Raw genomic sequence first — 72,089 nt, forward strand, 5'->3', positions numbered from 1 at the left:
CTATACGTAGATGATCTAATCTACACAGGCACCGATCTGAGGATGATAGAAGACTTCAAAAAGACAATGATGTCAGAATATGAAATGACAGACCTCGGAGCTATGAAGTACTTCCTTGGCATGCAACTCAAGCAAAGTCCAGGTAAAATATTTCTCTCACAAGAAAAATATGTCGAGGATATGCTCAAAAAATTCAACATGAGCGATTGTAAGCCAATGGCTACACCAATGGCTACAAATGAGAAGCTCTCAAAGAATGATGGAAAAGAAAAGGTGGATGCATCAATCTATCGAAGTTTAGTCGGATCTCTCATATATCTTACAAATACAAGACCAGACATCGTTCATGCAGTCAGCATCATCTCAAGGTTTATGAGTGAGCCAAGCAAAGCTCACTTAGCAGCAGCCAAGAGGATACTCAGGTATATCAAAGGAACAAAAAGCTATGGGATAATGTACGAGTCCGAAGCAGACTACAAGCTCATAGGCTACACGGATAGTGACTGGGCAGGAAGCATCGACGATCGAAGAAGTACGAGTGAATACGTGTTCCAGCTAGGGTCCAAGTCTATCTCATGGTCATCAAAGAAACAAGCTACGGTAGCACTATCATCATCAGAAGCAGAATACGTATCAGCGACAAGCGCGACATGTGAAGCAGTATGGCTAAGAAGAATCCTAAAAGATCTAAAACAAAAGACAGAAGATGCAACTACCATCTATTGTGACAATATGTCAGCAATAGCCATGACAAAGAATCCAGTCTTCCATAGTCGCACAAAGCATATTGAGATACGACACCACTTCATTCGTGAATTGGTCGAGAAACAAGAGATCAAGCTAAAATTCTGCAAGACAGAGGAGCAACTTGCAGACATATTTACCAAGGCACTTCCAACATAAAAGTTCATCAAATTCAGAAGACAGCTAGGAGTCCAAGATTTTTAGATTAAGGGGGAGTGTTAAATAATGTAATCTAGAAAAATCTAGGGAGTAATGTATCAAGAAGTAAGTAAAAAAAAAATTCTATGATATCCTAGAACTATCTAGACTAACACCCTAAAGCTAATAGTCTAGAACTATCTACAAGTTGTAGAAAAGACTAGAAACATAATGATGGTGAAAGCACCAACATAGAAGCACTATATATATCTGTTGCATGCTCTCATTTGTAACCAAGCCACATAATACAAAAAACCTTTTTTCACAAAAGCCATCAACTCTCCTCTTTATTTTTCATACTAGCATCTTCAATATTTATTAATCAAAATCAATAATCCACTACAACTTCTGCATATTAATTCTAACATCCACTTGGTCTTCCGCTTGATAAAAAATGAGATCCACTTCCTCCCCTTTAGAAGTCGATCTTGTGTATTCAACTAAACAAGGCTCCCTTCTATGTGGTCTACAGATTGTAGGTCTTCCTCATAGTGAAGGACACCCATGTAACTCTAATATATCTGTACGATTTGAGTGAAGATGTTCTTTGAGCACTTGAGACATATGTCAAATAACAACATGATCTTCTTTAAGGATCTCGTCCACCAATACTATAAAGTACATCGTATTATTAGCATTTACATTCAGGTCATTGTCATTGGTTCTTTCCCCTCAATGTATCTTAAGGTCTTTCAAAGAGATAATCCACAAGTGCTTAGAAGAACACAATTGAATCTGCTAAACAAATAATATCCAAGATCTATCTTACTCTTATGCACAATTAGAAATAATGCTCTTCGAGTGCTGTTCGAATGGTATTCATAAATACTTCCAATGCTCGACTTATCTTGGATATTTGATTTATCATTATTGCATTCGCCTTCTTAAATAAGGTATCAAAAGAGCTACTACCACTACCAATGTAATCTAAAGGACAAATGTTTGCTCTCAACTCTACTAGTAGTTTAAGTTACCATACAATCATTCGTCCATGCACGCACAAAATTTTCTTTATGTTTGATCTAAGTTTCCATTATGTAATACATTACCATTTAATTTGATTTAAACCAGGCAAAAGCAATGACTATCCAACGGTGCTCAAATTCATCAACTGTGGAGAACCAAAAGCTCCAATGAGTGCGCCTAAATAACTCCCCTTATCTATTTTGTTTAGAATGAACCACATCATTTGTTAACCATGTTCTCCTCTTAAATTTCTATGTCCCATACACATAACAAATGTCAAACATCTACATTAGTAGAAGAAATGCTGATTATTAAAATTATTGAATAAAGAAAGAAATATTTGATTGAAACTAAAAAATAACCTGAAAAATATCAGAAATAGCTGAGGATAACCTCTCATCTCGATCAATCACGATTACCTTAAGAGTTTGAATACCCCTAAGATAATCTTTTAACATTTGCAACATCCAAGTGTATGAAACTACACCTTTATCCCTCATCATGTAGAACACTACCAAGAAGTTGTGTGAAGACTCAACTCCTTTAGATGATGTAAACTCAACCCATATAATTTAAACGTGTTAAATTATATAGTTAAAATAAGTTAAATAAATTAAGAAAAATTAACCAGAATAATCCAACTTTTCACATTTTCATATAATAATCTTAATTATTTATTAACTATGAATAATCTCAACTTTTGATTAACCATAAAGAATCTTGGTATAGACTCATTTAACATTTAGTGCTGTTAGCTTATTTTTAAAAGACAATTGTAGGTTATTTTTTACCGATGGAATTATACCTTCTTCCTATTTCCCCTCTTTACTCCAGTAAACCAGTAATGAGCTCTTCCTTTTCTCCTTTTGTACTCCATTAAACGGGTAGTGAGCACCATTATTTTTCCTCTTCTTTCCTTTCTCTTCTATCCTCCATTCTCAGTTTTCTATAAACAACAACATATTAACAGTAGCTTTAATAACATAATAGTACAAGTATATATTAGTGTTGTATTTTTAACCCACTTTATATAGAATGATACTAACAATAATAAAAAATGAGTATGAGAATTTACATTAGTGTTAGATCAAACATTTGTGAAAACAATAACTGCACCACTAAACTAAGATGAACGAAATATTACCACATTATATCATCATCATCTATAGGTCTCATTTTTTGGACCATCTGTCATTTTTGAGCAAAGTCAACCTTTACTTTGCCATTTTTTTGTTGAACATTTAGAGTGTATAGATCTAGATTTGTATATACTACATACTTAGTATAGTAGTGGGACTAAATAATTATATTATAAGTCCAAATTAAATGCCTCAAAGAATTTGATGAATCATTACTTTGATTCATAAGTTTTGTTTGATGAATAATTACTTTGATTCATAAGTTTTGTTTGATGAATCATTACTTTGATTCATAAGTTTTGTTTGATGAATCATTACTTTGATTCATAAGCTTTGCTTGGTGAAACATAACTTTGGTTCGTAAGCTTTGCTTGGTGAAACATTACTTTGGTTCGTAAGCTTTGCTTGGTGAAACATTACTTTGATTCATAAGCTTTGCTTGGTGAAACACTTTTGTTTCAAAATGAAGTATTGTTTAATGCATAGCTCTATAAATACAGGTTGCATGCCTAGGGACATTCCATCCCAATTTCATATCATTTATGATTTCTCTCTTAAGAATACTTTTATTCTTGTTCTTTCTTTCATGAGATAATATTGAGAGAGTTATTAACTCTTAATATCATCAAAGTTCATAATTTACTACAACACTTGTATTTATTATTGCAATTTCCTTGTGCTAGGATTTTGTTGTGTAGATTGTATCTCATTGTGAATTTCACTTATCATCCCAAGCACCTTTGTGGGAGAAATATCACAATAGGAAAGTGCATGAACGCCTTCTACTCATATCAAGTTTCCGAGCGACTTCTCTGATTGTCGCAACTTTATCTTCATGATGTCTATTTTGTGATTTACAAAGCAAGGAGTTCCATTGCCATCCACACAAAGGGAAATACAAACGGTTTGTTTTATTTGTATTTGCATTATATTTCCAATAATCTATTGTGATAATTTTTCAAAGATGGCAAGCGTTAAGGATCTCGTTAAAATTTTTCATCAAGTTGGACAATTATTTCGGCATGAAGTTCTGATGATGGCAAATGAAATATTTATTTTCATGGGTATCTTTAGTAAGAAGAAGTATCATGGAAAACAAGTAAGTTTTTGTTAAGATTTAATAATCATAAATTATATTTGATATTTTGTGTTTAGATTTGTGAAAAAGTTTTTACATACATTTAAATCTTCTTTTGGATGATCGTATACATGTGTTCAAATTTTAATTTGAAGTAAAGCATGTGGGTAATAGTATTTTACAAAGATATGATCTAGAGAAGTGGATATGTGTTTTTTTTTTGATGATAAAAATTTATGATGGAAATCATAAAGTGTTATTTTCTTAATAATTAATTAAGAAAAGAGAATAGAAATCTATTCATGTGATCATCATGGTTAATAGGGCAATGAAATTTTGTAGTATGGAATAAAAATACTACAATGTTGGGATTTATATATTATATATAAATTAAAATTGCCAAGCGTACATTAAGTATGTGTTTTATCGGATATTGATTGATTAAAGTATGATTATGTTCTATACTTGATGGAATTAATTCTTCATGAGACATGTTTAAAGAAAGTGATTAATTTTGTTTTATCATGTTGATAATTGATGTATGAAAATAGTTATGAAATAAATGTTATTCTATATAAGAGAATAAGTTAATTTGCATAGATTTTGCAAATTATGTTTTATGGTGATTAAAATTCCATATTGTTTATAAATCAAATTATTATTACTAGTTTGTAATAATAATTCATATATTATATGTGACAAGTTGATTTTTTTAAAAACTATAAAGTGATTACTATTTATAAGTATTTATGTAACACCCTCAAAATAGGTCAAACTTTTGAAAACACATTTAAAGGAAAACTTGAGTCACAACCTATTCATGGGAGTGTTACCGCCACATCTATTTGTAATAAAATAAATGTAAGGCTTAACGACTAAGAAATAACTTCATAACTTTAAATCCAACAGAGGGTCTTACAACATAAGAAAAGACTGAAATGCAATCTATGTCCATATAAAATTTAAACAACTTAAGGGAAAATTTAAACTGAAATACGACTCTAACAAAAGCTATGTTTCTAGGTGACTCTCACTCCACGATTCCCATGCAATCAATAACCTGCAACATAAGAATGCAAGAAAAACAAGGGATTAACTCCCAAAATCAGAAAATTGAGTAATTCCAACTCCATCCCGTAAAACGATTAAGTTTGAAAATGATTTAAGAAAATAAAATATAATCAAATTGGAAATAATTTTAGAAAATAATATATAGCTGAGTTAAAGGAAAAACAATTTGAGAAAAAATATATCTAATACCACATAAACCAATTTATTAATTTGATAATTAATAATGACAAACACATAATAAATTTTTAATTTGAGGGAACAAGAACGCTAGTAGGCCAAGGCTTTACCCCTATACCTACTTCAACAAGAGGTCATCACCCCAAATAATTCAAGGCCAGCAGAGTAGTCTCAGGGAACCCTAGTGTGCACACCCCTTCTACTTGGATCACAACAAATAGAAGGAAGACCAAACATCGTATCAAGTATCAGAAATAATAATACTTGTCGGCAGCTATACTAACCAAACAGGACAACCTGTTCATCACCCTTATACTTGGATCACAACAAATATAAGAGCTTTGTTTCCTTCATGTTACACTTTACGTGATTTAATATATTTTAATAATTAGTCGCGAGCACACAAACATACATTATACATTTTATTTTATGATCATAAATTTTCCCAATAAATATATATCTCAGGAATATCCAACTGAAATCTCATTTTTCAAATCACCATTCTAACATCAATTGGTGGCAATAGGAATTAATATCATAAATATTTCTCTTTCAAATAAATCGTATCAAATTTCGTTATCAAAATAATAATATAAATTTTATCAAAATAGTAATTATAATTTCAAGTTTGACAAAAAAATAATAGTAATTATAATTTCAGAATATATATAAAATACAATATCATACGAAATAATATCATATAAAATCATGCTTCCCATTTAAACACATTAATTATCACTTAGCACATAATACTAACGGGATAGTCCTAATTAGATGGACATTGAGAGTTACCTTCTTACGCGATCCTAGACAGCGTACGCTCCTAATAATCTTTGTCTACGAATTCGCTGTCTTTAATATCAAAATCTTGCGTTTTCTTGACTGAATTTTAAGCAAATGGGAGATGAAGGAAGTAGTTTGTAGGAGAAAAAGAAAGTGTGAGTAATAATGTGAATGAATTAAGGGTAATTGGTTTAATTTATAATAGGTAAGTGAGATTTGTTATAAGATTTAGAGGGAGAAGTGAGAAGTTATTTGTTAATGGGGAGTTATATATATATTTTTTTCTGAAATTTATTTATTATTATTATTATTATTATTATTATTATTATTATTATTATTATTATTATTATTATTATTATTATTATTAAAAAAAGACGGATGTTACATACATTCTCCCTTATAACAAAAGTTCGTCCTCGAACTTAAAGTTAACTATTGAAGTTTTAAAAGAAAAAAATTGGACGGTTTTGATAGACTCGCATCACCCCCCTATTTAAAAAAGTTTCACCCTCGAAACTCAACGTACCTGTTCTAAAAGTTCGGGGTATGGCTTTCATGTCAACTTCGGTTTCCCATGTGGCTTCTTCGGTTTGTTGGTTCGTCCATAATATCTTGACGAACTTAATTTCCTTGTTCCGGGTACATCTTGTTTTGGTATCAAGGATTTTTATTGTCTTTTCTTCAAAGGTAAGGGTTTCATCAAGTCCAATGGTTTCAGGTTGTATGATATGGGAAGGGTCATGGACATATTTTTGGAGTTGGGATACATGGAAGACATTGTGGACTTTGGCTAGGTTCATAGGTAATGTTAATCTATAGGCTACTTCCCCAATTTGTTCCAATACTTCATAAGGACCTATAAAACGAGGACTCAATTTACCCTTCCTACCAAATCTCATGATACCCTTGGTTGGTGACACTTTAAGAAAAAAACTTTCACCTACTTCTGACGATCTTGCGCTCCCCTCAGACATTCTTGGATCATCCTTACCTTCTTTTGTAGTCTCCTCAATCATGTCTGGTCCTAATCCCAACGACTCATTAACATCATTCTAACATATAGGACTCCTAAACTTCCTCCCATATAGGGCTTCTTAAGGAGCCATTCCTATGCTAGAATGAAAACTATTATTGTAACAAAACTCTATATACATCAAATTATCCTCCCAAGATCCACAAAAATCCATAACACATGCTCTTAACAAATCCTCAAGAGTCTGAATCGTTCTCTCTATTTGACCATCTGTTGCTGGATGAAATGCAGTACTGAACTTTAGTATCGTGCCCACTGCTTAATGTAGCATCTTCCAAAATTTGGACAGAAATCTCGAATCTCTATCCGATACAATGTCCTTAGGCAAACCATGCAATCTTACTACCTCTTGAAAATATGCGTCTGCCATCTGTTGCATTGTCCAAGTATTCTTAATTGCTATAAACCTTGCTGTTTTTGTTAATCGATCCACTATCACCCATATGGCATTCTTCCCTATTTTTAACTTTGGCAATCCTACTACAAAGTCCATTGAAATCGACTCCCATTTCCATCCAGGTACTTCTAATGGTTGCAATTTTCCCCCCGGATTCATATGTTGAATTTTCACCTTTTGACACGTTAGACACTTCGCCACAAAGCCTGCAACTTCACGCTTCATGCTGGGCCACCAAAAGTTCTTCTTAAGATCCTTGTACATCTTATCACCACCAGGATGTATTGAGTATGGCGATTTATGGGCTTCAGTCATAATCTTAGTCTTAAGCTCCTCGTCATGTGGTATGCACCATCTTCCTTTATACTTCATTACGCCATTTTCATCACTTTCGAACTCAGGTGCTTGACCATCCTCCTTCAAATTCTTCAATTTAGTTAACCAGTTATCCGTAACTTGCTTCACTCTAATTTCCTCAAAAATATCAGATTCAATCGTCATTCCATTCAATTGAGTACCCACATATCCATATGCTACCACTTCTAAGTTCATCCTAGAAATCTCTTCACACAACTCATCTGCTAAAATTAATGCATTCATTGTATGACTTGACTTCCTACTCAGAGCATCAACTACTTTGTTTGCCTTTCCTTCACAATACTTTAAATCTAGATCATAATCCTTAATGAGTTCTAACCATCGTCTTTGTCTCATATTCAACTCCTTTTGAGTGTACAAGAACCTCAAACTTTTGTGATCAGTATAAATCTTGCACTTTACTCCAAATAAATAATATCTCCAAATTTTCAATGCAAAGACTACAGCTCCCAATTCTAAGTCATGTGTGGGGTAATTCTTCTCATGCGACTTAAGTTGTCGTGAAGCATATGCTAATACTTTCCCATCTTGCATCAACACACAACCTCGTCCATTCTTAGATGCGTCTGTATAAACCTCATCCCCACTTTCATTCGGTAAGGTCAGCACAGGAGCAGAGGTAAGCCTTGATTTCAACTCTTGGAATGCCGCTTCACACTTCTCATCCCATTGAAACTTAGTGGTCTTCTTCATCAAATTCAAGATAGGCTGAGCGATTCTCGAGAAAATTTTCACAAATCTCCTATAGTATCCGGCTAGACCTAAGAAGCTTCTCACTTCTGTCACAGTTCATTACTGCTTGAACCTTCGAGGGGTCTACCATTACTCCATCCTTTGTAATTACATGCCCCAAAAATGCTACCTTTTCCAACCAGAATTCACATTTTGAAAACTTGGCATACAACTTATTTTCTCTTAAAATCTCTAAAACTTTTCTCAAATGAGCCTCATGCTCTTCTCGATTCATAGAGTATACTAAAATATCATCAATAAAAACAACTACAAACTTATCCAAATAAGGCTGAAAAGTCCTATTCATAAGGTCCATAAAGACAGCAGGCACATTAGTGAGTCCAAAGAGCATGACTGTGAACACATAATCGCCATACCTCGTTCGAAAAGATGTTTTGGCTATATCCTCTTCTGCAATTCGTAATTGATGGTAACCTGATCTCAAATCAATCTTTAAAAATACTCCTACACCCCTAAGTTGATTGAATAGATCCTCAATTCTAGGAAGAGGATACTTATTCTTCACCGTCACACTATTTAAATCCCTATAATCAATACATAGTCTCAATGTTCCATCTTTCTTCCTAATAAATAATACTGGGGCTCCCCAAGATGATACACCTGGTCTTATATATCCTTTATCCGACAAATCCTCAAGTTGTACCTTCAACTCTTGCAACTCGGCAAGTGCCATCCTATAAGGTGTCATCCTGTTCCCGAAACTAACTCAATCTTGAAGTCTAACTCTCTCACAGGTGGCATCTCTGGAACCTCATCTGGGAACACATTAAAAAACTCCTTAACTACAGCTTTCTCTCCTAACTCGTCCACTTTCATGCTCGTGTCCTTTAAATGGCACAAATATACGGGGTAGCCTTTCCTAAGATGGGTCTGGAGATTTAAGGCGGAGATAAGCTTGGTCTTTGGTGGTTCGAAAGCAGTTTCTTAGAAGGTTAGTTAATTTCCCTTAAGGCCTCTAAAGGTAATTCTCTGTTTAGCATAATGGATTTTAGCCTGATACTTCTTTAATCAAACCATCCCCAAAAACGAAATCGAGGCAACTAACAAAAAAACGAAAGACAACGAAAATATAATTAAAACAAATAACACACTACTACTAAGTACTTAAAAGTACTTCAAAACAATAAACCCATTGGTCCCCACTCTCATAATTTATTTTATTTTATTTTATTTTATTTTTTGTAACTTACTCAACTTTAAATCCTAAACGACCCTAAGATTTGACCAAAACAAACCTAAGCTACTGATACCACTTTGTAACACCCTCAAAATAGGTCGAACTTTTGAAAACACATTTAATGGAAAACATGAGCCAAAACCTACTCATGGGAGTGTTACCTCCACATCTATTTCTAATAAAATAAATGTAAAGCTTAACGACTAAGAAATAACTTCATAACTTTAAATACAACAGAGGGTCTTACAACATAAGAAAAGACTGAAACGCAATATATGTCCATATAAAATTTAGACAACTTAAGGTAAAATTTAAACTGAAATACGACTCTAATAAAAGCTATGTTTCTAGGTGACCCTCACTCCACGATTCCCATGCAATCAATAACTTGCAACATAAGAATGCAAGAAAAACAAGGGAAAAACTCCAAAAATCAGAAAATTGAGTAATTCCAACTCCATCCCGTAAAACGACTAAGTTTGAAAATGATTTAAGAAAATAAAATATAATCAAATTGGAAATAATTTTAGAAAATAATATATAGCTGAGTTAAAGGAAAAACAATTTGAGAAAACAATATATCTAATACCACATAAACCGATTTATTAAATTGATAATTAATAATGACAAAAACATAATAAATTTTTAATTTGAGGGAACTTGAACGCCAGTAGGCCAAGGCTTTACCCCTATACCTACTTCAACAAGAGGTCGTCACCCCAAATAATTCAAGGCAGGCAGAGTAGTCTTAGGGAACCTTAGTGTGCACACCCCTTGTACTTGGATCACAACAAATAGAAGGAAGACCAAACAACGTATCAAGTATCAGAAATAATAATACCTGTCGGCAGCTATACTAATCAAACAGGACAACCTGTTCATCACCCTTATACTTGGATCACAACAAATATAAGAGCTTCGTTTCCCTCATGTTACACTTTACGTGATTTAATATATTTAAATAATTAGTCGCGAGCACACAAACATACATTATATATTTTATTTTATGATCATAAATTTTCCCAATATATATATATCTCAGGAATATCTAACTGAAATCTCATTTTTCAAATCACCATGTAACATCAATTGGTGGCAATAGGAATTAATATCATAAATTTTCTCTTTCAAATAAATCGTATCAAATTTCCTTATCAAAATAATAATATAAATTTTATCAAAATAGTAATTATAAATTCAAGTTTGACAAAAAAATAATAGTAATTATAATTTGAGAATATATAAAATACAATATCATACGAAATAATATCATATAAAATCATGCATCCCATTTAAACACATTAATTATCATTTAGCACATAATACTAACGTGATAGTCCTAATTAGATGGACATTGAGAATTACATTCTCACGCGATCCTAGACAACGTACGCTCCTAATAATCTATGTCTACGAATATGCTGTCTTTAATATCAAAATCTTGCGTTTTCTTGACTGAATTTTAAGCGAATGGGAGATGGAGGAAGTAGTTTGTAGGAGAAAAAGGAAGTGTGAGTAATAATGTGAATGAATTAAGGGTAATTGGTTTTATTTATAATAGGTCAGTGAGGTTAGTTATAAGATTTAGAGGGAGAAGTGGGAAGTTATTTGTTAATGGGGAGTTATATTTTTTTTTGGAAAATTTACCCAGAATAATCCAACTTATTCATAATTTTCCTACAATAATCCCAACTATCGATTAGCCATGAATAATCCGAACTTAGGTGGGTATTTGCCTTGGGTACACCCGGGTGACCTGCTACCTATTGTAGCAAGTCATTTTGAATATAAAAAAAAAAGATAAATATTTTAAAAAATGGAAAATTTACCCAGAATAATCCAACCTATTTACGATTTTCCTATAATAATCCCAACTATTGACTAAATGCCAGAAAATTACCTGTTGCACCGGTAAAAAAAAGAGCAACAACAGCACAGTTTAAGTGAGTCAATAGTTGGGATTATTCATGGTTAATCGATAGTTGGGATTATTGTAGGAAAATCGTGAATAGGTTGGATTATTCTGGGTAAATTTTCTTTTTTTTTCTAAAATTTATTTATTTATTTATTTATTATTATTATTATTATTATTATTATTATTATTATTATTTTTATTATTATTATTAATATTAATATTATTATTATTATTATTATTATTATTATTATTATTATTATTATTATTATTATTATTATTATTATTATTATTATTATTATTATTATTATTATTAAAAAAAGTCGGATGTTACAATTTATTTATAAAATTGTGTCCTTTAAGACATGTGAATTATCAAGTGGTATGATAATGTAATTTATGCCTTAACTAGAAAATGTATATTATGGTAAATAAATTCCATAATGTTTAATAATTTGTTTATTATTACTAGTTTGTAATAATGTAAGAAATTTTCTCAAATTATACATAATTATATGTATGAAATTCAATTTTAAATTAGATCACAAAGAATTGTCATTTCTAATTGTGATTGAATGCTTACAAATAGGGAAGGTAATTTTAAACTTCCAAATGTAAACTAATAAAGATAATATTTTATCCACAAATATTTGTCTTAGTTTTAGACAAAGTGATTAAATTATCTTTTGTTTGAGATGTTTGATAAAACGTCATCTTTAAGAAAAAATGCGCACTAAGAAATTTGATGAATATATTTTTTGATCAAAAATACTAGAATTAAATTACTTCTAGTTTTCCATAGTTATTTAATGTGGAAGGAGACCTATTGACTTTTAGTGATGCTATGGCATCACAAGATATATAGTGCCTTTTTGAAAGAGGCAATAGATGATGAGATGCAATCCATCACAGGGAATAATACTTGCGTATTAGTAGATCTCCCACCGACTTGTAAACTAATTGGTTGCAAGTGGATCTTCCATAAGAAGATGAAAATTGATGGAACTATTGATAAGTTCAAGGCTCATTTAGTGGAACAGGGCTTTAGACAAAAGCTTGGTATTGATCATTTTGATACATATGCACCAGTTGCAAGAATAACCACCATTAGGTTGTTGGTAGCGTTGGCTACAATTTATCATCTAGAGGTCCATCAAATGGATATGAAAACCGCATTCTTATACGGTGAGCTAGATGAGGAAGTTTACATGAAACAACCAAAAGGGTTTGTTTTGAAAGGACAAGAAAATAAGGTGTGTAAACTTGTTAAGTCACTATATGGACTTAAACAAGCACCAAAACAATGGCATCAAAAGTTCGATGAAACTATATTGTCCTTTGCATTCAAGTTGAATCAAGAGGATAAATGCGTTTATAGAAAATTTGATAACCATGGCAATGGAGTTATAATTTGCTAATACGTGGATGACATGTTCATCTTTGGTACTAGTATAGTACATATCTAAGAGATAAAGGATTTTTTGTCTAAATCCTTCCAAATGAAGGATATGGGGGATGCCGATGTGATCTCAGGCATAAAGATCAAAAGAGATGGTGGTTGTATTAAGCTTAGTCAATCTCATTACATTGATAAACTGCTTAATAGGTTTAAATTGCAAGATTCGACACCAATCTCAAGTCCCATGGAGTAAGGTATGAAATTTACCAAGTATACCGGAAAACCAATTTCTCAATTAGAGTATGCAAAGATTATAGGATCTTTGATGTATGCTATGACATGTACAAGGCCGGACATAGCATTTGCGGTTGGTAAATTGAGTAGATTTACTAGTAACCCGGGTCCCCAACATTGGTTGGCGATAAGGAGAGTATTACGATACTTGAAATAACGAACCATAAATTATGGTATAACTTATAGTGGTGAACCTCCTATTTTGGAAGGTTATCCCGATGCAAGTTGGATCACTAATGAAGAGGATATTTCTTCAACTAGTGGTTGTGTGTTTTTTTATGGCGGAGGTGCCATTTCTTGGGCTTCCAAGAAACAAATGGTAATAGCAGATTCCAATATGTCTGCAATTCATTGCACTCGCCTCGGCGAAAAATGAAGCGAAGTGGTTAAGGAATCTCATGTTTGAGATACCTTTGTTGCCAAAGCCAATTTCACCGGTGGCAATTCATTCGGATTGCACAACGGCTTTGGGAAGAGCTTATAGTCAAGTGTATAATGGTAAGTCGAGATACATTGCTCTTAGACACAGTCTAGTACAAGATCTTATCATTCATGGGGTCATAACTCTTGACTATGTGAACACCAAGTTCAATTTGGCTGATTTTTTCATTAAAGCCATGAGTAAGGTTTCAATTGAACAAGGGTCAATTGAGATCGTTCTATGTCAATAAAGTTTAAAGGAAAGTCCCAGTTCACACACAAGTAGCATTGTGTCTTGAATTCAATGTGGTAAAGTACTTTAAAGTCTTTGAAAGCAACAAGGATGAATGACCCATAGTTGCTTTAGACCGTGATGACAACGTAGTCGCTTAAGTTATCAAGGTCAAGGGTTGAAGAGCTCTTGGTAGTATCCTATCACGGGGATATGTTTTACGTAGTGAGAACCTACCTATATAAGTTTGAAGTTTTGGGCGCTTCAAGTAGTCAAGATTGGCATATCCGACTATGATAAACTTATGAATATGGACAAGGCCCTATATAATATGTCAATGTAAATGACAATGTGTTATTTGTTTTGTGTGTATTTAACCTTCAAGTGGTTGGATCGGCTAGTTGATTCAATCCGTAGGGACATCATTCTAGTTCGATTGCTTGTGAAGTGTTTTATACTAGGCGTTAATTTAATCCGTAGGGACATTAGCGTTGATGCATGAAACGGAATTATATACTTAATGTGTAAAGGAAGAAAGAGGTATGTTATACTCTAAGTGGGGGAGGATTGTTGAACATTTAGAGTATATAGACCTATATTTATATATACGACATCCTTAGTATAGTAGTGGGACTAAATAAATATATTATAAGTCCAAATTAAATGCCTCAAACAATTTTTGTTTGGTGAATCTTACTTTGATTCATAACTTTTGTTTGATGAATCATTACTTTGATTCATAAGCTTTGCTTGGTGAAACATAACTTTGGTTTGTAAGCTTTGCTTGGTGAAACATTACTTTGATTCATAAGCTTTGCTTGGTGAAACACTTTTGTTTCAAAATGAAGTATTGTTTGATGCATAGCTTTGTAAATAGAGGTTGCATGCCAAGGGACATTCCATCCCAATTACATATCATTTATGATTTCTCTCTTAAGAATACTCTTATTCTTGTTCTTTCTTTCATGAGATAATATTGAGAGAGTTATTAACTCTTAATATCATCAAAGTTCATAATTCACTACAACACTTGTATTTACTATTGCAATTTCCTTGTGCTAGGAATTTTTTGTGTAGATTGTATCTCATTGTGGATTTCATTTATCATCCCAAGCACCTTTGTGGGAGAAATATCACAATAGGAAAGTGCATGAACGCCTTCTACTCATATCAAGTTTCCGAGCGACTTCTCTGATTATCGCAACCTTATCTTCATGATGTCGATTTGGTGATTTACAAAGCAAGGAGTTCCATTGCCATCCAAAAATTAAGAAAAGATCCAAGAAAATTGATGATTTTTACGTCTTTAAAAATTTTATCGTTTATAGCTTAAAATAATTTGTTATTATTCATTATTTTCTCCCTTTTTCTTATGAAAGACAAAAGGGGGAGAATAGGGCAGGTAACTTTTCCCTTGATGTTAATTACTACTACTACATGTTGTATTCTTAATTGTTTATTATTATGCTTATTTGGCTTAGTATAGTACAAGGTCTGTTTGACATATGTTGTTATTTTACGTTGTTTGTTATGTTATGTTTTATTCACTGATTTATGTTGTTGTTCGACTTTGCAGAACAAGAATGAAAATGCATATTTGTTAATGTTATTTGTTGATTATTCTTGATTGATGATTATTAAATGATGGTTAGTGTTGTTAAGTTATTTTATCTCATTTATCCTTTGTAATTTATTTCACCTAGACTTATGTTTAACTAGATTGGATATGACTTCAATCAAGGGGAGATTAAAGACTCAACTCCTCTAAATGATGAAAACTTTAAACTAAATCAATCAAATATATTACAATAAGTATTTACAATGAGTTAAATAACTTATTATATTTGTTTATTTGTTTCAATATTTTCAAGTATTTCTTATGTTTCTTTATATTTTGATTAACGTCAAATATCATATTTTATTTAGGTTTAATAAATTGAAAATCTTGTCTTCCTAGCTTTGAGGATCTAGGTTTGTTTTAGTCTCTATCATCATCATCATCATCGTCATCATACCTAGTGTATCCCGTTCATAGGAAAAACTATGATCAGGGTTTGGGGAGGGAAGGAAGATGGCAACTCATCCCCATAGAGGAGAGTGCGGTCAATGAGTCACTCGGCTCAAGATAGATCTTCAAAGAGAATGAAAGTCTGCAGCTACCCGAAAGCTTGTAAGTTACAAACACACGATGACCATAACAATAATTAAAACGTAAAAATAAGGTGAAAAGACAAAAATGAGTAAAAGAGCGATATGTAAAAGGCGAGAACATAAAAACCACGACAGGTAATTTGGACACAGTCAGTAATCTTGAACATGAATAAGGCGCCGCCAACTGCCTCTATCCTTTGTCAAGTCCTTGGAGAGGGATAGTTCTTTCAAGTCACTTTTAATCTGTTCCTCCCACAATTTCCTTGGTCTTTAAAAACTTTCCTTATCCTCCTCTGTGATGCTTTCAATCCTTCTCACTGGGGCATCATAAGTCTTCCTCTGCACATGCCCAATTCATCTTAACCTGTACTCACGCATCTTTGCAGAGAAAGGTGCAACTCGTAACTTTTCTCTAAATTCCTGGCTTGTAATCCTATCTATCATTATGCTCCCACACATCCACCTCAGTATACGCTTTTCTATAGCTTCCATCCTCTATTCGAGAAACTTTTTTATGGGTCAACATTCTGTCCCATACAATAAAGCCGACCTAATCGCAACGCGGTAGAATTTACCCTTTAATCTACTAGGAAACTTTTTATCACAAAGTACCCCAGTTGCTGCTCGCCACTTAAGCCAACCCGCTTGTATGCGATGAGTAACATCTCTATCAATCTTCCCATCACTCTGGATTACCGATCCTAAATATTTGAACTTTGACATGCATGCAACAACATCTCCTTCTATGGTCACCTCTGACTCACCTATCGATTCAATCCCACTAAAGTTGCATCGCAAATATTTTGTCTTCGTACGACTTATGCGCAACCCTCTACCCTCTAAGACCGCCCTCCACTCTTCTAATTTAGTACTAGCCTCCTCCTTAGCTTTTGCGACCAAAACAATATCATCCGCGAACAACATGCACGAAGGTACAATCTCCCATATAGATTTAGAAATTTCATCCATAATGACTGTAAAAATAATAGGACTTAGTACTGAACCCTAATGTAGTCCCACTTTAATTAGGAAGAACTCTGTTATACCCACCGGTGTCTGAATGTTAGTTGATACTCTGTCATACATGTCCTGTTATACGTCAATGTACCTTTGGGAAATACCTCTTCCCTTGAAGCTATCCCAAACGACACTTCGTGGAATGCTATCATACGCTTTCTCCATGTCGATGAACAGCATATGCTAATCCTTCTTTCGCTCCCTATACTTTTCAATCAGTCTCCTTAAAATATGAATAGCCTCAGTGGTTGATCTTCCTGGCATGAAGCCCAATTGGTTCTCTCTAATCCTCGTCTCCTGTGTAATTCTCCTTTCAATCACTCTTTCCCATAGTTTCATTGTATGGCTTAGAAGTTTGATTCCTCTGTAGTTCCCGCAGATCTGTGCATCGCCTTTATTCTTGTACAGTGTATATGTGTGTTAATCCTCCATTCTTTTGGCATCTTACTTGACCTCAAGATGGCATTAAAAAGGTTAGTCATCTAACGGATGCCGTCTTCTCCTAAACCCCTCCATACCTCAATCGTAATGTTATCTGGTCCAACTGCCTTTGTTCTCCCCTTCAATTTGAGAGCTTCTCCTACTTTCTATGTGGTAATATCACTAATCGACCCATGATCAAGAGTTCTTTTGATTTCAAAAGCTTTTCGACCTTCCTCCTTTACTCCCCTAGTCTCATTGAGCAGTTGGGAAAAATGCTGATGCCACCGCATTTTGATGTCTTCTTGTTTAAAGAGAACTCGTTTGCCCTCATCCTTGATGTACTTCATTGACCCTAAGTTTTGCCTCTGCATAGACCTAGCTTTTGCCAACTTAAAAATATGCTTCTCTCCCTCTTTGGTATCCAGCTTTTGATAAAAGTCCGCATACGCACGACTTTTAGCCTCTACTACCGCTTTCTTTGCCGTGCATTTTGCTTCTTTATAGCTCTCTTTCTTATGTATCCTATCCTCCTCCACTGTGTAAGCCATAAGTTCCTTGAATCTCTTTTTTTTTTCCTTTATCTTCCTTTGCACCTCCTCGTTCCACCACCACGACTCTTTATGCACTTTTGGTTTTCCTGTAAACACCCATAAAGTTTCTTTTGCTACTCTTCGGATTGTTTCAGCTATAGAAATCCACATTTCATTTGCATCGTTAGGTTTACTTGTGTATCCCACGTATTTGATCTTGTTTGCCAAGGTTGTAGCCATCTCCCCTTTATGTCTACCCCACATGATTGTTTACCTGGTCTCTATCTTCTATTCAGCAATATTCCTCCTCATACGATACAATAGTTCTAATAATCTATGTTGGGTGGGAAACTCTGTACCCAACACCACCTTACAATCCAGGCACGATGTCTGATCACCCTTCCATACTAAACAGTAGTCAATTTAGGTCTCATGCCCACCACTGTTGTACGTTATCAAGTGTTTATCCTTCTTTCTAAAGATCACGTTTGTTATAAGCAACTTCTTTACTAATGCAAACTCAAGCAAGTTTTCCCCACTCTCATTCCACACACTGTAGCCAAAACAACCATGACCTGAACTATAATTGTATGCCTCCTTGCCTATATGACCATTGAAGTCTTCACCTATAAAAACGTTCTCATCGGCAGGGATGGTACCTGTCTCCAAGGTTGTCCCAAAACTTTTGCTCTACTTGCTCATCGTTCCCAACTTGAGGCCCATAAGCACTAATGACCGATATAATCTCTTCCCCTACTACTATTCTAACGAGCTTAATCCTTTCACTACACCTCTTCACTTCTACCACTTATTTTAGGATATCATTAGCTACAAGATTATCGACCCAACTATGCCTCCTGTCCAAACCTGCATACCATAACTTATAACCTTTAAATCTCTTGCATTTTCTCGTTCAACCTAGTCTCCTGAACACATGCCACATGAATCCTGTACCTAAAAAGGTCTGTCGCCAACTCCAAAGACTTGGCTTGGAGGGTGCCTATGTTCCAAGTCCCCACTCTCAGTTCAAGATCCTATTTACACTTCCCCCTTTGACCGCCCCCCTCCTTGGACCTGACCTTAGGTAACCATAAGACCTTTGTCCCTCTATAGTCGTTTACCTGGGGCGAGACCAATTAGTTGGAGATTAAGTCCAACAAAATTTGAAAAAGAAAGTTCAATTTGTTCTACAAATCGAATAGTTTGCTACATTCAGTCTTCCAACTAGTTGTTTAAAGTTTTAAAAGCTTTTACAAAGGATGAAAAGTACTGGGTACAAAATCAATGAGTTTCTTTTACAAACATCTACATTAAGGCTACTAAACTTTAAATACTCCTCAATATTATGATGAAGAGCACAATGACCTTACCCACAAGCTTTATGTGTGAAATAATAATTCTTCATCATAGTTTTTCTCTGTAACAGCCCGTTAATATACCATATAAATAAATAATTATTTAATATAGTTTAGTCGATTAGTATATATAAACACACTAGTGGAAAAAAACGTATTTGCTGCGATTTTTAATATACGCAGCAATAAATATGAAAAAAAAAAGTTCCTTAAATGCTGCGGTTATCAAGCAACCCGCAGCAAATAACATTAATTGCTGCGGTTTTCAATAGGCCCGCAGCAAATAACATATAAATATTCATCAATTGCTGCGGTTAATGTAAGGCCCGCAGCAAATAATGCTTCAGGAATATATGCTTAATCTTAATTGCTGCGGTTATTCGAAGGGCCCGCAGCATATATACTCTTCTATGTCACAAAATTAAAACTCGCCATTAATTTATTTCACAAATATACTAACTGCTACGAATACTGTTGTATTCTCTCAAGCAAACCCGCCATTTTCGCCATTCATCTTCTTCTGAAAACCATAAATTATTCATCTTCAAAACCTGCTTCAAACCCACCATTGAAAAACACTCGAAAAACTGAGCGATTGACTGTTTCTTCAAACTTGTTCTTCAACTTCTTGGTTCATAAACCCACGAAATTTGGTCTTGTTCATCTTCAAAACCCACAACATTAAGGTATTTTTTTCTCCTTTTAATTTGTTAAGCATTTAAGTTTTGCAAGATATTCATGAAAACACTTGAAATTAGGGCAACTGTTTGTATACTAATTTTGTTTCTCTATTTTTCGTTGTAGATAAAATAACCCACGAAATCAAGGTAATTATATTTATTTTACTAATTTGCAAGTTCATATCTTTGTTGTTTAACATGTAATTTAGTAATTTGGTACTAAAGATATCAAATTATTTGTGAATTTTACGTTTTTCAAGTTTATGTTATTAGTATGTTAAATATATGTGTAATTTGTTAAAAATGTGGTTTGTTGTTATAGTTATGTCTTTAACTATTATAATTAGAATATGATTTTATTTACAATGTGGTGCTTAATATTGAAGTATGAAGTATAGAATTAGAATATGAAGTATGTGTATTTAGGGTTAAATAGATTTGGTAGAAATAAGTATATATTTTTAGGGTAAATATGTTTGTTATAAATAAGTATATATGTTTAAAAGTTTGTGTATTAGTTTTGTTTTGAATTAATTAATCACACTAATTAGGATGACAGAAGATCGTTCTTGGATGTATGGAAGCATTGAATCGTCGGAATTTATTGATGGCGTATTAGAATTTTGTAGTATTGCGGTTGAACATCAATTTAGGAAGAGGGGAGTTTGTTTTTATTGCCCATGTGTCAGTTGTGGCAATGTATCAAAGGTAGGTAGTGTTGATGTCTTTAGGGAGCACATACTTCAACGTGGGTTTAGGCCTCAATATCATGTTTGGGTTTGGCATGGTGAGGAGGAAGTTTACAAAGAGAAAAGTGTTGTTGAGGACGTCAATAATGTGGCCGATGTCAATGAGGATGTAGTAGATCATGTTGATGGTTATGAGACAGATGAAGAGAATGTCGATGAGGATGTGGATCGTGTTGATGAGATAATGGAGGGAGTCGAGGATGAGTTAGGAAAACGTCCTCGTGTTTTTGACTTGTTGACAGAGGCTTCTCAAAAGCCTTTGTACCCTGGATGTACTAAGTTCACTAAACTAACAACAGTGTTGACAATTTTCAACATTAAGTCAAAGTTCAATTGGAGTGACGCTAGTTTCACAATGTTATTAGAAGCGTTAGGTGAGATGCTTCCTGAGGGAAATGAACTTCCAAATTCGACATATTATGCTAAAAAGCTTATGTGTCCTTTCGGCTTAGAGTACCAGAAGATTCATGCGTGTACGAATGATTGTGTGTTGTATCGGAATGAAAACGAGAACTTAGAAAAGTGTCCTAGGTGTGGGTTATCGCGCTACAAGCGTAAAGGAGCTCGGGATGCTAAAGGGCCTCTGGCTAAGGTATTGTGGTATCTTCCAATAATACCTAGATTCTAGCGCTTGTTTTCTATAAAGAAAGATGCGTTAAATTTGAGGTGGCATGCAGATAGGGTGAAGAAAGGTCACTTGCTCACACATCCATCTGATTCTCCGGAGTAAAAGAGTATTGATAGGTTGCATAAGACTTTTGGGGATGAGGTTCATAATTTAAGGCTCGGACTGTGTACGGATGGAATGAACCCATTCAGCAATCTTAGTTCTCAACATAGTACTTGGCCGGTACTTTTAGTGATCTATAATTTGCCACCTTGGTTGTGTATGAAGTGTAAGTACATTATGCTTTCGCTTCTTATCTCGGGTCCTAAACATCCTGGCAATGACATATATGTATATCTTGCACCTCTCGTTGAGGATTTGAGAAAGATGTGGGATGAAGGCGCTTCAGTGTTTGATGCTAATGAGGAGTTGACCTTGCGTGTAATGCGTTTATGCACCGTTAATGATTTTCGGGCATATGGCAACTTAACGGGGTATAAGAACACAGGGAAGAAAGCATGCCCAATATGTATCGATGACATGGAATCCATGTGGATTCCTAAGTGCAAACACGTATTCGTGCACCATCGAAAGTTCCTCCTATGAGACCACCAATATCATAAGAAGAAGAAGTTGTTCAACGAGGATTTTGAGGACCGTGTAGCTCGTCGACCGTTGATCGGTTATGAGGTTTATGAACATGTTAAGGGAGTTGAGACTGTATTTGGTAAAACAGGGCAAGTGCAAGGGGGTAAAGACCGATTATGGAAAAAAGAATCAATCTTTCGGAAGCTTCCATATTGGAGAGATCTACAGGTTAGGCATTGTCTTGACGTTATGCATATAGAGAAAAATGTATGCGATGCCATACTCGGGACTCTCATGAACATTTGGGGTAAGACAAAGGATGTTAGGGCCGTGCGAGATTGGTTTGAATGTAAGGGTCTTCGTTCGGAGTTGTGGGCACATGTTAAAGTGAGTAAGAAAAGGAATAGAGCTGATGAAGTTGGTGGCAGTAAGAAGAAGATGAGTAATGACAAAGTTTATTTGCCTCCCGCTTACTACACATTGTCCAAAGTAGAGAAGTAGACATTTTGTGAGTGTTTGTATGGCATTAAGGTTCCGTCTGGGTACTCATCCAACATGAAGAGATTTGTGAGCCTAAATGGTGAGCTGAAGTTGGGAAGCATGAAATCTCACGATTTCCATGTAATGATGCAAGTGTTCTTACCAATTGAAATCCGTGGAATACTGCCAAAACATGTGAGATATGCTATTACCGAGCTATGTTCGTTCTTCAACACAATTAGTAGTAAAGTTCCCGATCCCTTTAAACTTGATGCACTTCAACTCGACGTGATTGTAATTTTATGCAAGTTTGAGATATATTTTCCACCTTTTTTCTTTGACATAATGGTTCATCTTATTGTCCATCTCGTTCGTGAGATCAAGCTTTTGGGTCCAGTTTTTGTAAGGTGGTGTTATCCTTTTGAAAGACATACGGGTGTTTTACAAAACAAGGTGAGGAATCCAGCACAACCCGAGGGGAGTATGATTCAAGGCACTGTGAGCAATGAGATTAGTAACTTTATAGCCGAGTAGTTGGTCATGGCAAAGCCTATTGGACTTCCCACCTCTAGACATGAAGGAAGGCTTGAGGGAAAAGGAATAATTGGCTTTAAATTGGTCACACCTCCTCGAGACAGGCTTCTAAGAGCACACTTGTATGTGTTGCATCATATTCCGGAAGTTCATCCTTTTTTGATTGAGCATTTTTATCTATTGCGCGCAAAACGTCCTTCTATAGGGGATAGGGCATTGAGGCAGTTGCATAACAAGACGTTGATTAGTTGGTCTCATAATCGAGTAATATGCGAAGAACTCAAGGGTGTATCCAAAATTGTTAAGTGGTTAGCTTTTGGTCCGCGTGATGATGTCAAAAAATATGAGGATTACGATGTCAATGGCTTCACATTTTGCACTGAGGGTCAAGAAAAGATGTCATCTTATCTACAGAAAAGTGGGGTTTATATTTTGGCGTCATCTACATTTTACGCGAGTACGAAGGATCAAGCGCCGGTTGATGCTAAATTGGTATACTACGGGCGGGTACATGAAATATGGGAGCTTGACTACTCTACTTATAATATTGGTCTTTTCAAATGTAAGTGGGTAAATAATAATCGACAATGCATAAAAAATGACGACCCTTGTGGATTCACTCTTGTAGACTTAGCTCGTTTGCGTGATAGTGAGGAGCCTTTCATACTAGCCACATAAGCCAAGCAAGTATTCTACATTGTAGACCCATCTGATAAAAAATGGTCGATTGTTGTACTGGGAGAAAGAAGCATACTGGGTATAGGTGATGTTGAGGATGAGGAAGAATATGAAGCTTTTTGAAGACTCCCTTCCCTTTATCAATCCAAAATCAGTGGATCAAGATGATGTAGATGATGTAGATGTTGGTTATATGCGTGTAGATCACACAAAAGGAATACATTTGAATTAGGTGATTCACAAGGTATGAATCTTAAGCTTTTTAAAGTTTTTTTGGCACTTTCGCGCATAAAGTTTTTAAAGTAGCTCAAACTTGGTTGGTTTTGCATGAAACTTTGCGCACAAGACTATTTGTTATATATTATTGTGTTGAACGTATTAGAATTGTAAATCATAGTCATATTCTTAATATTACTTAGCTTATGTTCTAATATATTTCTATACATACTCTTTCAGGTACTGATATACTATGCATCTATTCAGAGACGAAATTGTCCCCGAGATTGAGACCTCGGATAATGAGCATCGTTGTTACGACAGTGAAGAGGACCAAATTGTGAGATACGAGCGTATGGCTGAAGACACTCCACCAATTGACAATGATTTTGAGACTGAAGACGCCCCGCTAATAATGGATGCACCCACTACCAGTAATAAAAGAAAAGGGCGAGGTCCTACGAAAAACCTCAAAGTCACAAAACCCATGTATTTGCAATACAATGCATTAGGTTAACCCTGTGGAAAACGGCGTAGGCAATATGGAAAACAGGTGGGTCTATGTATCCGCAAGCTTTCCATATTGCACGCATGGAACGAGGTTCCAGAGGGTTTGAAGAATGTGTTTCTTTCAGCTGTTGCTGAAAGATTCTGAGATTTCAAATCCAAGCTAGTAACTGGCTGGATTACGAAGAGGCGTGCCCATACGACAAAAAAGGTGAACACGGGAAACGAAGGTCGAAAGCAAGCACCTTCGAAGATGCCCTACAAAATATGGGGTCACATATCGAAGAGGGATTGGGAGGCCTTTGTTGCCAAAAGAACAACTCCCATAAAAGTTGTAAGTATTTCATATTATGTTATAGTTTTTGATTTGAATTTACTTCTTTTGATTCAGTCATTAAACTAATATATGACATTCGATTTCTATTGATTTATTAGGAAAAGCGTGGTAAAGCTTCTGATTCAGAAAGCAAAAGGAAGTTTTACCATTGCTTGGACTAAAAAACGTACGATGAGGTCCGAAAAGAGTGGGTGGATGCAGGTTTATACCCCAATCAAAGTTCATCCACGCCCTCATCTACGACTACCTCCGCATCCGTGAATACTCCTGCTAGAGATCGGGTGTGAGATTGGTATTGTGGGCTTCATTTCCGAGATGCAAGTGGTATATTTACCATTAATGATCCGAGAACGAAGAAGGTTGCTGATGCTGTGGTGAGTTTTTAAATTATTAAGTATATTCTTGATTTGTTTTGTATTCTTTCGCTTTGATTTACTTATACTAGTTGTTATATATGTCACTTTTTATTTGAACAGATGGGGTGGAAGGAAAAAGAAGGTACGGGGGAGTTCAACCCAAGAGGCAATGTTGACGCATTGCATATGGTCTTAGGGAAAGACCACAGTGGGTGGGTTGTCGGAAAAGGAGGCGTCCGCGTGGGGTTATAGAAGGCATTCGGCAAAGAGTCTGTTGCTACTCAATCCCGAACGATGTTGCAGAAGATGGGAGCACCCATTGTTGACTTGGGAAACTTGATTGTCGAGGATCAGGAAAGTCAACATGGGGATCCTAATGCTTTGGTCGAGCCAACACCCGAGCCCATTACCCCCGTAGCACCCCAGCCCATTACTACCCCTGAAGGGGAAAACCCCACACCGGAGACCATAAACTTCGTTGCTCAAAATCCGGAGCCAACTCTGAAGCCAGTGCTACAGGTACTTAGTTTTTAAATATATTAGCACTTTAATTTAAATTGCAATGCGTTTTAATATTTTATTATGATGCTTATTATACTAAACGACACAATTTTCAGGAGGCGACTACTTGTTCTCTTTTGCTGCCTCAGTTAGGTGTTGCTAGTGATGGCGACTTAACTTAAGTTGCATATGGTGTGGCCCAGCCAACCAAAGAGGTCCAAACAGTGCATTCGATGCCTGTTACAAGTGGCCACATCAGTGTACCGTGGAAACTATTCTAAAGGGGTTTGAAGATTTCTCACTCCCGGTTCCAATGCCAGAATGAAGCCTTGAGAAACTATCAGACGCCCAAGGTAGTTTCGTCACATGGCCATATGCTTGGGTCCGATTCACTAACATGGTAAGAATCATTTGTACCTTATTTATTTTTATTTTTTTAATTGCATGCTTACACTAATTTAATTGCATAAATTGAAATAGCAAAAGAGTCCAAAGGGATCTTGGAGAAAGATCGGTTCCTAAGCAAAGGTGTCGACTGGGTCAAAGTCGATGCCAAGCACTCCAATTTTGATTGATGCAGAGCTAAAAGATCTTAATCAAGATTGCAAATGGCTGCACACTTATGCATCTCACATAAGTGAGGAGGACCCAATCATTTTAAACCTGCAAAAGGACCGATTCTTTTTTTAGAGAGCCCATTTGTAATTATTGGTCCTAGTGACATTGGGCAATATTTGAGAGGAGAGATGTTGAACGTAGCTCTTTTCCATGTCTACATGAGGTGATGTTCATTATCTTACAAGTTAGGCATTGTTGTTTAATTGTTTTAAAAACCAAATTACTAACAAAATTTTCTTATTCGTGAGTTTAGTGCGGCTTACGAGGAGCTAAATTCTTGGGAACCTCCAATAAAAATTTGATGGTTTTATCTTGAGTCGATATCGGGTACTAAATGTTAAATGTTCCAAATGACGTCAGAGCATACATTGAGACTCCTATGACTAATTCCCCTTCATCTAAACACACGTTCATTATTTCAAGTTTTATTTTTGAAATTGAACTTATCTTTTGACTTTTAAAGTCACCTAATCTCTAATTTGTTGTTTTTAAATTTGCGTTTGTAGTTTGCATTGTATAGTTTTGGTCATATGTCCTTTAACGAACACTGTGCACGTCCTCGACTCATTACAAAAACATCCCGCCTCGCAAAAAAAAATTCAAAGTGTTGTTGAAGGTGTACGTAATATTAATTATTTTACCAATATGATTTAATTAAGTGTTATATATATATATATATATATATATATATATATATATATATATATATATATATATATATATATATATATATATATATATATAAAGTATTACTTTTTCCCATGCATTTCAGCACAATGAAAAAAGTGCATGGACAATTGGGATCTACATCCAGAGCCACATTTCCAAAATGGACAGCAATAAAGGTACACAAATTCGATTTTATATGTTTTTAAGCTTTTTTAGCACTTTCGCGCATAAAGTAGCTCAAACTTGGTTTGTTTTACACGAAACTTGGCACACAACACTATTTGGTATATGTTATTGTTTTGAAGTGGTTAGAATTTTAAATCATAGTCATATGCTAGAAATTACGTGTTAAGTTGCCATTTTATGCGTTTTTATGCTTTTTTTGGCACTTTCGCGCATAAAGTAGCTCAAACTTGGTTTATTTTGCACGAAACTTGGTACACAACGCTATTTGGTATATATTATTATGTTGAAGTGGTTAGAATTGTAAATTATATTCATATGCTAGAAATTACGTGTTAAGTTGCGATTTTATGCGTTTTTAAGCTTTTTTGGCACTTTCGCGCATAAGTTAGCTCAAACTTGGTTTGATTTCCACAAAACTTGGCACACAACATTATTTGGTATATATTATTTTGTGGAAGTGGTTAGAATTGAAAATCATTGTCATATGCTAGAAATTACGCGTTAAGTTGCGATTTTATGCATTTTTAAGCGTTTTTGCCACTTTTGCGCATAAAGTAGCTCAAACTTGGTTTGATTTGCATGAAGCTTGCCACAGAACATTATATGGTATATATTATTGTGTTGAAGTGTTTAGAATTGCAAATCATTGTCATATGCTAGAAGTTACGTATTATGTTGCGATTTTAAGGGTTTTTAAGCGTTTTTGGCACTTTTGTGTATAAAGTGAGAATTCATATTAATCACAAAATTGAATCCATATACATGATAGACAACCTCTATTTATATGTTTCTAGCTAGCTAACGGCTATAAACATCACGTGCTATACAATATGCCTCTTAGAACAAAAATTAAAAAGCAGAACACTTGGGCACAGATCAACACTAATATCAGTGACTGACCCACCTTGCGCTCGTATCCTAGTGAGCTGTGTGATCCACATTCATGGTTCTTGGGCTTTGATGGCTTGGTCCATGTATGGAGATCACGTTTCCATGGTTTTTTGGCTTCAGGTATCCTTGCTTAAGGCTCAAACCACGCGGCAAGGTAGGCAGGTCAGCGGGTAGGTAGTTGTCCTTAACTGCCCTCGTTGTTGTTTCTTGGTTTGGTATTGTTAGCTCAAACTTGGTTTGTTTTGCACGAAACTTGGCACACAACACTATTTGGTATATATTATTGTGTTGAAGTGGTTAGAATTGAAAATCATAGTCATATGCTGGAAATTATGTGTTAAGTTTCGATTTTATGTGTTTTTAAGCTTTTTTGGCACTAACATCTATTTTCTCTTAGTGCTTTCAACAACCTTCTACTTCCGTTGATTGCGGCTACTACACGCTGAAGTACATGGACGATATTATAAAATCGATGAAGGAGTTTGGAGTCGAAAATATAGATGCCGTAAGTCTTTGTTACGTTCTTAAATTATTATTATTGGTAAAATCTAATGTTTATTAATATTTTAATTTTATATTATATTATAGGTTTTATACGACATTCCGAGGGAAACACGCCCTCTGAGAAGTGGAGAGATGCGCGAATAAAAAGACAAGATTGCCGCGTATCTTGCTACTTTTTGTCCTTGATAAATTGTAATTACTATAGATTTTTTAGGACTTTAATGTATATTATATATAAAAAAATACCAACTATTTGCTGCAGTCAACCCATAACCGCAGCAAATAAAGAGGAGTATTTGCTGCGGTTTTGAGGCTGACCGCAGCAAATACTCCTCTTTATTTGCTGCGGTTATGGGTTGACCGCAGCAAATATTTTGCTGCGGTTTTTAACCGCAACATTTAAAATAGGCCACTTGTGGCTATAACTATTGCTTGGGACCAAAACCGCAGCAATAGGTTTTTTCCACTAGTGACACGTACATTTTAATTCGTATACCATATAAATAAATAATTTTTTTTAACAAAGACATATTTCCTTGATCAAACCAAGACAAATACAAAAACAAAGCCAAAGTAATCCAACTCCCTTTTATAGGTTGAATATGAAAATGGAACCTATCTTCGAGGATGGGTTAAAACACCTCAGGGATAATCAAGACTAAGCCTCAAATAGCTTCCTACTCAAAGTTTGACAACTCCCTAGGGGGTACAAACTCGTAAGTGATTTCCACACTTCAAGGAGGATCCTTTAGTGACCATCGCAACAGTGCTCATACTAAGCGTTTAGACGAGTTCATTATGGGTTTTCCAAACAATATAAATAAGATAGGAAATGCTTGTGAGGACTAGAATTTTGCGGAGTCTACGCCCCCTCCATTTCTTTATAGCAATGCGGGGTAAGGAATGTGGAATCTTAACATCCAACCATTGCTCAAGGGCTTGTAAGCACTGAAAGCTGAAAGCGCACTAAAAGAAAATGTGATCAATAGACTCAGGTGCTGCATGACACATAGGGCATACATTCTCACTAATGACACCTATTTGAACCAGCTTATCCCTTGTTTATCCCATCTGAGTCTAGAAGATGCTTATAGACTTCATGGATCTAATAGTTCGGTTTGCACATCCATTCACCCAATTGAAGTTTAACATAGCATAATTTCTTAAGCGCCCAACTGGCCGTTGGGGGGGGGGGGGGGGGGGGGGGGCGGGCTGGGGTTGAAGAGCACCCAATCAGTACCCTTCGTATATACTTCATGGACCCATTTGACACAAAGGAACTTCTACATTTAGTTGATATGCTAAGCAAGTTTCCCCTAGGTCATACTTCAATGTTCCGAACCCCTAGGCCACCACATTTCTTAGGTTTCCAGACCCTTGACTAGTTGACGTTTCCACTAGTGCTATTAGTGGCATTACCATGCCACTGAAACGATCTGCTTTCATTTTCCTAGTTACGACACGAGGCAGAATAAACAGTTGACAGAAGTTACAAGTTGCAGGCGTGTAGCATAAGAAAGATTCTTATAGTACCATAGACGGAGCCGAGCAGTCATCTTGTCAAATCAAAACAGCATAATGTGCTGCAGATATCTTCTTTGAAGTGAGGGGAATCCCTAGGTACCTGAAGGGGAGAGCACCCACGGGAAGACTCATTTGAGATGTGATGTCTTCCCTTATCTTGTCTAAACATCGGCTTAATATGCAGATAGAGTCTAAATCGCCTTTTGAGAACAACATGGGTCTTCAGCAAAGCATAGGTGAATGAGTTTAAGCCTCCAACATCTGGGGTGGAACTTAAAGGACCCCAGAGTGCTAGCATTGTTCAACATTCTAGATAGATACTCCATCCTAATGACAAAGAGTAAGGGTGACATAGGGTCCCCTTGGCGCAAGCCCCGTTTAGGATGGAAGGGTTGACAAGGTTCCCCATTGACCAAAAGCGTGTACTTTGTGAAAGAGATGCAAGTCATCACAATCTTGATGAAGTGGGTTGGAAAGTGCGCACCAATAAACATATCTCGGATGAAATTCCACTCTAGTGTATCATAGGCTTTATGTAGGTCCACTTAGATCAAGGAACAAGGTGAGCAGTTCTTCCTAGTATAGTGTTTGACAATGTCCTGACATAAGAGGATGTTATGTGCAATATTCCAGCCAGCAACAAAGGCACCTTGCGATTGACTGATGATATCTCCAAGGACTTGTTTCAGCTTAGAGCATACAAGTTTGGAAATGCATTTATAAATAACATTTTGAATGGAAGTAACAACATCAGGGCCTACCACAGACCATGAAGCTTTATCAAACCTGCTATTGTAGCCATCTAAGCCTAGGGCTTTGTTATCAGCAATACTCCACATAGCCTTCCTTATCTCCTCAGTGGTAAAGGATAATGTCAGGCATTCCCTCATGGGAGTAGAGAGAGTAGGCCCAGTATCAATGAAATTAACTCTTTGCCTATCACGCATGTTATGGCATAGCAGGTTTGAGTAGAAGGAGATGAAAGGCTATTTAATAAGACAAGGGTTGCTCACAGTGTTGCCATTTAGAGTAAGCGTGTTGATTCTATTGCTAGTAGCCCTATGCTTGATGCTATTGTGGAAGAAAGCAATATTATCATCACCATATTTTTACCTCCAACTTAGCTTTTTGTTGTATGAGTGAGCCATATTTTATTTTCACTTGCTTTAGAGGTTGAGATTAACTCCCGTTCTAGCAGTTCACTTTTAGTTGGGTCATAGTGAACCCTTTCTTGAGCATCTAGGAGCTCCTTCTCATGATATTTGAGGCATAATTGAAGAGGGGTATGATAAAACTGTTTCTTTAATTCGTGCTTCAAGGTTAGCAGTTTTTGATGGATCTGAAAACATAATTGCCCAGTGACCGGCTAATGCCAAATACGCTCAATTACATCAAGGAAATTGGGCTTTAAAGGCACAGTAGTTGTAGAACCTAAACATAGTCTTCCTCGCGAACCGGATCAAAAAAGTGAACCAGGACAGGAGAATGATCAAAGTCACCTTCAGGTAGAAAAGAAACCTCAGCCCTAGGTTAGAAATCACCCTACTTATCATTGCATAATGCTATATCAATTTTGCTAAAGACTCTTTTGTTCCCAACTTGTTTGTTATTCCAGGTAAAGAATCTGCCATTGCTCTTCATATCATGGAGGTTGCCCTGAGTCATACACTGTCTAAGGGTTAGAAGTTTATGTAGGCTGACAGGTTGTCCTAGTCTCTGATAAGGATTAGCCACACAATCAAAGTCTCCCAACAAAAGCCCAGGTCCATTACCGGGCACAAAGCCTAACTGCTGGAACAAGTGCTGGAACAACTGCCGACATTCGTGCTTGTCATGGAAACTATACACAAAGGAGTAGTGGAATGGATGACCATTATCAGGCTGGAAAGCCAAATGGATCAGCTGCCTGGTACACAACATAATATCAACCTTCAAGGTAGTAGGATCCCACCCCACTATAATTCTTCCCCCCTTATAGTAGGCGATGTTATTAGTAAGACAACAATACGGACATAGGTTATGGTAAAAATGGCCAAGCCCAGCACGCTTGACCTTCGGTTTAAAGAGGTCGAAGAGACTACATTCTGTTGGGAAATGAACTTAGCCAATCCAATTGTTTCCTAGTCACATTCAGCCCCCTTACATTCCATGATAGTATGTTACGCATTGGGATGATGGGATATAGCTCCCAGTGCTGTCTCCTATGTATCACATTCAGTTTCAGGGGTGTGGTCCGCCAAGATCTTAAAGCCATTACTTGTACTCAACAAAGCAGCAGTTTAAGTAGGTTCAAAAACTGGGGAGCTCTGCGCATAGTTATCATTTGAAAACCCTCCTCATCTACAGTAGGCTTAGGGGTGTTAGCTGCTAGGGCTGGTTTGGGAACCCATTTCTGAGTAATACTAGCTCTGCAAGACTCCACGAAATGTTCATCCCGGTGACACTTACTGCATTTCTATGGTTTCCAGTCATAGGACACCTTAATAGTTATTAATTCATCATCCTCATTAGTAAAGGAGATCATGCCGTGGAAGCTATGGTTGATCCAAAGAGGAACGAGGGCTCAAGATCTCATTCTCCAAAATTGGTGCATTCGGGTTCGCTTGAGAACCAGCCGGAGTGTGTTGTAATGAAAAGCTTTCATCATCGTATAAGTTTTCTTGTGCGCGTGTTTCGTCACGTGAAACGTTAATTGCGTAACAGTTTTTATCGTCTTAAGAATTAATTGAACAATTTAATCAAATTATTATAATTAAATTAAAAAATTACTAAAGAGAAAGGGAAGGGGTTATAGGTTTCTAGAATGTTGATGTAACTCATCCCCTTAATGCCATTCATGGGGACATTTAAGCTTATGAATTAATCCCTTTCTTAATCATGCGTTAACCCTTTCATATGGATGCCTTGTATAGAAGCAAAATCAGAAAATTTTGCTCGATTTCCTCCATTCCATTCTAACAAAGAGAAAAAAAGAGAAAAAAAATATATTTAAGGCTTGGTTTAAGGTGTTCAAGTGTCCTAATTCAAGGCTTTTAATCTTTGATTAGTAAGTCGTCATAATTCATAAACCTTTAACAAAATTTTAATTTTTTTAAAGGAACATGTTCATATTTTTTATTTGAAATACATAGAAAGAAATAGATTAGTGATGGAAACATGTTATTAAAAATATGCTTTATATTTTGTTTCATAATTTTATATAATGATAAGATTATGTATATATGTGTATATATCACTAATTTACAAATAGTTTTTTTATTTCATGAGTAGAAATTTAAAAGAAAATGTGCGATGGGTTGATTTAGAAAACAAGGTTAATTGTGTACAAGATATAAGATTGATAATCATCATTGAAGCAATTTAGAAGTGTTTGATTTTTAAGGATTTTGGTTGATATGTATATATATTAGTATGACAAATGAATTTTTAAATGAGATTATGAAAATGGAGTTAGATTTATATATTTTTTGTTTTTATAGAATTATTTATAATTTGGGTTGATTTAATTATTTTGGTAAAAGTGTGATAAGCTATGTTGTTGTGTTACGAATTTTGTATTGTAGTTGAAATCCGTTGAAATGAGGAATGAGATTAAAATAATTAATTAAAGAAATAAAAAATAATTTCAGACAGAATATGTTTTGTCTCGGGAGGTGCTCCTTATGCCTTTATAGGTCGGGTGCGTTTCGTTCGTTGTTTCACTGCTGATTGAATTAAAAGTCACCTAAATGCTAAAATCAATTAAAAATAGTAAACGGGCGTAACAAATTATAAAATTTGGTATCCAATGTAATTGATGCCTTCCAGACGCAGCGGTGAAGTTGGATTTCCAATTTGACAATTTTAAAATTTCCAAAAAACACTGTAAAGTTACTTGTTATTTTTTAAGATTAAGAAACATTGGGTTTTGTGATTTAATCATTTAATATTATGAAGTATAGTGATGCCTTGATGGTATAGAGTGGATTCGATGTTTGAACACGTACTAATATGTGATTTATGTATGTCTGTTTGTGTTTAGAAACTCGATTCATAAAAGGTTGAGTACCAAATAATATATACCAAATAGTGTTGTGTACCAAGTTTCGTGCAAAACAAACCAAGTTTGAGCTACTTTATGCGCAAAGTTCCAAAAACGGTTAAAAACCCTTAAAATTGCAACTTAACACCAACTTTCTACCATATGACAATGATTTTCAATTCTAACCACTTAAACACAATAATATATACCAAATAATGTTGTATGCCAAGTTTCCTGCAAATCAAACTAAGTTTTGAGCTACTTTGTGTGCAAAAGTGCCAAAAACGGTTAAAAACGCATGAAATTGCAACTTAACACCTAATTTCTACCATATGACAATGATTTTCAATTCTAACCAGTTCAACACAATAATATATACCAAATAATGTTGTATGCCAAGTTTCGTGCAAATCAAACCAAGTTTGAGCTACTTTATGCGCAAAAGTGCCAAAAACGCTTAAAAACGAATAAAATCGAACTTAACATGTAATTTCTAACATACAACAATGATTTTCAATTCTAACCAGTTCAACACAATAATATATACCAAATAATGTAGTGTGCCAAGTTTCGTGCAAATCTAATCAAGTTTGAACTACTTTATGCGCAAAAGTGCCAAAAACGTTTAAAAACGCATAAAATCGCAACTTAACACGTAATTTCTAGCATACGATAATGATTTTCAATTCTAACCACTTCAACCCAATAATATATACCAAATAATGTTGTGTGCCAAGTTTCGTGCAAATCTGATACAAATGTGGTTGTATCAAATGAAGATACCAAAGGAGTCTAGGCAAGGTTGCATAGGCTGCATACAGACCTAGCTCATGGAACATGTCATGGCTTCGGAACAACACAACAGCAAACTAGCGACCAGACCACCTTGCACGACACGTGGAGACCAAACCTATGCATCCAGGACCTAGGCTAAAGTGGAAATGGAATCTTGTTAGTTGGATCTAGCTATCAAGGTCCTAAAACCATTCTAACAATCCCCGTGGACTCCTAGAAGTTGAGCTGAAGGAGGGCTGCTCGACAGTTTGCTAGATCAGAATTTTCTTATGTGTTTTTTTTGTTTTCTGTGGTTGTTTCGTGGGTATTTCGTGTTCTTTTCATGATCATTTGTAGTTTTTGTCTGTGTCATTAATAAAAGCTTCCGCAAAACATTAATCCTTGCATAACCAAGGCCTAATCAGCCCCGGTTTTGCATCAAAATCAAACCAAGTTTACTTTATGCGCAAAAGAGCCAAAAACGGTTAAAAACCCTTAAAATCGCAACTTAACACGTATTTTCTAGCATATGAAAATGATTTTCATTTTTAACCACTTCAACACAATAACATATACCAAATAGTGTTGGTTACCAAGTTTCGTGCAAAACATACCAAGTTTGAGCTACTTTATGCGCAAAAGTGCTAAAAATGCTTAAAAACGCATAAAATCGCAACTTCACACCTAATTTCATCCATATGAAAATGATTTTCAATTCTAACCACTTCAACACAATAATATATACCAAATAGTGTTGTGTGCCAAGTTTCATGCAAAACAAACCAAGTTTGAGCTACATTATGCGCAAAAGTGCCAAAAAAGCTTAAAAACGCATAAAATCGAATTTGTGTACCTTTATTGCTGTCCATTTTGGAAAATGGCTATGGATGTAGATCCCATTTGTCCACGCATTTTTTTCATTGTGCTGAAACGCATGGGAAAAGTAATACTATATATATATATATATATATATATATATATATATATATATATATATATATATATATATATATATATATATATATATATATATATATATATATATATATATATATATATATATATATATATATATATATATATATATATATATATATATATATATATATATATATATATATATATATATATATATATATATATATATATATATATATATATATATATATATATATATATATATATATATATATATATATATACTAGATATATATATATATATATATATATATATATATATATATATATATATATATATATATATATATATATATATATATATATATATATAACACTTATTAAATTAAATTGGTAAAATAATTAATATTACGTACGCATTCAACAATGCTTTGAATTTTTTGTTGCGAGGCGGGCTTTTATGTTTCTGTAATGAGTCAAAGACGTGCACAGTGTTCGTGAAAGGACATATGACCAAAAGTATCCAATGCAAACTACAAACGTAAATTTAAAATCAACAAATTAGAGATTAGGTGACTTTAAAAATCAAAAGATAAGTTCAATTTAAAAAACAAAACTTACTCTTCCATATATGGAGCCAGAATGAACGTGTGTTTAGATGCAAGGGAATTAGTCAAAGCAGTCTCAATGTATGCTCTGACGTCATCTGGATCATTTACACATTTAGTACCCGAAATGGACTAAGGACAAAACCATCCAATGTTTGTTGGAGGCTCGCAAGAATTTAGCTTCTCGTAAGCCGCACTAAACTCACGAATATTTGTTAGTAATTCGGTTATTAAAACAATTAAACAACAATGCCTAACTTGTAAGATAATGAGCATCACCTCATGTAGACATGGATAAGAGCTACGTTCAGCATCTCTCCTCTCAAAAATTGCCCAATGTCACTAGGACCAATAATTACAAACGGGCTTTCTAAAAAGCAGAATTGGTCCTTCTGCATGTTTAGAATGATTGGGTCCTCCTCACGCAGGCGAGATGCACAAGTGTGCAGCCATTTGCAATCATGAAAGAGATTGTTTAGCTCCGCATCAGTCAAAATTAGAGTGCTTGGCATCGACTCTGACCCAGTCGACACCTTTGCTGAGGAACCGATCTCTCTCCAAGATCCCTTTGGACTCTTTTGATATTTCAATTTATACAATTAAATTAGTGTAAGCATGCAATTAAAAAAATAAAAATAAATAAGGTACAAATGATTTTTACCATGTTAGTGAATCGGACCCAAGCATATGGGCATGTGACGAAACTACCTAGGGCGTCTGATAGTTTCTCAAGGCTCCATGCTGGCACTGGAACCGGGAGTGAGAAATCTTCAAACCCCTTTACAATAGTTTCCATGGTCACACTGATGTGGCCACTTGTAACAGGCATCGAATGCACTGTTTGGCCCTCTTTGGTTGGTTGGGCCACACCATTTGCAACCTCAGTTAAGTCGCCATCACTAGCAACACCTAACTGAGGCAGCAAAAGAGAACAAGGAGTCGCCTCCTGAAAATTGTGTCGTTTAATATAATAAGGATCATAATAAAATATTAAAACGCGTTGCAATTTAAATAAATAAGTGCTTATATATTTAAAAACTATTTACCTGTAGCACTGGCTCCGGAGTTGGCTCCGGATTTTGAGCAACGGAGTTTATGGTCTCCGGTGTAGCAACACACTCTTAGCCGAATGCCTTCTATAACCCCACGCGGACGCCTCCTTTTCCGACAACTGTGGTCTTTCCCTAAGACCATATGCAATGCGTGAACATTGCCTCTTGGGGTGAACTCCCCCGTAGCTTCTTTTTCCTTCCAGCCCATCTGTTCAAATAAAAAGTGACATATATAGCAATTAGTATAAGTAAATCAAAGCCAAAGAATACAAATCAAATCAAGAATATACATAATAATTTCAAAACACACCACAACATCAGCAACCTTCTTCGTTCCCGGATCATTAATGGTAAATATACCACTTGCATCTCGGGAATGAAGCCCGCAATACCAACCACTCTTTTCGGACCTCATCGTACGTTTTTTGGCCCAAGCGATGGTAAAACTTCCTTTTGCTTGCAGAATAAGAAGCTTTACCACGATTTTCCTAATTAATGAATAGAAATCGAATGTCATGTATTAATTTAATGACTGAAGCAACAAAAGTAAATTTAAATCAAAAACTATAATATAATATGAAATACTTACAACTTCTACGGGAGTTGCTATTTTGGCAACAAAGGCCTCCCAATTCCTCTTCGATATGTGACCCCAAATTTCATAGGACATCTTCGAAGGTGCTTGCTCTCCACCTTCGTTTCCCGTTTTGACCTTTTTGGTCGTACGGGCACACCTCTTCGTAATCCACCCAGTTACTAGCTTGGATTTGAAATCTCTGAATCTTTCAGCAACAGCTGAAAGAAACACATTCTTCTTGTCCTCATCGCTCTCGATGTGAAACAGATTCTACAAAAAAAGTTATATTTATTACTATCAATTAAATAAATTTTAAAATGAAACTAAATGAGTAAAAATAGTAAAGTTTCTTACCACAGTATCATTGCATAGAGAGTTCTTCAGACCCTCTGGAACCTCGTTCCATGCGTGCAATATGGAAATCTTGTGGATACATAAGCCCACTTGTTTTCTATAATGCCCACGCCATTTTCCGCAGGGTTGACCCAATGCATTGTATTCCAAATGCATGGATTCTGTGACTTTGAAGTTTTTCGTAGGACCTCGCCCTTTTCTTTTCTTACTGGTAGTGGGAGCATCCATTGGCGGGGCGTCTTCAGTCTCAAAATCATTGTCAATTGGTGGAGCGTCTTCAGCCATACGCTCGTACCTCACAATTTGGTCCTCATCACTGTCGTAACTACGATGCTCATTATCCGAGGTCTCAATCTCGGGGACAATTTCGTCTCTAAATAGATGCATATCGGTACCTGAAAGAGTATGAATAGAAATATATTAGGACATAAGCTAAGTAATATTAACAACATGACTATGAATTACAATTCTAATACGTTCAACACAATAATATATAACAAATTCATACCTTGTGAATCACTTAATTCAAATGTATTCCTTCCGTATGATCTACACGCATATAACCAACATCTACATCATCTACATCATCTTGATCCAATTATTTTGGATTGATAAAGGGAGGGGAGTCTTCAAAAGCTTCATATTATTTCTCATCCTCAACATCACCTATACCAAGGATGCTTCTTTTTCCCGGTACAACAATAGACCATTTTTTATTAGACGGGTCTACAATGAAGAATACTTGCTTTGCTTGTGTGGCTAGTATGAATGCTCCTCACTAACACGCAAACGAGCTAAGTCTACAAGAGTGAATCCACAAGGGTCATCATTTTTTATGCATCGTCGATTATTATCTACTCACTTACATTTGAAAAGACCAATATTGAAAGTAGAGTAGTCAAGCTCCCATATTTCAAGTACCCGCCCATAGTATACCAATTTAGCATCAACCGGTGCGTGATCCTTCGCACTCGCGTAAAATGTAGATGACGCTAAAATAGAAACCTCATTATTCTGTAGATAAGATGACTTGTTGTCTTGACCTTCAGTCCAAAATATGAAGCCATTGACATCGTAACCCTCATATTTGTTGACATCATCACGCGGACTAAAAGCTAACAACTAAACAAATTCAAATACACCCTTGAAATCTTCGCATATAACTCGATTATGAAACTAATTAATAAACTTCTTGTTATGCAACTGCATCAATGCCCTATCCCCTTTAGAAGGATGTTTTGCGCGCAATATATCAAAATGCTCACTCAAAAAAGGATGAACTTCCGGAATATAATTCAACACATACAAGTGTGCTTGCAGAAGGCTGTCTCGAGGAGGTGTGACCGATTTGGAGCCAATTGTTCCTTTTCCCTCAAGCCTTCCTTCATGTCTAGAGGTGGAAAGTCCAATAGGCTTTGCCATGGCCAAATACTCGGCTATAAAGTTACTAATCTCATCCCTCATAGTGCCTTGAATCATACACCCCTCGGGTTGTGTTGGATTCCTCACCTTGTTTTGTAAAAACACTCATGTGTCTTTCAAAAGGATAACACCACCTTAAAAAAACTGGACCCAAAAGCTTGATCTCACAAACGAGATGGACAATAAGATGAACCATTATGTCAAAGAAAGAAGGTGGAAAATACATGTCAAACTTGCATAAAGTTACAATCACGTCGAGTTGAAGTGCATCAAGTTTAAAGAGATCAAGAACATCATTACAAATTGTGTTGAAGAACGAACATAGCTCGGTAATAGCATATCTCACATGTTTTGGCAGTATTCCACGTATTGCAATTGGTAAGAACACTTCCATCATTACACGGCAATCGTGAGATTTCATGCTTCCCAACTTCAGCTCACCATTTAGGCTCACAAATCACTTCATGTTGGATGAGTACCCAGACGGAACCTTAATGCCATACAAACACTCACAAAATGTCCGCTTCTTTGCTTTGGACAATGTGTAGCAAGCTGGAGGCAAATAAACTTTGTCATTACTCATCTTCTTCTTACTGCCACCAACTTCATCAGCTCTATTTCTTTTCTTACTCACCTTAACATGTGCCCACAACTCCGGATGAAGACCCTTACATTCAAACCAATCTCGCACGTCACTAACATCCTTTGTCTTACTTGGAATGTTCATGAGAGTCCCTAGTATGGCATCGCATACATTTTTCTCTATATGCATAACGTCAAGACAATGCCCAACCTGTAGATCTCTCCAATATGGAAGCTTCCAAAAGATTGATTCTTTTTTCCATAATCGGTCTTCACCCCCTTGCACTTGCCCCGTTTTACCAAATACAGTCTCAACTCCCTTAACCTGTTCATAAACCTCATAACCGGTCAACGGTCGACAAGCTACACGGTCCTCAACCTCCCCGTGGAACAACTTCTTCTTCTTACGATATTGGTGGTCTCGTGGGAGGAACTTTCGATGGTGCATGAATACGTGTTTGCACTTAGGAATCCACGTAGATTCCATGTCATCGATACATATTGGGCATGCTTTCTTCCCTTTGTTCTTATACACCGATAATTTGCCATACACCGGAAAATCATTAACGGTGCATAAAAGCATTGCACGCAAGGTGAACTCCTCATTAGCATATGCATCAAACACTGAAATGCCTTCATCCCACATCTTTCTCAAATCCTAAACTAGAGGTGCAAGATATACATCAATGTCATTGCTAGGTTGTTTAGGACCCGTGATAAGAAGCGAAAGCATAATGTACTTACGCTTTATACACAACAAAGGTGGCAAATTATAGATCACTAAATGTACCGGCCAAGTACTATGTTCAGAACTAAGATTGCCGAATGGGTTCATTCCATCCATACACAGTCCGAGCCTTAAATTACGAACCTCATCCCCAAAAGTCTTATGCAACCTATCAATACTCTTCCATTCTGTAGAATCAGATGGATGTGTGAGCAAGTGATCTTTCTTCACCCTATCTGCATGCCACCTCAAATTTAAGCATGTTTCTTTATAGAAAACAAGCGCTTGTATCTAGGTATTATTGGAAGATACCACAACACCTTAGCCGGGGGCCCTTTAGCATCCCAAGCCCCTTTATACTTGTAGCGTGATAACCCACACTTAGGACACTCTTCTAAGTTCTCGTTTTCATTTCGATAAAACGCACAATCATTTGGACACGCATGAATCTTCTGGTACTCTAAGCCGAAAGGACACATGAGCTTTTTGGCATAATATGTTGACTTTGGAAGTTCATTTCCCTCATGAAGCATCTCACCTAACACTTCTAATAACATTGTGAAACTAGCGTCACTCCAATTGAACTTTGACTTAATGTTGAAAATTGTCAACACTGCTGTTAGTTTGGTGAACTTTGTACATCCAGGGTACAAAGGATTTTGAGAAGCCTCTGTCAATAAGTCAAAAACACGAGGACGTTTTCCTAACTCATCCTTGACTCCCTCCATCATCTCATCAACATGATCCACATCCTCATCGACATTCTCTTCATCTGTCTCATACTCATCTACATGATCTACTACATCCTCATTGACATCGGCCACATTATTGACGTCCTCAACTACACTTTTTCTGTTTGTAAACTCCCTCCTCCCCATGCCAAACCCAAACATGATATTGAGGCCTAACCCCACGTCGAAATATGTGCTCCTTAAGGATATCAACACTATCTACCTTTGATACATTGCCACAACTGACACATAGGCAATAAAAACCAAGTATGTCCAAATGATGTTTATTGTAGTAACCATAATTAATATTCATATATATTAACTACAGATAAAAACAATAAAAATTAAATCACATTCATAAACTTGGATAGCTAATGAACATTCATATCAACAACTCATTCATTTAACCATAAACAAACCTAATTAAACTTAACTTACAAAATATAAAAAAAATAATGATAAATTTAAAAATATAACAAAACACGATATATATATATATATGATAAATTTAAAACTTAAAAACAACAACATACACATTCATAAAGTATGACAAATTTAAACCTAATTTACAAATCAAAATAAAAAAAATACCTTGAATTGTCGTGGGTTTTGGTGGGTTAGTGTATAACCTATACAATGAAAAAAAAATTGTATAAAAAAAAATAAGCGCCCTAAACGTACACAATTAATGAAGCTTGAACAATAATTGGTTTGAGAACTAATAAGCTTTAAAAAAGTATACCTTGAAGAAGAGTAAGAACTAAGCCCAAATTTCGTGGGTTTTCGTGGGTTTAAGAAGAACAACAATATGTATAGCCTGCAGTTTCAAGAAGTAGATGATGAAGAAGAGCAATAAGAAGAGCAAGAATGATGAAGAAGAACAAAAACAAAAAGATGATGATGAAGAAGAGGGATTGAAGACAGTCGTAATCGAACAAATTATGATGAACAAGAAATAACCGGCAGTTTCAATATTGAGTGAAGAAGTGTAATAGTCGTATGTAAACAATGATACAGCAGTTTCGTGGGTTTACAAACTCATGTGTATGTTTTAACGTTATCATACGACGGGTTTTTGAAAATGCAAATGCTGCGGGCAGGGACAAACCACAGCAATTGAGTGAAGAAGTGTATTATTTGCTGCCGGTGGATGAAGAACCGGAGCAATTGGAAGACCTATTTGCTCCGGGCATGAAACGAACCGCAGCAATTGAAGCTGCGCATGAGTATTTACTGCGGTCAAGGCCTAAACCCCCAGCAATTAATGGTTTTTTTTTCTAATTCTTTTTCCTATTTATTGCTGCGTATATACAAAAGCCACAACAAATGATAAGCAACAAATACCTTTCTTTCCATTAGTGTTTAGTTTTATTTTTGCCTTGCGCCTTCATGTTGCCCTGCTAGTTCTTTTGCTAGGGACTAGCAAAGGTTTAGCTTGGGGATGTTGATATGCTCGTTTTTAGAGCACATTTATCTCCTTATTGTAGTGTCGAGTCTTGCGTTTTAGAATGCTTTTTACACACTTTACGCATGACTTAACCTTGTTCTTGTCTCCATGGTGTTTTGAGATAATTTTAGGTATTTTCGAAAGATTTCAAGGTATTTTGATCGAAGATTAGGCACGCGCACCGGAGCTTTCCCAAGCATTCCAAGTCTTCCTATAGGTCCCCCCAAAGTCCGGAAGGCATCTAAAGCTTCGGGCGAATGGCTTCAAAACTCCAAGGAAACGAGCTCAAAACGCCTTGAAAGACCGAATGCACCTCCATTCGGTCGAATGAATGCCATTCGGGCGAATCCTAGTCCCATTCGGCCGAATTTAAGCCCCAGATTGCGCGATTTCTTTTTTTCGCAAACCAAACTTTGAGGACTTTTAGGGCTTTTTACCCCTTTTGTTCCTTAGCTTATAAATACCCCCTTGTATCAGAATAAACCCCACGCCTATGGTGGGAGCTCTTATGCCTCTCTTTAGAACATCAAACATTTATTTCTTTTCTTAGTTTTAAACTAGATTAGATTTAATGTTTTTCACTTATGCATTCTGTATATTCATGTCACTTCATTTATATAAGTTTATTTCTTTAATGATTTGATGTCTTTATTGCTATCTCCTATTGCTTTCTTCTATTGCTTTCCTTTAATGCTTTCTTAGTCTAGATTTAATGCTTTCATGTTCTTCAATTCCTTTAATGCTTTCCTTGTTTATTGCTTTTATCTCTAGTATGTTAGTGTAGTTTCTTTAGGGGTTTTAGGTTAGAGAAACCCTAGGTTTGGTCTTGTCTTTAATGTTTAGGATTAGGGTTTAGGATGATGATGGTTGTTGATAGATATTCGATTTGAATCTTGTCCTGCCACTCCTAGAGAGACATAGGGCGATTATAGGTCGTTCGTGTGGCTTATAGGGTCACCAACTTCCTCTCGATATCTATAATGTTTTGATTATTATTGTTCGAACTCCCTTTACCTAGCTTATCTTTATTTCCAATAGGTCATCCTAGGGTGGACATAGCCTACTCCCCGCTTGTCTTTCATTGTTGAGTTTCGCTTTTTATTCTTGTTATTAGTTAAGTTCACCCACCAAACAACCTTCCATATAACCTTCCCACACCAAGTCTTTAGTCTAGCATCCCTTGTCCTTGTGGTTCGACCCCCGACTTACCATTACACTCGTTGTAGTAGTATCAGGGTGATTATAAATATTGTTTGTATAACTTGGTTCTTAGTATTAACGACGTGCTAGAAACCCGGTTATCAGTTTATGAGTTGTGTGTTGATTGTGTATTAGTTTCATTGAATTTTAGTATAGGTAATAGTTAAAAGTATGATCTTTGTACATGAAATGATTAGGATTTGATTTAGAGATGTGAATACTAGTAGTGTGTGTGTTTGTATGCTACTTTGGTGGTGTGGTGATTAATTCAATAATTTTATAAGTTGTTTTAAGACTTGGTTGATTATTGTTGTGGTAGTTAGTAAGGATTTTGAATATAGTTGACTATAGCAATGTGGTAACTTTGAGATTTGTCATTGTCGTCATATTAGCACTATATTAACATCATAAGATTCAAGTGTGATTTGTTATTTTTTTTAAGATAAATTGGTCAATTTAAAGGAACGATTAACATAATCCTTTTATTCTTATAAATTAATGTAAAAGACGTATGTTGTTGTTGAGTCAATGACATGTGTGTGAGTGCTAGAGTAATTGGAAACTTATCTCGAGCAGATGATACTAGTTACTTGGGTATTTAGCTGGTATGACAAAGTAGTTAAGATAACTTATTAGTTCTATTCCTAACTTGTAAAGGTTCCCAGTTTATAATAAGAAAGTAGACCTTTAGTTGGGTGACATTTGTAATTTTTGGTCGTGCAGTGACGCTTACAGGTACGTACACGTAGTAATTAATTATCATATTCATTGTTTCATGGTATTATCAATATTTCATGATTATATGCATCGTATTAGAATTATAGAGCGTTAGAAAGTAAACTATGCTATCGAATAGTCATATTATTGATACAGGCAAGTTGAATGAAAGCATTAGAAGACTATGAGAACAAATTTCTAAATAATCGAGAACGCACTATAATTGTGTGTGGTATCGAAGTGATTCGCGAGTTATTAAATCCTTGAGTATGATTAGTTGGCGTGACTCAACTGGATTATGTCAATTTGATTTAGTAGTCCCCTAGGTGAGATCTGACGGGATCAGCGTAAGAGGGGTATGAGCATGCTTTTATCATTGGGCGCCGGGTGGCCAATACTGCCATTTGACCAAGGTGTTACCATGTGGACCTTGCAAACCCCAATATGGTGGCCTCTTCACTAGATTGGTACCCCAGTGTGTTAGCTTTCCCATAGGTAGAACCCGAGAGGGTCAACCGGGGGGGGGGGGGGCGGGGTATGAGCTCATACTTTGCTATCGGCGCCAGGTAGCCGATAACGCCCTTAGCTGTGTCACTATGCCTTGAAAAGAGAAAAGATTCGTTATTGTTGTGCTATGTCATCGCCTATCCCTTTTGTTCTATTATTCTAATTATTATAAGTTCATTGATTACTGACGTATATGTATTTGTTGTTGTTTGCTAATGACTTTCTATGATGTTCCTGCTATGATACATTTGACTATGGTGATTATGTTGAGCCGCAGGAGGATCATAGCTTGGCATAAAAGGTATAGGAGCTTCTTTGGCTTGGCATTGGGAAAAGAATGGAGTACGATTATAGCAAATACTATACGATTAGCCTGACGTTGTAGCTTTTATATTATTTGTGAAGTTTTGGGTTGTATAATTATTTTTATTGGAGCCATGTGATTCCTTGTAAAGTTGTAGTTTGCTGCGTAGTTTCTGGATGTATGATCGTAAGAATAGTTCTTTTGTATCCGTTAAAACCTATGCATTAACATTGGAACCACGATCCGTGTAGGAAATGGTGAATTAATGAGCCGATGATGATTCATTCCGCCGTGACATATTTTAGAGGGCTTTTGATACCTTCGATTACTTTAGTTGAATTACTCTGTTTATCGATCTACATTATATTGTCAATTTCAGTAGAGAGGCTACTGAAATTTCCACTCACTCACCTCTTTAAACTTAATCTTTAACGTTTATTTAAATTTTTTTTCCTTTTCTTTATATGTAACACCCAAATTTCCTCTCGTCCGTCACGATTTTTGTTTTTTTTAAGAGGTTGGAAATTCAAGGGTGTTACAGGTGGTTACCAAAGCTAATGGTTCCTACTTTGACACTTGTATTCTAAAGTCTTCAAGGAATTGTTTAAAGTTAATGTTACGTGTGAGAGTTGGGGTAGATTTGCGATAGATATACGACTTATGTTTTGCGTTGTGATTATCATTGCATGTCCATAAGTAGAATACATTTAGTAACTTGATATTAGACGCATAAGTGTAAGTTTTTCACACTTATGACTTTCTTACGAATATTGGCTTGCTTAATAGATCCTAGTTACGATCTTTGCATATCGAGCATTATATAGTGTTAAGATTCTTTTGGTACAACCTACTAATTAATTTGTATAATAATACTTAATTGTGATGTGAATTTGAACCTTATTGGTATAAGAAGGTTAATGCGTTACGTCTTGGGTGCTCAAGAATTTATATATGACAACATTCATTTCCTATATGTGAATTTCGTCTTTCAACTGTTTATTTTTGAAATTCTTTAAGCCAAGCTTATATAGTTCGTGTTTGCAATTGAAAAAGTAGATAAGCGTAATATTGTATAAGGTTGATTATCATGGGGGTAGGAGTAGACATGTAGTTAAGTTTAGATCAGGAGTTAAGATCTTCAATACCACACATTCTCATCATTTTGGCATAGATGGAGAAATAAACTTATATTCTTGGTGGATATGATGTTAACAGGAAATGTCTGATCTATCTAGCAAGCGTTAGAGACAACGCTCTTCTAAAAAGGCACTATGTGAGCAGGTTATGGAACTACTGAGGAAAGGAGGTCCAAGTCCAAGCTTACCCTAGAGACAACTTCCTCTATCAAAAAGAGAATCTCTTAGAGCAAACCTCTTACATACTTGGGGACTAGGAACCGCCTGCTTTGGAAAGTTGGTTGTGAGAGTTTGACAAATTGTTCAACTTGGTGCAATGACCTAAGAACTTGAGGGTAGACCAGGATGCATTCTACGTTCAAAAAGAGGCAAATTATTGGTGGTCAAACGCGAGGGATAGTGTGATGAGTGATCCCGATAATCAGCTGAGTTGGAAAGAATTCAAGATGCTGATATGAGAAAAGTTTTACCCACCGCATATCAGGAAGCAAAATTCCAATGAATTTGCTTGGCTCTAGATGGGCGAGATGTCCGTAGATGAATACTACAAGAAATTCATGGAATATGTTAAATACATCCCAGATGACGTCCTCACCTAAGAAAAGAAGATGCAAAGATTCGAGTTGCGATTAGTGAATACGGTGCAAGTTCACATCGATAGTGACAAATACACCACTTTGGACGCTATGTACCAAAGAGCTGCACAAGTTGGGAGCTTGAAAAAGATGGACAAAGGAAAAAGGCGTGAGATGAGTAGTGTGGCAGCCACCAGTGGGGAGAAAAGGAAGGAAAGCTTTATTCAGCAAACAGCTTCCATAAAAACAAGAGACATCGAAGCTTCAACGACCAACACCGGGAATAAGATAAATGGTAAGCCTCAATTGGGAGGTGCAAATGATCAGAAGGTGATCAAGGATCGTCATGGCAAGGAAAGGGTCTTCTTCTGCGCCAAGTGTCCCAACAATCACCCGGGGAAAGACTACAATGGAAATCTGGTGGAATGCAAATATTTTGGCAAGGTGGGACACCGAGAGTATGAGTGTTTTGCGAAACATGGAAATCCAGCTCAACAACATAGTGGTCAACAAAACTCCAGGCCGGGAAATGTTGAAAATAACAAGAACGGGAACGATCGCAGTGGTAGGAATCAGAACCATAAGAGGAATTGGAATGGAAACCACACTCCTCAAAGTAGCTTTAAGTCTGGAGGATTTAATGGAAACAACACCGGGAATAGCATTTGAGGCGCCAGTACGACTATAGCTTATCTGACTACTGGGAGGTTGACATCTATCAATAGAAAGGAGGCAGAGTTGGCGAGAGATGTGGTGAATGGTACGTTCCTTGTGAATTCTGTACCTGTTAAAGTATTGTTTGATACTAGAGCATCTGATTCTCTTGTACGTGCATCCAAGATTGACAATTTATTATTAAAGAGCCTTGAATTCAGCTCTAATGTCGTAGCGATTCCATCAAGAGTGTTGTTCTGGTGTACAAGGCTATATAGAGGAGTTCTTTTGACCATAGGGGATTTTGTTTTTCCTAGACATTATTCTAGGGATGGATTGGTTAGGTCATTCTAATGTACAGATTGAGTGCGACAAACAAGAAGTAAGGCTTCTGGGGCCTAAGGGAAAGAGGTTAAAGTATAGCAAGGGCACTTCAGGGTTACGGGCTAAAGTGCACTAGTGGAAAAAAACGTATTTGCTGCTCATCATTTGCTGCGGTTTATTTATATTCGCAGCAATAAAGAGAAAAATTAATAAGAAAAAAAAACTATAAGTGCTGCGGTTAACCACAGGACCGCAGCAAATAGCCTTCAAAACTCATTAATTGCTGCGGTTAAGGCCAAACCGCAGCAAATAGCTCTTTGGAATTTCGTTAATTGCTCCGGTTTTTCAAGAACCGCAGCAAATAAACCTTCAAAATTAACAAAATTGCTCCGGTTTCCTTTGAACCGCAGCAAATAACCTTTGGAATTTTAAGAAAACCCGCCATCGATTATCAGTTTCTTTTATTTCACAATAAACCCTCACAAAACCCTTTTGTTCTCTCAAAAACGATTAAACTACTGCCTTTTTTGTTCTCTCAAACGAATACCCATTCTTTGTTCTCTCAAAACCCATACGTTTGCTACTGCTGCTTTGTTCTCTCAATCAAACGTTTTTCTTACTGTACGTGTTCATCTTCATTTTCATTCACAAACGAACCCAGAACAAACGTTTGCTTGTTCTACTGTGTGCGCATTCTTCAAAACCGTTGTTTGAAACCAAAGACATTTGCTTGTTCATCTTCAAAACTCATGAATTAAGGTAGTATTTCTCTTTTTAATTTCAATAAGCATTAAAATATCTCATTGTTGCTTACTGTTCTTGTTGCTGGTCGCATTGCTTTGTTCTTGTTGCTGGTCGCATTTAATGTCAAAACCCTTCTGTTCTTGTTGCTTTGTTCTAATTTAGATCATGATCAAAACAAAGAAATGAAAATATCATTTAGAGATAGGTATGGTCTGTATGATATGTATGATATGGGCTAAATGATCTGTATGATATGGTCATCTTATTTTAGAGATAGGATTGCATATAAAATATCATTTATCCAATCTTGATGAAAAAAATATAAATGGGCATGAGAAATGAAAAGGAAATTTGTTTTTAAATAATAGTTAGTTAAAGATATAAAAAAAAAAGAAAAGAAAAGAAAACGAATGTGCCACCAGTTCCATATATATCTATATATATTACACACACACACACACACACACACGCACATATATATATATATATATATATATATATATATATATATATATATATATATATATATATATATATATATATATATATATATATATATATATATATATATATATATATATATATATATATATATATATATATATATATAAATATACATATATATATATATATGTATATATATATATATATATATATATATATATGTATATATATATATATATATATATATATATATATATATATATATATATATATATATATATATATATGTATATATATGTATATATATATATATATATATATATATATATATAAATATATATATATATATACATATATATATATATATATATATATATATATATACATATATATATATATATATATATACATATATATATATATATATATACATATATATATATATATATACATATATATATATATATATATATATATATATATATATATATATATATATATATATATATATATATATATGGCATGTATTGTGAATTACGTTTAGATGATAGATACTACTTACTAGATAGACTATGGCATGTATTGTGAATTGGTTATAGTTGTGTTAGAGAACTACCCACTTGTGATCAACGATATATTAGTGCAACTTGAACTTTGTTAATGATAAGTTGACTATGAAATGTATTGTGATTTGTTTAAGGTTAAGTTAGTGTATTAATTTTGTTTTGAATCAATTAATCACACTAATTAGGATGTCAAACGATCATTCTTGGATGTATGGAAGCATTGAATCGTCGGAATTTATCGATGGCGTATTAGAATTTTGTAGTATTGCGGTTGAACATCAATTTAGGACGGGGGGAGTTGGTTTTTATTGCCCATGTGTCAGTTGTGGCAATGTATCAAAGGTAGATAGTGTTGATATCCTTAGGGAGCACATACTTCGACGTGGGTTTAGGCCTCAATATCATGTTTGGGTTTGGCATGGTGAGGAGGGAGTTTACAAAGAGATAAGTGTTGTTGAGGGCGTCAATAATGTGGCCGATGTCAATGAGGATGTAGTAGATCATGTTGATGGGTATGAGACAGATGAAGAGAATGTCGATGAGGATGTGGATCGTGTTGATGAGATGATGGAGGGAGTCGAGGATGAGTTAGGAAAACGTCCTCGTGTTTTTGACTTGTTGACAGAGGCTTCTCAAAAGCCTTTGTACCCTGGATGTACAAAGTTCACCAAACTAACATCAGTGTTGACAATTTTCATCATTAAGTCAACGTTCAATTGGAGTGACGCTAGTTTCACAATGTTATTAGAAGCGTTAGGTGAAATGCTTCCTGAGGGAAATGAACTTCCAAAGTCGACATATTATGCCAAAAAGCTCATGTGTCCTTTCGGCTTAGAGTACTAGAAGATTCATGCGTGTCCGAATTATTGTGTGTTGTATCGGAATGAAAACGAGAACTTAGAAGAGTGTCCTAGGTTTGGGTTATCGCGCTACAAGCGTAAAGGGGCTCGGGATGCTAAAGGGCCCCCGGCTAAGGTATTGTGGTATCTTCCAGTAATACCTAGATTCAAGCGCTTGTTTTCTATAAAGAAAGATGCATTAAATTTGAGGTGGCATGCAGATAGGGTGAAGAAAGGTCACTTGCTCACACATCCATCTGATTCTCCGGAGTGGAAGAGTATTGATAGGTTGCATAAGACTTTTGGGGATGAGGTTCGTAATTTAAAGCTCGGACTGTGTACGGATGGAATGAACCCGTTCGGCAATCTTAGTTCTCAACATAGTACTTGGCCGGTACTTTTAGTGATCTATAATTTGCCACCTTGGTTGTGTATGAAGCGTAAGTACATAATGCTTTCGCTTCTTATCTCGGGTCCTAAACAACCTGCCAATGACATAGATGTGTATCTTGCACTTCTCGTTGAGGATTTGAGAAAGATGTGGGATGAAGGCGTTTCAGTGTTTGATGCATATGCTAATGAGGAGTTCACCTTGCGTGCAATGCTTTTATGCACCGTTAATGATTTTCCGGCATATGGCAACTTATCGGGGTATAAGAACAAAGGGAAGAAAGCATGCCCGATATGTATCGATGACATGGAATCCACGTGGATTCCTAAGTGCAAACACGTATTCATGCACCATCGAAAGTTCCTCCCACGAGACCACCAATATCGTAAGAAGAAGAAGTTGTTCAATGGGGAGGTTGAGGACCGTGTAGCTCGTCGACCATTGACCGGTTATGAGGTTTATGAACAGTTTAAGGGAGTTGAAGGCCGATTATGGAAAAAGAATCAATCTTTTGGAAGCTTCCATATTGGAGAGATCTACAGGTTAGTTTGTCTTGACGTTATGCATATAGAGAAAAATGTATGCGATGCCATACTCGGGACTCTCATGAACATTCCGGGTAAGACAAAAGATGTTAGGGCCGTGCGAGATTGGTTTGAATGTAAGGGTCTTCGTCCGGAGTTGTGGGCACATGTTAGGGTGAGTAAGAAAAGAAATAGAGCTGATGATGAAGTTGGTGGCAGTAAGAAGAAGATGCTTAATGACAAAGTTTATTTGCCTCCAGCTTGCTACACATTGTCCAAAGCAGAGAAGCGGACATTTTGTGAGTGTTTGTATGGCATTAAGGTTCCGTCTGGGTACTCATCCAACATGAAGAGATTTGTTAGCCTAAATGGTGAGCTGAAGTTGGGAAGCATGAAATCTCACGATTGCCATGTAATGATGCAAGTGTTTTTACCAATTGCAATCCGTGGAATACTGCCAAAACATGTGAGATATGCTATTACCGAGCTATGTTCGTTCTTCAACACAATTTGTAGTAAAGTTCTTGATCCCTTTAAACTTGATGCACTTCAACTCGACGTGATTGTAACTTTATGCAAGTTTGAGATGTATTTTCCACCTTCTTTCTTTGACATAATGGTTCATCTTATTGTCCATCTCGTTCGTGAGATCAAACTTTTGGGTCCAGTTTTTTTAAGGTGGTGTTATCCTTTTGAAAGACACATGGGTGTTTTACAAAACAAGGTGAGGAATCCAGCACAACCCGAGGGAAACACGCGCTTTGAGAAGTGAAGAGATGCGCGAATTAAAAGACAAGATTGCCGTGTATCTTGCTAATATTTGTCCTTGATAAATTGTAATTAGTATTGATTATTTTTTATAGTTTATTTAATGTATATATATATATATATGTACGTACATATTATATTATATATATATACGAGCGAGAGTTTATTATTACAAAGAGATTAATGTTGATTATCTGTGATTATCATTGGATTAATCACTGTTATTACATTGTAATATTATTGCATTATTATAAGGATTAAACGGAAAAAGAAAAAAAAAAAAAGAGACTTATTGCTGCGGTTTTAGGCCTGACCGCAGCAAATAATGCCACACTTATTGCTGCGGTTTTTCCCCCTGACCGCAGCAAATAACACCCATTATTTGCTGCGGTTTTAGCCCATGACCGCAGCAAATAATGCCCTTATTTGCTGCGGTTTTGAACCGCAGCATTTAAAGTAGGACATTTGCTGCTATCACTATTACTGGGGGCCAAAACCGCAACAAATAATGGCAAAAAAACCGCAGCAAACGAGGTTTTTTCCACTAGTGGTGGTATCGTCCTTGAGGATGAGAGGATTGCAGAAACAAGGATTACCATGTTACTTATGTCATGTTCAAAGGATAGAGGACAAGGTTGTGACCCCCTAAGTCTGGTCTTGTCCTAAACGAGTTTATAGATGTCTTTTCAGATGAAATACCTGAAATGCCACCTACTCGAGTGAGTTTACCATAGACTTATTACCGCAGGGAGGGAGCCATATCTAGAGTGCCTTAAAGGATGGCGCCAGCAGAGATGGAAGAATTGAGAAAACAACTACAAGAGTTTTTAGAGAAAGGGTACATACGACCGAGCGTTTTGCCTTAGGGGCCACCTGTGTTGTTTGTTCGCAAGAAGGATGGGAGTATGAGACTATGCATAGATTACCGTAAGTTGAACAAGGTTATTGTGAAGAACAAATACCCTCTACCGAGAATTGATGACTTGTTTGACCAACTTAAGGGAGCTGGGATGTTTTCCAAGATTGACCTGAGATCTGGCTATCATTAATTGAGATGTACCGAAGACGGCCTTTAGGACTCACTATGGGCATTTTGAGTTTACAGTGACGCCATTTGGGTTGACAAATGCACCAACAACTTTCATGTGTTTAATGAATCGGGTATCTAGTGCATGTCTTGATAAGTTTGTTAGTCTTCATTGATGATATCTTGATGTATTTGAAGGTTGAAGGAGAGCACGAGCAACATTTGAGGAAAGTATTGTAGATACTTCAGGAGAATCAATTCTATACCAAATTTTCTAAGTGTGAGTTTTGGCTTAAGAAAGTATCATTCCTGGGGCATTTTGTATCTAGAGAGGGAGATACTATAGATCCCGCTAAGATTGTGGTGGTGAGGGATTAGCCTACAAAGTTTTCTGGGTTTGGCCGGTTATTATAGAAGATTTGTAAAGGATTTCTTAAAGATTGCCTGACCGATGACCAATTTGATGAAGAAAGACCAGAAATTTCAATGGACTGAGCAATGTGAGGAAGCCTTCCAAACATTGAAGGAGAGATTGACTACAGCACCGATTTTGACCCTTCTAGACAGCACATTTGAATATCTTGTATATAGCGATGCCTCGAAAGATGCGTTAGGGTGTGTATTGATGTAGGATTGAAGGGTGATTGCTTATACATCAAGGCAACTTAAGCCACATGAAGTCAACTAGCCGACTCAAGACTTGGAGCTAGCAGCCATTGTCTTTACCCTGAAAATTCGGAGACATTACTTGTATGGAGTGAAGTGCAAGATTTATACTGATCATTAGAGCTAGAGATACTTGTATACGCAACAAAATTTGAATATGAGGCAGCAAACGTGGCTATAGTTGATTAGTGACTATGACGTGGAGTATAATTACCATGGCTAATATGGTAGCCGATGATTTGAGTAGGTAAACAGCCTACTGTTTCGGTTAGCAGCCTTATCTATCTAATCTTCAATTTTTGAGGTAATTTAAACAAATCAAGCGAGTAACTCCTTATTGGAGAAAACAAGGGAGCAGGTCAAAGAAGGGAAAGGTGAAGGATTCACGATATTCGAGGATGGTAGCATTTGATACAAGGGTCGATGGTGTGTAGCTTTTACTTGCACAAAGTTTAAGGATAAGATCTTGACAAAGGCTCATAGTTCAAAGTACTCTGTTCATTCGGGAGGAGATAAAATGTATCATGACTTGAAGTAGACATTTTGGTGGCCTGGGATTAAAGGAGATATTGCTAATTTTTTTTCCAAATGTTTGACCGTTCAGAAAGTATAGAGCGAACATAAGAGGCCTGCAGGTTTACTCCAACCTATGGATATTCCTGTATGGATATGGGATGACATATCCATGGACTTTATTTTGGGTTTATCGAGGACTAGGTCGGGAAATGATACGTTATGGGTGATCGTGGATAGACTCAGCAAAAGTGCTAGGTTCGTTCTAATGAATAATCAGTGGGATATGGATAAGTTGGCTCGATCTTACCTTAAGAATGTTGTGCGATATCATGGTGTCCCCAGATCTATAGTGTCTGATTGTGATACTAGATACATTTTAGAGAGCTTTGGGTATTGAACTTCTTAGGAGCAAATCATTTCACCCAGCTACTGATGGGCAAACTGAACACATGAATAGGACACTGAAAGATATGTTGCAAGCTGTCGCTTTAGATAGGCAAGGATCTTTGGATGAGTTCCTAGATATGGTGGAATTTTCATACAACAATAGTTACCAAGCAAGCATTCAAATGGCACCTTTCAAGGCTTTGTATGGTCGTCGATGTCGTAGTCCGGTATGATGGGATTATTTCAGCGAAACTGTCACTCTAGGTTTTGCAATGTTAGGAATGACAAAAGTCCTACACAGATCTTAAGAGAAGACCTGATGAGTTCACTGTAGGGGATTATGTGTTATTGAAAGTTTCACCAATGAAGGGAGTCATAAGGTTTGGTAAGAAAGGCAAGTTGAGTCCAAAGTTTATAGGACCTTATGATGTCACAGTAAAGGTAGGAATGTTCATTTATAGACTAGCATCACCCAATGAGTTGGTTAACGTCCATAATGTGTTTTATATTTCGCAGCTGAAGCGATATGTCCCCGATAAATCGCATGTGCTAGATCCCGAGCCCTTAGACATTGATGAGAATTTATCTTTTGAAGAGAAGCCTATCGAGATCTTAAATTCTAAGTTGCGTAGTACGAGGAGAAAAGATATAAAGATGGTTAAAGTTCTATGGTCTAACCAACGCACACAAGAGGCAACATGGGAAACTGAGGATTCCATGCCTAAGAAATACTCACACCTTTTTCATGATGTTAGTGAGTTACGGGGTCGTCATTAAGTCTTTAAGGGGGGTAGAAGCGATAGAATTTTGTGCGTTTTCACGCATTTTCTCCTCTATGATATCATCCTATTACAAATTTACATGATTTTGATTGATGGTGTTGAGTCAATTATGTAATATTTATATGCTTTTGATTGATTGTGTTGAGTCATTTGTGTGATATTTACATGCTTTTGATTGATTGTGTTCAGTCAATTGTGTGACATTTATATGTTTCTGATTGGGTATTAAGTTAATTTGGTGATTTTATTAATACTCGAAATGAAAAATGAATGACTATTTTGATAGATTATGTATCCTTTCGTTAATAGTATAAATAAAGTCACAATCCTTGAGTCAATTCTTCAGCTTAAAATGGTTATAAAACGTTCTTGAGTTATGTGAAATACAAATTCTCATGATTAATACCTTGGTTACTCCAGTTTCGAGGACGAAACTACTCTTGGGGGGTAGTCTATAACACCCTGAGATTTTATGACGTTATTAATTAATATATTTTAATAACTTTTGGTGATTTTATAATTATACTAAATTATTTTTAAATTAGTTTTAATAAATTTCTTCCACACACAAATTTAAATAAGAGCTTCGAATTATAATTATTATTTATTAAATTTGTGAGCACAGGAAGGTCCATCGTAAGAAGACGAATCCAGATAAATAAATAAATAAATGAATGAATAAACAAAATAAAAAGACGTGTTATGGTTTTAAGTAGTAACACTCGTTACCTCTCTAGCCGTCACTCGCTCTTCCCTCCTTCTCCTCCTTCTTTCTCTCCCCTCTCCCTCACTGCTGAGTAGCCATAACTCTCGGGAGCAGCAGCCGGTAACCTCCCACAACCACCATAAGCAGCACCGGCCTTCCTCCTCACTCCCACGTGCGGCCCCCAACAGCAGGCGGCTACGGTTGCACATCACAGCAGCAGTAGGCTTTGGGTTTAATTCCCCACCGGTTCCACGTAGCCCTCCTCACCACCAACATGTAACATCCTAGAAAAACTTGGATCGTTAAAACAGATATTTTCTATTTTAAAAGAAAACTAAGCAGGACCCGAGTTGAACCAAGATGTCATAAAGGCATGAGAAAACGAAATTTTTTAAGTTAAAACTTGCGGATCGAGTTGTGCTAGAGTTATTGTAGATTATTTAGTGATGTTCTAGTCTTAACAGAGGATAAAAGATATCAAACCAAATTTCCAAGGAATACATCTCGAGAGCAAAGTCGCCTCTTAAACAAATCCATTTCCTAAAAGCTAATAAAATTCAAAATCACAATCATTCCCCAGCCTGCAATTTAACTCACTGCTAGTTATTAACCCCGCAAGGAAAAACAACATCATCGCAGGATCGTTAAGATCAAAGGTACACATCAGCAAATCATATCATATAATATTAACGTTATAAAATAAAACAATATAACAACCTATCATACATCGGGTACAGTTCAATATTTACTTTTAATAAATATGAAAATGATTCATTGAATTAGTCAGCCATACTGTTGTACTTTCCCAGCTATACTGCTGGACCAAACCCCAACTTCAAGAGTGAGACAACACATTAGAGGGAGCTAACCCCTAAGCAAGTCTCTACCATAGGCAACACGCCTTACTTCGGTGCCTATGGTTAAGTATGCATACCCCTGCGGTGGCTCATAAAGCCCCCATAAACCGCGAGTTAAATTCTTTCCACCAATCGTCGTCATACTACGTCTACATTATAGTTAGTCAGGTAATAGTACCTCCGCTGATCAAGTTATTGAAATCATATCTTTTGAATAAGAAAGCATAACATCATCTTCATACTTTATTCAATATATTATTATTATTATCATTCCTTAATAACAACCAACCCACGATGTACAAAGTTTTACTGCGTGTGCGTGCCTTAAGAAAGTAAAAGCAAATCTTAAATGTACTTATCAACTTCCCGTCACGAATCGACTTCCTACATGATTCAATCGTCCAAACGAAAATAAGCACATATTCACACTTTCTCAAACCACAATCAAAGCACACACACACATGCAACATCAAGCCGCTCATGCAATCAATTCTTGATCACACAACATACTTCATCACAACATAACATCAAATAAAATTCAGATTTAGTATTCTGTTTAGAACAGTATGTTAACACTGTCAAACTGATATTCTGACATCACCGTTGCGTCCGGAAGGCATCAAAACCCCCGTGCACCGATTTTCATGATTTATAATGTACTCTAAGTATTTTTAATCTATTTTTAAGCCAAAAAGTGCCCCAAAAACACATTACCATTTCCCTAAGCCTATGGGATTTGCCAAAATGCATCAACAAATGAATTCCAAATGATACCCTGCCTATTACATCTGAATGACAAAATTTATATAATTCTTATGAACCATCTTTTAGATTAAATTCATTGTTCAACAATAATTTCTTTATACATATTTGTATGTATATTTTTTTTCTAGCAAAAATTATAAATTTCTCATATTAGCCAATAAAATAAATATTTTTTCCACCAAATATAAAAAAAACCACACACACAATTTTTTTTACATGAACATTCATATTTATATATAAATTTCAAAATCACCCATTACACAAACCAATCATTTTCTTCACATATATGCATATCTAAAACCCTAAAAACATCCTACATCAATTTAGATAGAAAAATACATCCCAAAATCATACATCAAAGTTTAAATCATAAATTAAACATGCATTATAAGATAAAACATATAATAATCATAGAATTTTAAATTAAAACTTAGGAATCAACATAGATTAATCATTATACTCACAATTGTAAAGGAAAAACACCAAATGATGAAGGGTAATGGAGTTGGGAATGTGGATTAGGAGGAATTTTGAGAGGATTTTTTTTCTTAGAAACTTTAGAAATGAAAGAATGCAAAAGTGAAAAATGATTCAGGAATTAAGAAAGGTTAATTATATGGGATTAATACATTGATCTTTCATTACTCTAAGGGAGTTACAAACTCCACCAAGAGTCCCCATAGGGTCAGTCAACTCTTGCCATTTCCCTCTTATTATTTTTTTAATTTTTTCTATTTTTGAAAATAAAAGATGGGTTAAGGAAAAGTTTGGGCCCAAAATAATTCTAATTGCCAAAAAGGATTAAAATCTCATGACCAAGCCCAATAATAAATAAAATATATTCATATAGAAATAATATTACTAGTAAATTATTAAATATATCGGGGAAAGAATATCGGGAAAATATCGAGGTGTAACAGACTACCACCTTTAAAAAGGTTTTGACCCCAAAACAACAACTTATAATAACACGAAATAAGTTCACACATAAACACAAAACAAGTAAAACGAAGTTAATCACTATACGCACAAACACAAAACAACCTAAAAACATGAAGCGCGCGAAAATCCTATCGCCTTCTACCCCCCTTAACGAAGTTACGTCCCTGTAACTTACTAACCTGAGAGAAAAGGTGAGGATACTTCTCTCGTATGGAGTCATCCGTCTCCCGGTTGCCTCTTGTGAGCGATGATTGGACCATAATACTTTAACCATGGTGATATTCTTCCAACGAGTACTACGGACCTTCTCATCCAATATCCGGACAGGGTGTTCCTCATAGGTTAGGCTCTCATAAAGTTCTAACGGTTCTGGATCTAATACATGAGAAGAGGCTGCGACGTAACGTTTCAACTAAGAAATGTGAAAAACGTCGTGCACTTTACCCAAAGCATTATGCAACGCTAACCGATAGGTTAACTTCCCTACTTTCTCCACAATGTCATAAGGACTTATGAAACGTGGGCTTAACTTTCCACGAGCACCAAAGCGAACTATTCCTTTCATTGGAGACACACGAAGAAGAACCTTGTCACCCACTTCAATTTCATCAGGCCGACGTCGGTGATCGGCATATGGTTTTTGTCTATCCTGGGCTACCTTCATTTTCTCGCGAATTAACTTTACTTGCTCAGTAATTTGAACAAGCATATCAGGATCGAAGGTGAAAAATTCAGTAAATCATCCCAGCATACAGGACTAGGGCAATTACGACCATAAAATGCTTCAAACGGAACCCTTTGAATCGTAGCTTGATAACTGTTATCATAAGAGAACTCAACCAGATCCAAATGTTCATCCCACGAACCTTGCCATTCCATGGCTATTGCTCTCAACATGTCCTCCAGTATCTGATTGACACGTTATGTCTGAGCATCGGTCATTGGCTAAAAAGACGTACCATGAAGTAGGTAGGTCCCTAAAGCCTACTGTAGTGATTTCAAGAAATGTGACAAATATCGAGTATCCCGATATGAACCAATAGTACGAGGCATCCCGTGAGAACGGATCACGTAATTAATATAGGCACGGGCAAGTTGTTCCATATCCCACTCATAGTTCATTGCAATAAACCTTGCCGACTTAGTAAGTCTATCCACGATAATCCAAAGAGTATCATTACCGGCTTTTGTTCGTGGCAAACCCAACATGAAATCCATGGAATTGTCATCCCACTTCCATACCCGAATTTCCAGCGGGTGTAGTAACCCAGCTGGCCTTCTATGCTCACTCTTAATCTTTTGACACGTAAAATACTTGGCAACAAATTCTGCAATATTTTTTTTCATACCCAACCACCAAAACATGCCTTTCAATTCTTGATACATTTTGTCTCCACCAAGATGAATTAAGTATCTAGAATTATGAGCTTCGTTCAAAAATTTCTCCTTCAAGGAACCACATCCATTTGGTAGACACCATCGTCCCTTAAAACGGAGACCACCATCCTCATAAATTTTAAAACCTTCAGCTCTACCTTGACTGACTTGCTCTCGAAGTTTAATGAACTTGGGGTCTTCCAGTTGCTTAACCATAATCTCTTCGAAGATTATGGGTTGAATGGACAATGCACTCAACTTGGCTTCCAACTCCCCTTCTTGGATTATCTCTAGGTTCATTTTCTCAAACTCATTACTCAACTTCTAAGAAGTTATCAATGCTGAGACTGAGTGCCTCGATTTCCTGCTCAAAGCATTAGCGACTACATTTGACGGCCCTCATGATAAGCAATCTCCAAGTCATAATCGCTGATCAATTCCAACCAACGCCGCTAGCGTAAATTCAATTCGGACTGAGTGAACAAAAATTGCAAGCTCTTATGGTCCGTGAAGATCTTGCATTTTACACCATAGAGATAATGACGCCAGATTTTTAATGCAAAAACTACAGCCGCTATTTCCAAGTCATGTGTCAGATAGTTCACCTCATGAGTCTTCAACTGACGCGAAGCATACACTACTACTTTCCAATCTTGCATCAAGACATAGCCTAATCCATGCTTGGAAGCATCACTGTAAACGGAATATTCTAAAGATTGATCAGGTAAGGTCAACACTGGAGCGGTAGTTAGCTTCTCCTTCAACAATTGAAATGCCTTCTCACACTCCTTGGTCTATTTGAACTTCTTCTCCTTCTTCATCAGGGATGTTAGCGGGCAAGCGATATGAGAAAAATCTTTCACAAAAGAACGATAGTATCCTGCCAAACCCAAGAAACTTCAATATCCGTAACATTTCGGGGTGTAGACCAGTCTCGGATGGCTTCTAATTTTGCCGGATCGACGAAAATCCCTTTTTGAGAAACAAGATTACCCAGAAAAGCCACCTGTTCTAACCAGACTTCGCACTTCGAAACCTTAGCATACAATTCATTTTCTCGAAGAATTTGCAAGACTACCCTTAAATGCTCTTGATGCAATATGCATCAAAAACTCTATTCATCAACCCCATAAATGCAGCGGGTGCATTGGTTAATGCAAAAGGCATCACAGTGAATTCAAAATGTCCATATCTTGTTCGGAAAGCTGACTTATTAATATTCTCCTCCTTAATGCGTAACTGGTGATATCCCGACCGTAAATCAATCTTAGAAAAGATGCCTGCCCCTTGCAATTAATCAAAAAGAACATCAATCCGTGGTAACGGATATTTATTCTTTATAGTGACTTTATTGAGTTCTCTGTAATCAATACAGAGACGCATCGTTCCATCCTTTTTCCTCACAAACAATACCAGGGCTCCCCAAGGAGAGACACTAGGTCTTATATAACCCTTTTCTAACAACTCCTCTAATTGCACCTTCAATTCTTCCATTTCCCTTAAAGCCATACGATAAGTGGCTTTTGAAATTGGCCCTGTCCCAGGCACCAAATCAATTGAAAAGTCCACGTCTCGTTTTGGTGGCATGCCACCGGAAGTTCTTCATGAAATACATCCTTGAAGTCACGGACTATAGGAATACCATCAATCCGAACCTCCCGCACCTCCACCTTACTTATACTACACAAAAACCACGGTTTTCCCTGCTTGATTAGCTTCCTTGCTTTTAAGGACGACAGGATTTTTACCTTGGGTCTCTTAGGAAGCTTCCTATATTTAACTTTCACTCCTCGGGGTCCGCTTAGCATTACGGATTGTCCATCCCAATCTATCACTACCTTATATCTACCCAACCAATCCATCCCAAGAATTACATCTAGATCTTCCATTTCCAAAGAAAACAAATCACTTGAGAATTTTGTCTTTCCTATATTGACTAACACCCCACAAAATAACATACTACAATGAAAGGTCTCTCCGGAAGGAATAGTGACTGAGAAAGATGTTTTCTCTGGATTTCCAATCCTAAGTCTTTAATTCTAGACATAGAAATAAACGAGTACGTTGCACTAGAATCAAAAAGAACTATAACAGACTTTGAATTAATGCAAAATGTACCTGTGACCACATCGGACACTTGTGTTGCTTTTCTTGCGTTAACTTCTGATAGTCTGCCATTATTATGAATGACTGCGGTAGCGCCCCCTTGATTACCTCGTTGTGCAGAAAAGTTCTCATTCCTAGCATTCCCTTGAGGTTGCTGAATTTCGGAAAAATTTCTCTGAAATCTAGTGTTTGAGGCACCCCCAGGGTTTCTACCAAAACCACCAGCGTTTTGATATCCAACATAAATTATTATTTATTAAATTTGTGAGCACACGAATGTCCATCGTATGAACACAAATCTAAATAAATAAATAAATAAATAAATGAATAAACAAAATAAAAAGGGGCGTTATGGTTTTAAGGAGTAACACTCATTACTCTCTAGCCATCACTCACTCTTCCCTTTTTCTCCTCCTTTCTCTTCCCTCTCCCTCACTGCTGAGCAGCCATAACCCCTGGGAGCAATAGCCGGTAGCCTCCTCCGACCACCATAAGCAGCACCGGCCTTCCTCCTCACTCTCACGTGCAGCCCCCAGCAGCAGGCGGCTACGGTTGCACATCACAGTAGCAGTAGGCTGTGGGTTTACTTCCCCACCGGCTAAACGTAACCCTCCTCCACCATCAACACCTTGGGTCACGCCACCACCACAAGAACCACGAAGCTCTTGACCCATTTCCTAGTATCACCCACTGTAAGCCATCTCTCACTTTCCAAATCGATTAATTTATTGTTTCTAATTAGAATCTACCATGTTTATGAGTTGTGTGTTGATTGTGTATTAGTTTCATTGAATTTCAGTATAAGTAATAGTTAAAAATATTTTAATTGAACATTAAATGATTAGGGTTTTATTTAGAGATGTGATTACTAGTAGTGTATTTGTGTTTGTATGCTACTTTGGTGGTGTGGTGATTAATTCAATAATCTTATAAGTTGTTTTAAGACTTGGTTGATTATTTTTGTGGTAATTAGTGACGATTTTGATTATAGTTGACTATAGAAATGGTTTTGGTTGTTAATTGTGAGTGTTGGAAATTGTTAGTGATTTAATTGTTAAGAGTTACTAATTCCTCATTAGGTTGTTATTGAAGTCATAAATACATAATTTTAATGACTCATAAGCTTAGTTTCTAACTTATTGTTGAGAGTTGCTAAAGTTAGTTGTTGTGATGTTTGATTGTAGTTTTTCTAGCTTCGGAGAGCTAAAGGTAGGACTTGAGAAGGTCAGCCGGAGGGGGTATGAGCTCATACTTTGTTGTGGGCGCCGAGTGGCCGATTACGCCCTTGGCTATGTCATTATGCCCTGAATAGAGAAAATATACACTACTTTTGAATATACTTCGAGGGGTTAGTAGTTTGAAAGAGAAATCAAGAGTAAATAGAAGTGTTAAGACGAATGAGTAGATTCTTTATTGTTGTGTTATGTCGTCGCCTAACCCTTTTGTACTATGATTCTAATTGTTATAAGTTCATTGATTACTGACGTGTGTGTGTTTGTTGTTGTTTGTGCATAACTTTCTATGATGTTCCTGTTATGATACATTTGACTATAGTCATTATGTTGAGTAGCAGGAGGATTATAGCTTGGCGTAACAGGTATAAGAGCTTCTTTTGCTTGGCATTGGGGAAAAAGTGAAGTACGATTATAGAAAACACTATACGATTAGCCTGACGTTGTAGCTCTTATATTATTTGTTAAGTTTTGTGTTGTATAATTACTTTTTTTGGAGCCTTTTCTGGATGTATGATCATAAGAATAGTTCTTTTGTATCCGTTAAAACCGATGCGTTAACACTGGAACCACGATCCGTGTTGAAATTAGTGAATTGATGAGTAGACGATGATTCATTTCGTCATGGCATTTTTTTGAGGGCTTTGATACGTTCGATTGGTTTGATTGAATTACTCTAATTATCGATTTACATTATATTCTCAATTTTAGCTGCCGATATTTCCACTTACTCACCTCTTAAGTTAATCTTTAACGTTTATTTAAATTCTTTTCCTTTTCTTTTTATGTAAGACCGACATTTCCTCCTGTCCTTCACGATTTTGGTTTTGTTTAAATGGTTGGAAATTCAGGAGTGTTACAATACTTTTGTAATTGGTTATGTAAAGTAATGTTGTATTCATTTTATGGTGTGATGTTGTATATCACTTAAGGTTTAGAGACCTCAAATAATCTGAAAGGAATTTAACTTGGAAATTAAAGATGATTGTGTTAATTACCTCTATGGGGTTGATACGTTGGATTTAGAATTATTATTATTTGTTCCCATGGCAGTAGTGGATCATTATGATCACCATGGGGGTATGCATACTTTATCTTTGACAACTCGAACAGGACGAGCAACATCTTAGGTCGGAGGTTGCCTTGGGATTAGCTCTCCCATTTGTTTTCTTTCAAATTTTGGTAACACTCTAGTGATCTGAACAAGATGGGCAACGACATGAGTTGGGAAATTGGAAAGTCGAATATGAATTAAAAATGTTAGAGCCTTTGCACGCTAGGATGAACTCATTGCTTATATGTAATCTATATAATAAACTGTATGAAGTTTCTAACGTGTATTGATTTATGTTCTTTGGAACATGCAATGATGTTGTCATTCGACAATTAGCAGGTTGATTGCAGGTGGGATTGTATAGTGAGAACTAGACATTAGAACCCGTAGTTGAGCAATCCGATACACTTGATTATTGTTATATGTTTAATGAACATTAATTTATTTTTCAATCGCAAGTACTTTTACCTTATAGACAATAAATTTATCAGGCAAAAAGGTTCTCGATTTGTAAACTTTTAACACATCCGCTGACTTATTTATTATTGTTGTTGTTTATTTATTTATTTCTCACTAGAACGTAGTCGGTCTTAGAATTTGGATTAACTTGATGTCCGACATGTATCTCGGAATTCATATTTACACGTGAATATCCATTTCATTTTAACTCGGACTATTACACTCTCGGTCATCTATTTTGTTTATTCATATTTGTAAAGAGTTACATTTTTATTTTATAAGCCTCTAGTTTAACACTAAATTGTTGTTTTTCTCATTAGTTAAAGTGGGATATCTTTTATTAATAACATATTTTTCTAGATCGTACTTTAAGGGAAGAACTGGTGTGTTACAAGATAGTAAGGTCTTCTATTAGCGATATAGGATTTCAAAGAATAATAAAAGAGATTTGAATCCTACGGATTATAAAAATCCTAGGCTATTTGTAGTAAAACCTCAATACAAATCTTTTACTTTGTCTAATATTTATTTTCAATATTCAAAATTTCGTATAATATATTTTTGTCAGGCAATTCTATATACATCTTCAAATTCTCTATTCACCCTCGTTCAAAAGAGTTGTCCTACTCCTATTAAACCTTCAATAAGTATCAGCGACAACTTTCACCTTTGAGACTAATAAGCTTGTGATTTCAATGGATCATATAGGACAAGGTATGAACAAGCTCACTTAGTCGAGTCTTCGCGTCACTTGGTCGAGTCTGTTTAAGGAAGAAGCCTGCAATTCACTGTTTTGGCCGAATGACATTCTATTTAGTCGAATAGAGCATCATTTTGGACGAATGACCATTTAAACTCAGCATCATTTTCCGATTTACACGATATTCAACCGAATTTGACTTATACTCGGCAGCGTCGAATGGGATCGTTTTCCCTACAATGAATTCCTTTGCAAGCTGATTCTTGAGGGCTATTTCTGGGCATTCAAAATCCTTTGTTATTAGGCTATTTAAACCCCAAATTTTGTATAAACCCTTATGCCTTTTGCCGCCCACATTAGGACATCAACCCTTATGGTTTTTCTTTAGTTTGTTCTCTGTTATTGCTTTCTTTAATTTCTTCGATTTAAGCTTTCTTTATTGGCTTCAACATTTACATTCAACCTTTACTTCAAGTATTTCATTTTATGTAAGTTATTTATGTTTATTGCTTTCAAGTTATTTATTGTTTTGATTATTGCTTTCATTATTATGCCTTGCTTTTATTATTGTTATTTCTTTATTTCTTGCTTTGATAGAATAGTTGATTTCATTTGATTATTGCTCTATTTTATTCTTATTATTATTATTATTATTATTATTATTATTATTATTATTATTAATTCTTTTTTTAGTATTAGTATTTTTATTAATTTTTGTTATAATTTTTATTTAAATTTTCGTCATTAATGTAATTAATTTATAATATTTTTATTTCAAAATTGTAGGAGTTTGAAAACTTTGGAGACAACGTAGACTACTCCGATAGCTTTGTTACGGATAGGGAATTTATTTCCGTAGATGAGTTACATAGTTGAGCCGATGCGATAGCAATAACAATTGGTTTTCAATTTACACGTGCTTCTTATAAAAAGAAAGAAGGACGTTCTAGAGTTAGTGTCTATTTAAGATGTCACCGCTATTGTAATATAAGGGGTGATGTACATAATCTAGATAATACTGCCCGACCTGGTTCTAAAAGTAGAAGTTGCGGGTGTAAATATTTGATTGTAGGAAGTAGTCGTAAACCAGGAGAAAGACCTTGGACGGTAAGGGTGTGACTTGGTGAAAAAGGAAAACATAACCACTCGTTCTTAGTGTACAGAGATGGTCATATAAGGGCGAATAGGATCAATGTAGATATTCGGGAGCACATACGACAGCTTAGTGCAACCGGAATGCAACCGGCCATTATTATGAATTCTATTAGAGATAATTTTCCTGGTTTTTATGCTAGTATGAATCAGATAAATAATATTAGGCAATCAATAAGAAGAGAAGAGATGGAGGGTAGGACTCCCCTTCAACACTGTCTTCATATGGCCACAGTACTTAATTACGTGGTCTGGACAGAGTTGGATAGCGAAGGGCAATTGAGCAGACAATTAATTGCAAATCCTACCTCTATCCAAATGATACGTACGTGGCCGTATGTTGTGCTGATAGATACAACGTACAAAACGAACAAACAAAAATGGCCACTATGTGAAGTGATCGGAATGACGCCAACCAATCACAACTTCTTGGTTGCGTTTTGTATGATGCGAGATGAGGCGGCTGTGTCGTATTCGTGGGTGTTGTAGGGATTGAGAGATATTTTCGGCACTGCTCTGACTCCTAGCGTCATTGTAACAGATCGAGACGAAGGTTTATCTGCAGCTATTCGTGACGTCTTCCCAGGTAAAAAGGTTTTGTTGATTAATTAATGTCGTTCTATCTATTAAATACGTCTTAATTACGTTCAATGTTTTGTTTAATGTAGATGTGCGGCATTTGTTATGCATCTGGCATATTGCCAATGACGTTGAGAACATGGTGGACAAGTTGTATGGCGGGAAAAAAAATCAACAAGGCCAAATATTCAGACAGGGTAGATAGAACCCCTTGGTTTAAAGTTCTACAATCGGGGAATTTGAATAGAGATGGCAAGCGATCGTGAGTACGTGGTCGGTTAGGAACAAAAAGGTCGTTCGGTATCTTGCTGGAACATGGATTCCACTTAGAGAGAAATTTGTGCGTGCGTGGACGAATGATTGTTTCCACTTGGGTAACCAGACTACCAGCAGAGTTGAAAGCCAACACTCGTCTTTCAAGTATTACCTAGGTAGCGGTAATAGCTCCTTCGATACCCTTTTTAAAAGGGCACACGCACAGATTATAAATCAGCAAACCAGGATCCGACAAGCGCTACAGGATTCCATGAATTCTGTAGCAAGGTCGTTGCGACAGCATTTCTTTAGACCTTTATATCGTCACAAATCTATCTATGCCTTGGAGCAGCTCCAGCTTGAGTATAACCGCATGTTAGAACTGGGTGATTTTGTATTAAACAAATGCAGTTGTGTACTTTAACAAACTCATGGATTGTCGTGTGCATGTTATTTACATATTTGCATCGGTTCACATGGTGCTTTGTATGTGGATGACATTCATCAATTCTGGAGTACTTTGAGGTACACAAAGGTAGGAGACGAGACAAACGAAGGAGTACGATTCGCCAACGCCAATGACAAAGAGTACTTTCAATCTCTGGTCGATGAAGTTCTAAAATCTGATCCCGCAGTTATTCGGGCACTAAAGGGGAACCTACTGCCTCAAAATAAACAGAAGAAGAAGCAAAGGTCACGGAGTAGGTACCGTGTGCTGGTCGGAGAGCCTTGGCTGGTCTTATAGGAGCGGGGGGAATAGCGTGCATGAAACCAATCTGTCGCAATGTTCTCTCCGGCAAATACACCTCGACGATATCAAAACACATGATACCCCCAATTATGGTGGTGCATGGGTGCTCATTTAGCAACGCACTAGGAGTAGAATTGTACGGAGTCCATTCCACCTGCATGCAGGCCCAGTTAACAAAAAAGAATAATGTAAAATTAAAAACACATGCATAACAAAATGTCATGTTATGTACAATACCTGAGTCTCCGTCATTGAGTCAAGAACCCTGCGGCAGTCCCTCAGCCTGTCCACCTCACGACATGGTTTCTTCGTTGACCACATCTCCGCCCTAGTCATGTTTGGCACATTTTCTCAGCGAGGATGAGGGCGGAAAGAAGGAAAGTACTCATAGATCCATGTCTGGAGCAATGTGACGCAACCCACAATGGTCTTACAACAAGCCCTAGATGCCATTCCGAGCTGCCTATACAAGTAGGCCAAGGTCACCGCACCCCAGGCCACCTCCTGCTGATCGACGTTCATGGCAAGTATCGGGTGAGGTCGCATGCCAATTCTGGTCTTATCCACCTGTAAGGTAGAGCCGACGATAGAAATGTAGTACACTGTCATCTGGGTATCCATGGCCTGGGACCTTTGACACATCTGCATCACTTCAGCAACGTTCACGTAGCCGCAGGTGAATGCACCTCTACGCCGAAGCTCAGACATAGGCTCCCCGAACAGATTGCTGATACCGACCTACCACTCCGCCTCAGAAGGTTCAGCCGGTAGAGAACCTTCAATAGAAATGCCCAGTATGCGTTGCACGTCGTGCAACATAATAGTCATTTCCCCCATGGCATGTGGAAGGTGTTCGTATCCGGCTGCCACCTCTCCACGAACGCCGATATCAAAGCACAGTCGATGTGCTGGTGCATAATGTCTGGTAGTCGGCCGAGGGAAGTGGCAGGTAGAACATCGTTTAGCGCATCGGATATATCCCTCAGTCGGATGATGGACTCCACCGGCCTCTTCCTAATACGGCAATCAAGAATCGAAGGCGTACGCTCGGAGCCGTCGAAAATAAGTTTAGCTATGTGCCCGCCATAGCTAGGGATCAGTCGCGTATCTGTCGGCCTCTCGGGCTGGGGAATGTGACTAACCAGTCCGTGTTAGCGGACTGTGAGGGCCTGCTCTCTCGTGGCGGCTCATTATCGACAAAACTACGTCCTGCGCGCTCAGATGTGGCAGAAGAACTAGGGTCGCCAGGGGTGAATCTCCCGTCAGGCCCCCGAACAACAGTCCAGTCCAATGGGCGAGAATCAGGAGCTTCGTATTGAACATCATCAGAATCATTATCATCATCACTAGAAACACCCCAACTACTCTGGATGCTGCTATACTGGTCATCAAGAGGGGTTCGGACTAGGTCTAGCACACTCAACCTATGCGGGTTCCCTCTGAGTAAGGTAGGCTTAGAACTATTACCTCTCAACAATTGTCTAAAAAAACCCTTTCCTTTTCCTTGATTACCAGCCATTTACAACAATTTTTGACAATTTCATTAAATATTAATAATAAATGAACATAATCAAACATTACGTTACATTAACCACATGAACAAAAAACAAAATTAATTTTCTAAATTGACAATAATCATAAAAATAATAACAACATTAACAAAAATAATAACATTAATAATAATCATAACAATAATAACACAAATAATAACAATAATCATAACATTAATAACAACAAAAAATAATTATAAATAAAATTAAAGGATAATATAATAACAATAATAATAATAATAATAACAACCACTATAATAATAATATAATAGTAAAAATAATAAGAATAACAGTAATAATAATAATAATAATAATAATAATAATAATAATAATAATAATAATAATAATAATAATAATAGTTATTCTAAAAAAAGAAAAAATGGAAAAAAAAGAAAAAAAAAAACCAAACACCAATAATAAAAATAATTTTCAAGACAACATACAAAGTTTATTAATAATAATAATATTAATTATAATATACATATTTAAAATAAAAAACTAATAATTAAAAGAAAAATAATAATTTAATAATAAAAATAATAACAATCACAAAAATAATAAAAAAAATTAATAATAATAAAAGTAATAATAATAATAATAATAACAACAACAATAATAATAAAATTAAAAATAATAATTATTATTATAAAAAAGAAACGAAATAAATAAATAAATAAAATGAATCACCCAGATCTGGGAAATTCATTTTAATTTTTTTTTAAATTTAAATAATTTACGTTCGAAAAAAAACCAACAATAATCACGACAAACATATTTACATTAATAAATTAAAAATCAAAACATAAATATATATTAAATAATAAAAATCATAACAATCACAACAATAATAACAATAATAATAAAACTATTAATAATAACAGTAATAAAATTAATAATAATAATAATAATAATAATAATAATAATAATAATAATAATAATAATAATATGATTAAAAATTATAATAATTATTTAAAAACAAACGAAAACAAAAATTTAAATTGAATCGCCCAGATCTGGGCGGTTCAATTTAAATATATATATTTTTTTCGTTTGTAAATTCAAATTAAT

At 36.0% G+C, this 72,089-nt stretch overlaps 6 protein-coding genes across 6 annotated transcripts; 2 read left to right on the forward strand and 4 right to left on the reverse strand.

The window, feature by feature from the left end:
• Positions 1–2,846: 2,846 nt before the first annotated feature.
• Positions 2,847–7,172, reverse strand: LOC130821489 (uncharacterized). The gene is made up of 2 exons (XM_057687277.1): positions 6,683–7,172; positions 2,847–2,854 (listed from the first exon to the last, which is right to left on the reverse strand). Exons 1-2 carry the CDS (start codon positions 7,170–7,172, stop codon positions 2,847–2,849), a joined length of 498 nt encoding a protein of 165 aa, XP_057543260.1.
• Positions 7,173–13,461: 6,289 nt separating this feature from the next.
• LOC130821490 (secreted RxLR effector protein 161-like) lies at positions 13,462–13,875 on the forward strand. Its single transcript, XM_057687278.1, has 2 exons — positions 13,462–13,619; positions 13,686–13,875. Exons 1-2 carry the CDS (start codon positions 13,462–13,464, stop codon positions 13,873–13,875), a joined length of 348 nt encoding a protein of 115 aa, XP_057543261.1.
• A 2,946-nt stretch (positions 13,876–16,821) lies between these two features.
• Positions 16,822–17,484, reverse strand: LOC130821491 (uncharacterized). The gene is made up of 2 exons (XM_057687279.1): positions 17,424–17,484; positions 16,822–17,276 (listed from the first exon to the last, which is right to left on the reverse strand). The coding sequence occupies exons 1-2, from the start codon at positions 17,482–17,484 to the stop codon at positions 16,822–16,824; spliced, it is 516 nt and encodes a 171-aa protein (XP_057543262.1).
• A 422-nt stretch (positions 17,485–17,906) lies between these two features.
• On the reverse strand, positions 17,907–18,536 carry LOC130821493 (uncharacterized). Its single transcript, XM_057687280.1, has one exon. It carries the CDS (start codon positions 18,534–18,536, stop codon positions 17,907–17,909), a length of 630 nt encoding a protein of 209 aa, XP_057543263.1.
• Positions 18,537–18,695: 159 nt separating this feature from the next.
• Positions 18,696–20,196, reverse strand: LOC130821494 (uncharacterized). The gene is made up of 4 exons (XM_057687281.1): positions 20,088–20,196; positions 19,394–19,459; positions 18,932–19,079; positions 18,696–18,825 (listed from the first exon to the last, which is right to left on the reverse strand). The coding sequence occupies exons 1-4, from the start codon at positions 20,194–20,196 to the stop codon at positions 18,696–18,698; spliced, it is 453 nt and encodes a 150-aa protein (XP_057543264.1).
• Positions 20,197–54,636: 34,440 nt separating this feature from the next.
• LOC130821495 (uncharacterized) lies at positions 54,637–56,531 on the forward strand. The gene is made up of 5 exons (XM_057687282.1): positions 54,637–54,800; positions 55,456–55,552; positions 55,748–55,981; positions 56,046–56,195; positions 56,271–56,531. The coding sequence occupies exons 1-5, from the start codon at positions 54,637–54,639 to the stop codon at positions 56,529–56,531; spliced, it is 906 nt and encodes a 301-aa protein (XP_057543265.1).
• The last annotated feature ends 15,558 nt before the right edge of the window (positions 56,532–72,089 follow it).

The sequence above is a fragment of the Amaranthus tricolor genome, chromosome 8 (genome assembly GCF_026212465.1).
Source record: "Amaranthus tricolor cultivar Red isolate AtriRed21 chromosome 8, ASM2621246v1, whole genome shotgun sequence".
Classification (NCBI taxonomy): domain Eukaryota; kingdom Viridiplantae; phylum Streptophyta; class Magnoliopsida; order Caryophyllales; family Amaranthaceae; genus Amaranthus; species Amaranthus tricolor.

What these genes read in the sequence shown, in the direction of transcription:
- LOC130821489 (XM_057687277.1), bottom strand. Translation starts at nt 7,172, where the DNA reads ATGATTGAGGAGACTACAAAAGAAGGTAAGGATGATCCAAGAATGTCT.
- LOC130821490 (XM_057687278.1), top strand. Translation starts at nt 13,462, where the DNA reads ATGAAATTTACCAAGTATACCGGAAAACCAATTTCTCAATTAGAGTAT. An exon ending in AACCCGGGTCCCCAACATTG is followed by an intron (nt 13,620 to 13,685) that starts GTTGGCGATAAG and finishes TATAACTTATAG; the next exon opens with TGGTGAACCTCCTATTTTGG.
- LOC130821491 (XM_057687279.1), bottom strand. Translation starts at nt 17,484, where the DNA reads ATGGAGAAAGCGTATGATAGCATTCCACGAAGTGTCGTTTGGGATAGC. An exon ending in GGATAGCTTCAAGGGAAGAG is followed by an intron (nt 17,277 to 17,423) that starts GTATTTCCCAAA and finishes TTATTTTTACAG; the next exon opens with TCATTATGGATGAAATTTCT.
- LOC130821493 (XM_057687280.1), bottom strand. Translation starts at nt 18,536, where the DNA reads ATGTGGGGTAGACATAAAGGGGAGATGGCTACAACCTTGGCAAACAAG.
- LOC130821494 (XM_057687281.1), bottom strand. Translation starts at nt 20,196, where the DNA reads ATGGTGGGTTTGAAGCAGGTTTTGAAGATGAATAATTTATGGTTTTCA. An exon ending in ATACAACAGTATTCGTAGCA is followed by an intron (nt 19,460 to 20,087) that starts GTTAGTATATTT and finishes TTCGATTTGTAG; the next exon opens with AACAAATTGAACTTTCTTTT. An exon ending in TGGGACAACCTTGGAGACAG is followed by an intron (nt 18,826 to 18,931) that starts GTACCATCCCTG and finishes TTTTGGCTACAG; the next exon opens with TGTGTGGAATGAGAGTGGGG.
- LOC130821495 (XM_057687282.1), top strand. Translation starts at nt 54,637, where the DNA reads ATGACCAATTTGATGAAGAAAGACCAGAAATTTCAATGGACTGAGCAA. An exon ending in GTCGTCGATGTCGTAGTCCG is followed by an intron (nt 55,982 to 56,045) that starts GTATGATGGGAT and finishes GAATGACAAAAG; the next exon opens with TCCTACACAGATCTTAAGAG. An exon ending in CTTATGATGTCACAGTAAAG is followed by an intron (nt 56,196 to 56,270) that starts GTAGGAATGTTC and finishes TATATTTCGCAG; the next exon opens with CTGAAGCGATATGTCCCCGA.